The following is a 57,309-nucleotide window of genomic DNA, read 5'->3' as shown; positions in this document are numbered from 1 at the left end:
TTTGTCTGAAATGGCCTGGGGTCTTCTGCCTGAGCAGGGGGCTGGACTAGAAGACCTCCGAGGTCCCTTCCAGCTCTGTTGTTAGCTATCATAATAATAATAGTAATAGTAATAATAGTAATAATAATAAAGTTGGAAGGGACCTCAGAGGTCATCTAGTCCAACCCCCTGCTCAGGCAGGAAACCCTACACCATTACGGACAAATGGCTGTCCAGTCTCATCATCATCATCATCATCATCATCATAAAGTTGGAAGGGACCTTAGAGGTCATCTAGTCCAACCCCCTGCTCAGGCGGAAGACCCCAGGCCATTTTAGACAGTCTGGTCTCGAACTGCTTCCATCCTGCGACGATATCTGTAATACCATCAAACATCCACATCTGCCTATCCCAGGTCCTGGGTAAGGACTCAATAGGTAGACAAAATGCCAAATCCAGTCTGAACATCTGGCTGACTGTGCGATGATCCATAACAACAACAACAACAACAACAACAACAACAACAACAATAATAATAATAATAATAATAATAATAATAATAATAATAATAATAATAATAATAATTGAAGAAAGAGACCGAGGGACTAATTCTGGCTGCACAAGACCAAGCCTTAAGGACAAATGCATAAGACAGCAACGGACAGTAAGTGCCGCCTATGCAAAGAAGCTGAAGAAACATTGGACCACCTGGTAAGCTGTTGCAAGAAGATTGCACAGACTGACTACAAGCAGCGGCATGACAAAGTAGAAACAATGGTGCATTGGAAGATCTGCAAAAAATATCATTTGCCTGTAAGCAAAAACTGGTGGGATCATAAAATAGAGAAAGTCATAGAAAATTATAAAATTAAAGTGCTCTGGGACTTCAGAATTCAAACAGACAAGCACTTGCAACATAACACCCCAGACTTAACAATTGTTGATAAGAAAGATAAAAAAGTCTGGATAGTGGACGTGGTAGTGCCTGGAGATAGCAGAATAGAAGAGAAAGAACTGGAGAAGATAACAAAATACAAAGACCTAGAAATAGAAATAGAAAGACTGTGGCAAAAGCAAGCAAGGGTGGTACCAATAGTCATAGGCTCCTTGGGTGCGATCCCAAAACAACTGGAGCACCACTTGAACACCATTGGCATTGACAAATTCGCTATTAGTCAATTGCAAAAGGCGGCCTTACTAGGAACTGCTTCCATCCTGCGACAATATCTGTAATACCATCAAACATCCACATCTGCCTATCCCAGGTCCTGGGTAAGGACTCGAAAGGTAGACAAAATGCCAAATCCAGTCTCAACATCTGGCTGACTGTGCGATGATTAATAATAATAATAATAATTAAAAAAAAATTGGAAGGGACCTTGGAGGTCATCTAATCCAACCCCCTGCTCAGGCAGGAAACCCTACACCATTTCGGACAAATGGCTGTCCAGTCTCTTCTTAAAAACTTCCAGTGTTGGAGCATTCACCGTTTCTGGAGGTGGGTTGTTCCTTATCTAAGCTGCAGTGGCGGATCTGGCCAGGATCTGGCCTCAATCAAAGCAGGGCTGCGTCACAGCCGGGCAACCATCGCACAATGTAGGCGAGGGGGTGGGTGCGGGGGTGGGTGAGGAGGGGTGTCAATCAAAGCGAATGCCAACTCTCAAAGGCCAAGGATGAGCTCAAGAAATTGATCCAGCTGAGCAGCCCTGCCAGCCGACGGACGGAGAGAGTGGCATGGAGAAAGCAGCTCATCAAAAGATTAAATCCATTTCTTTGGAGGGAGGAAGCTGGGGGCAGTGGCTGGGGGGGACTCTGGGGGGGGTGTTCCTCCCCCACAACAAGGACCGGCCCTACGTGGGGTCTTTCCTTCCCCATATCTGTTGAGGTGTCGAGGCGGGGAGCCAAGCTGCGTGGGTGGTGGCTGAGATCACTCCATCCATCCATCCATCCCTCCCTCCCTCCGTCTGTCTGTCTGTCTGTCCACCCACCCATCCGCCTTGCTTGACTGAAGGATGTAGCCCCTACGGGCGGTCCTCAACCTATGACGAAATTGGGACCAGAACCTCCGTCGCTAAGCCATGTGGCTCTTAAGTGAATCGCAGGGGTCTAGCGTGGGGGAAGCAAATCTGGCCTCCTCCGTTGAATTTGCTACTCAGAAGCCCCCCAGGAACGTTGCAAATGGCGGTCACAAGACCCTGGGACTCTACCACCCTCTGTAATAATAAAGGCAGGAGACCCCCTACCACTCCAGACAAGTGGTCTCTTCGTAAAAGCCTCCAGTGATGGAGCACCCGCAACTTCTGGTGGCGAGTAGTTCCACTGGTTAATTGTCCTCACTGTCAGGAAGTTTCTCCTTAGTTCTAGGTTGCTTCTCTCCTTGATGAGTTTCCATCCGTTGCTTCTTGTCCTGCCTTCAGGAGCTTTGGAAAATGGCTTGACTCCCTCTTCTTTGGGGCAGCCCCTGAGATATTGGAACATGGCTATCATGTTCCCCCTCGTCCTTCTTTACTCTAGACTGGCCAAAGCCAAGTCCTGCAGCTGTTCTTTTAGTCTACAGGCCTTGGATCCTCTTAGTTGCTCTTCTCTGCACTCTTTCTAGAGTCTCAACATCTTTTTTTACATTGTGGCAATGTAAAACGGGTGCAGCATGATGTTCCCCCCCCCCGCACCAGGTCTCCAGCAAGGGGGGACGTGACAGCCAGTGTTACAATATCTGAGGGGCTGCCACAAAAAAGAGGGGCTCAAATTAGTTTCCAAAGCCCCTGAAGGTAGGACAAGAAGCAACGGATAGAAACTAATCAAGGAGAGAAGCAACCTGGAACTAAGGAGAAACTTCCTGACAGTGAGAACAATTAACCAGTGGAACTACCTGCCCCCCAGAAGTTGTGAGTGCTCCATCACTGGAGATTTTTAAGAAAAGACTGGACAGCTATTGGTCTGGAATGGTATAGGGTTTTCTGCCTGAGCAGGGGGGTTGGACTAGATGACCTCCAAGGTCCCTTCCAGCTCTGTTATTCTATTCTATTCTATTCTATTCTATTCTATTCTATTCTATTCTATTCTATTCTATGTTCTTTTCTATTTTCTATTCTATTCTATATTCTATTCTATATTCCATTCTATTCTATTCTGTTCTGTTCTGTTCTAATTCTATTCTATTCTATTCTATTCTCCATTCCATATTCTATTCTAATTCTATTCTATTCTATTCTTTTCTATTCTATTCCTATTCTATTCTATTCTATTCTATTCTATTCTATTCTATTCTATGTTCTTTTCTATTTTCTATTCTATTCTATATTCTATTCTATTCTATTCTCTGTTCTGTTCTATTCTAATTCTATTCTATTCTATTCTATTCTATGTTCTTTTCTATGTTCTTTTCTATTTTCTATTCTATTCTATATTCCATTCTATTTTGTTCTGTTCTGTTCTGTTCTAATTCTATTCTATTCTATCCTATCCCATTCCATTCCTTCTTCCTCGTCCTCCAAAGCTTGTCAGAATTTCATTCTTCAGTCTTTCCCACAAAGGGCTGACCGTTCATGAGGTCTGGATTGCAGCTGCTGCGGGGCAGAGGGGGATGGGAGTTGTAGTCCCATCAGGTCGGAAAAACCCTGTCTGGGGAAAGCTGAGCAATTTCTCTCTCCCCCCCCCCCTGATGTGTAGCAATCACAGGCACATTCCTCTGGGTGTGAATTCACCCTGGGCCGTGTGTGCCTTCTGACACCGCCACCCCTGTCCCGGCACACGCCGCTTCCCTGCCAGGACCCCTGGCCTTCTGCAACTCAACGCTCACCCACAAAAAAGCCACCCTCGCCGGAGAAAAGCCGCCAGGCAAAAATCAGGCACGCCCGGGCAGATAAACGGCTGGCTAGGCAGATGCACGTCTTGGGAATCCGGTACATGGATCCGTGCGAGAAGAGCAATGCGCAGGAAAGAAAAGGAATGTGCATTGGCCAAATTTTCTGCCCAGGCGACGCCGAAAGGACCAGGAAAAAGCAGAATTCAAACTTTGCACCTTGCAAAAAAGAAAAAAAACCCACTCCCCTCCAAACTCTCTCTCTCTTGCCCCTCCCCAACAGGCACTCCCCCCCCTCCAAGACTCACCTTCTTCCTTTCGGGGGGAGGGAGTGGGGGATTTGGGGGTGTCGCTGGTGGCAGCCCCTGTCAATCCCAGCTGGGCCTGGGTCCGGGTGGTGCCCCCCACCTGCCTCTCTGCCAGGGCCAGCCCTCGGCTGCCTCGGTTTCCCAGCCTCTGGAGCGTCCTGGCAGCAGCAGACACCCCCAGACGGTTCCCATGGAGACGGCATCAAGGAGGATGCCAGAAAAAAAGAGATGTCATCTCGGACAGAAGGAAAGAAGGAAGGAAAGAAAGGAAAGAAAGAAAGAAGGAGGGAAAGAAGGAAGGAAAGAAGGAAAAGGAGGGAAAAGGAAGAAAAGAAGGAAGGAAGAGAAAGAAGGAAGGAAGGAAAGAAAGGAAAGAAGGAAGGAGGGAAATAAGGAAGTAAAGAAGGAAGGAAAGAAGGAAGAAAAGAAGGAAGGAAAGAGGGAAGGAAAGACGCAAAGAAGCAAAGGAGGAAGGAAAGAAAGAAGGAAGGAAAGGAAAGAAGGAAGGAAGGAAGGAAGGAAGGAAAGAAAGGAAGGAAGGAAGGGAAAGAAGGAAGGTAGGAAAGGAAGGAAAGAAAGGAAAGAAGGAAGGAAGGAAGGAAGGAAGGAAAGAAAGGAAAGAAAGAGGGAAATAAGGAAGAAAAGAAGGAAGAAAAGAAGGAAGGAAGGAAGGAAGGCGGGAAAGAAGGAAGGAAAGAGGGAAGGAAAGAAGCAAAGAAGCAAAGGAGGAAGGAAAGAAAGGAAAGAAAGAAGGAAAGAAGGAAGCAAGGAAGGAAGGAAAAGGAAGGAAAGAAGGAAAAGAAAGAGAAGGAGAGAGAAAGAGACAGAAAAAGAGAGAGATGGAGGGAGGGAAAGAGGGAGAGAGAAAGAGGGAGAAAGGGAGAAAGGGGGAGGGAAGGGGAGGGGAGGGAGGGAGGGAGAAAAACAGAGAGGGAGAGAGAAAGAGACAGAAAATGAGAGAGATGAAGGGAGAGAAGGAGAGAGAAAGAGAGGGAGAAAGGAGAAAGGAGGGGGAGGGAAGGGAAGGGAAGGGAAAAATAAGGGGCAGGATTGAACCACCTGACCAAAGCAGCCGAGAGGGGTCTTCCCCAGATCCATCCCAGCACAAAGACATCTGGAGTCCTGACAAACCTGCTCAAAATCTACCTCTCCTTCTTCAACCGCCTCAAGAGAGTTGTGGGGCCCTCTTCTCATCCAGCCATGCCCCCCCCTCCTCCTCCTCCTCTTCCTCCATCACCCAACTCCATCCTCAGACCTTCCAGGTCTCTCCCCCCCCCCCAGAGACCCTCTTCTCCCCAGCCCAGATGCCAGCCAAGCCTTTTATGTGCATCCCCCCCCCCCAAAAAAACCCTCAGCACCTTAAAAATCAGAGGCCGGATGAGAGCAGCTAGAAGCTCCCAGCTGCCTTTCAAAAGGCCACTGTTTCTATTCCTCCCCCACTTGCCTCCCCCAGAAAACCAGCCCCTCACCAGAATTTTCTAGCATAAAGCCCTTTAGAGGATGAGTGAGTGGATCTGCACCCCCCCCCTTATTGATTGAAATTTGATCTGGATAAATAAATAAGTAGTTAAGTAAATAAATAAGTAAATGGTTCAATGTATTTCGAAGTCAACACATTAAATGTTATCCCTGGAGTCTTTGAAGAAGAGACGGGATAACCATTTGTTCAAAATGGCCTAGAATTTCCCGCTCAAGTAGCGGGTGGTGGGGGGAGTGGACTAGAAGACCTCCAAGGTCCCTTCCAACTCGGTTTATTCTGTGTTCTACGTTTGTGGGTTCTCCAACACTGGGGGCTTTTAAGAAGAGACTGGACAGCCCTTCGTCTGGCATGGTCTAGGGCAGGGGTAGGCAACCTTGGCTCTTTTAGGACTCGCGGACTTCAACTCCCAGAATTCCTGAGCCAGCATGGGGGAACTATGGCCCCCTCATGACTCGGGGACTTCAACTCCCAGAATTCCTGAGCCAGCATGGGGGAACTATGGCTCCCTTTATGACTCGGGGACTTCAACTCCCAGAATTCCTGAGCCAGCATGGGGGAACTATGGCTCCCTTTATGACTCGGGGACTTCAACTCCCAGAATTCCTGAGCCAGCATGGGGGAACTGTGGCCCCCTCATGACTCGGGGACTTCAACTCCCAGAATTCCTCAGCCAGCATGGGGGAACTATGGCCCCCTCATGACTCGGGGACTTCAACTCCCAGAATTCCTGAGCCAGCATGGGGGAACTATGGCCCCCTCATGACTCGTGGACTTCAACTCCCAGAATTCCTCAGCCAGCATGGGGGAACTATGGCCCCCTCATGACTCGTGCACTTCAGCTCCCAGAATTCCTCAGCCAACGTGGGGGAACTATGGCCCCCTCATGACTCTTGGACTTCAACTCCCAGACTTCCTGAGCCAGCATGGGGGAACTATGGCCCCCTCATGACTCGTGGACTTCAACTCCCAGAATTCCTCAGCCAGCATGGGGGAACTATGGCCCCCTCATGACTCAGGGATTTCAACTCCCAGAATTCCTGAGCCAGCCTGGCTCAGCTTGGAAACCTCTCCCTTTCCCCTCAGCGTGGCTGGCTCAGGAATTCTGGGAGTCGAAGTCCACGAGTCCTAAAAGAGCCAAGGCGGCCTACCCCTGTTCTAGGGGGTTGGACTAGATGACCTCCAAGGTCCCTTCCAACTCTGTCTTTCTGTGACTTGCTAATCAATGAGGGCTGGAAAATCCCATTACAATTTTTGCATTAAAATTTCTCCCACTTCTACATCTGAAATCAAACGCGGGACGAGCTTAGGCTGCTGCAATGGTTAATCTGAATAAGACACTAACTCTAGTGAGACCCCACCTGGAATACTGCAGCCAGCTTTGGTCACCATACTACAAAAAAGATGTTGAGACTTTGGAAAAAGTTCAGAGAAGAGCAACTAAGAGGATTCAAGGCCTGGAGACTAAAACCTACGAAGAACGGCTGCAGGACTTGGATTTGGCTAGTCTAGAGAAAAGAAGAAATAGGGGGGACAGGATAGCAGGATAGGATATCTGAGGGGTAGCAGGATAGCAGGACAGGATATCTGAGGGGCTGCCCCAAAGAGGAGGGGGTCACGTTATTCTCCAAAGCACCAGAGGGCAGGACAAGAAACAATAATTGGAAACTGACCAAAGAGAAAAGCAACCTGGAATTAAGGAGAAACCTCCTGACAGTGAGGACAATTAACCAGTGGAACAGCTTGCCACCAGAAGTTGTGGGTGCTCCATCACTGGAGGTTTTTAAGAAAAGACTGGACAGTCACTTGTCTGAGATGGTATAGGTTCTCCTGCTTGAGCAGGGGGCTGGACTAGAAGACCTCCAAGGTCCCTTCCAGCACTATTCTATTCTAAGACCTCAAAAAGCAGAGATATTGATAGAGATACAAAAAGCTGGCTAGTTAGAGCAATAGTTTCCCCTATAATGACATCTGGGGGTGAGTGTTGGATGCTAAGAACGGCTGATTGAAGAATTGGTGCCTCTGAATTGTGATGCCGGCCTAAATTTACTGCACCTACCACGGACAGCCAGAGCTAACAGAGAGACGTTAAATCATATAAAAGCAGACACATCTCTCGAAGCTAAAATCACAAGACTATGTCTGATCTACTTTGGCCGTGTCGTGCGTGCCAATTTATTTATTGGAGAAGTCCAACAGTCCATTTTTTTCTTCTGGGCTTAACGGAAAAAGACTTGGGGGATGGAATTTGGAACTTTGATCTTATATCTGCCGACGGCAGCAAGACATTTTTGTATGCCCCAAAATGGATGGACGCTTTGACCCCCACCATCGTCCAATGGCTGCAGAAGCCGATGGAGTTGGGCACAGGGGGCTGAATTGACCGTTTTGATGAAAGAAAACAATATAGCAATAATAATAATAATAATAATAATAATAATAATAATAATAATAACAACAACAACAACAACAACAACAACAACAATAACATAACGCCCCAGACTTAACAATTGTCGATAAGAAAGACAAAAAAGTCTTGGACGTGGCAGTGCCTGGAGACAGCAGAATAGACGAGAAAGAACTGGAGAAGATAACAAAATACAAAGACCTCCAAATAGAAATAGAAAGACTGTGGCAAAAGCAAGCAAGGGTAGTACCAATAGTCATAGGCTCCTTGGGTGCAATCCCAAAACAACTGGAGCACCACTTGAACACCATTGGCATTGACAAATTCGCTATTAGTCAATTGCAAAAGTTGGCCTTACTAGGAATTGCTTCCATCCTGCGACGATACCTGTAATACCATCAAACATCCACATCTGCCTATCCCAGGTCCTGGGTAAGGACTCGATAGGTAGACAAAATGCCAAATCCAGTCTGAACATCTGGCTGACTGTGCGATGATCCATAATAATAATAATTATTATTATTATTATCAATTAGATGATTGATAATAATAATAATAAAAAAGTTGGAATGGAGTACTCTTGTTTCTACGTGGAAACCACTTCTGGACTTTGTGCTCGAGGTGGGGAAAAAAAATATGAAACTTTGATTTTGAGTTTTACTGATTAGATTGATTTGTGGCTACGGAAATCGCTAGTTTATACTATGATGGGAAGGTAAAACGTTGAGGTTCAATGTTAACGCTTCATTTTACTGCAACAGAGCAAGTCGGAAGTCCATGCCTTTCTTTTTCCCCTTCTTCCCCTCACTTTTTTTCCCTCCCCACTGTGTCCTATTTGTTTTGTGCTTTGTATTTATCATCTAGTAAAATGTTACAAACAGGAAAGTTGGAAAAAGAGAGAGAGAGAGGGAAGGACAGAGAGAAACAGAGAGAGAGAGAAAGGGAGAGAGGGATAGAGAGAGAAAGAGAAGAAAGGAAAGAGAAAGAGAGAGAGGGAGAGAGAGGGAGAGGGATAGAGAAAGAAAGGGGGAGAGGGAGGGAAAGAGAAAGGGAGAGGGGGAGAGGGATAGAGAAAGAGAGAGAAAGAGAAAGAGAGAGAGGGAGAGAGAGAGAAAAACAGAGAGAGAGAGAAAGGGAGAGAGGGATAGAGAGAGAAAGAGGGAGGGAAAGAGAAAGGGAGAGAGGGAGAGAGAGGGAGAGAGAGGGAGAGGGATAGAGAAAGAAAGGGGGAGAGGGAGGGAAAGAGAAAGGGAAAGGGGGAGAGGGATAGAGAAAGAGAGAGTGAGGGAGGGAGAGAAACAGAAACACAGAGAGAGAAAGAGAGAGGGAGAGGGAGGGAGGGAGAGAAAATAGAGAGGGAGAGAGGGAGAGGGATAGAGAAAAAGAGAGGGAGGAAAAGAGAAAGGGACAAGGAGAGGGAGGAAGGGAGAGAAACAGAAACACAGAGAGAGAGAGGGGGGAGAGGGAGGGAAAGAGGGAGGGAGGGAGAGAAAATAGAGAGAGAGGGAGAGAGGGAGAGGGATAGAGAAAAAGAGAGGGAGGGAAAGAGAAAGGGAGAGAGGGAGAGGGAGGAAGGGAGAGAAACAGAGAGAGAGAGAGAGAGAGAGAGAGAGGGAGAGAGAGAAGTCCATGATGAAGAAGAAGAAGGGGCAAGCAAAGAACACACTGGCTTGATAATATCAAAACAGATGCAAAGCTGAACATGCAACAATTGAGAGGAGCTGTGATCAGACAGGGCAGCCGGGAGAGCAGGTGCCTATAAAATCACCAAGAGATGGACACAAATAAATGGTTAAAAATGAACAATCATGTGTATCCATTCCAACAAGCCCAAAGAAAGTCCAGAATGGTGTGGGATCTCCTACCATGTGCGGCGGGGGGGGTGGGGGGGTGGACTAGAAGACCTCCAAGGTCCCTTCCAACTCTCTTATTCTATGTTCTAAGACCATTGCATATTTCTGAGTATCCAAAAGTGGGGCAAGATTTTGATAATCCTTCCAGGAAGGAAGGAAGGAAGGAAGGAAGGAAGGAAGGAAGGAAGGAAGGAAGGAAGGAAGGAAGGAAGGAAGGAAGGAAGGAAGGAAGGGGAAGGAAGATGGGGAGGGAAGGGAGGGAAGGAGGAAGGAAGGGAAGGGAGGGGGAAGGGGAAGGGAAGGGAAGGAAGGGAAGGAAGGAAGGAAGGAAGGAAGGAAGGAAGGGGAAGGGATGGGAGGGAAGGGAAGGAAGGAAAGGAAGGAAGGGAGGGAGGGAGGGAGGGAGGGAGGGAGGAAGGGAAGGGAAGGGAAGGGAAGGAAGGGAAGGAAGGGAAGGAAGGAAAGGAAGGAAGGAAGGAAGGAAGGAAGGGAGTGCCTGAATGTAACAGAAGCCAGGTTTTCTGCCTGAGTAGGGGGTTGGACTAGAAGACCTCCAAGGTCCCTTCCAACATTACTACTACTACTATACTACTACCACTACTACTACTACTATTATTTGTTATTACAAAAGCATCTTGCTTGCTGTGGTGCAAAGGATGCACTGAATATCGCATCCAGCGTTTGCATAAGTGACACTCTGGATGCTGGGCATGGGATGCTTTGCGTCAGTTGTGTCCCCTGTGGGTGAGGCCACCTGCCAGCCTTCGGGCTAAGCCAGCTCACCAAAGAGAGGTCAGGAGGACTCTGGGAGGAATTTCAAAGCTTTTACAGACCTTGAAAACCCCTTGAAGCTGCTCTCTGCCTTGACTTATAAAACTAACAAAATCCAAGCAAGCTTGTTTTGAATATTCCAGTCTTTGAGGGGCTACCCCAAGGAGGAGGGGGTCAATTTTTAATAATAACAACAATAATAATAAAGCTGGAAGGGACCTTGGAGGTCATCTAGTCCAACCCCCTGGTCAGGCAGGAAACTCTACACCATTTTGGACAAATCTCGGAGTCTTAGAGCAGTGGTTCTCAACCTTTTTAATGCCGCGACCCCCAACCGGTCGTAAGTCGAGGACTACTCAACCGGTCATAAGTCGAGGACTACTCAACTGGTGCAGCCCCGTTTGCAGAAGGGGACTTTTGGCGGGCTCAGCAGGGCAGAGACAGCCTGGACCATTCCTATTGGCTTTGGAAAGCCAATAGAATTAGACTCTATTCAAGAGAGTCTCTTCTATTGGCTTTCAAAAGCCAATAGAATAAATGGGAGTAGCACAGCCAAGGAAAAGGGGGGGGAAGAATGGCGGACTGCGTTGTTTGGTAACCCCCGTGAAATGGTCGTTCGACCCCAAATGGGGTCCCGACCCACAGGTGGAGAACCGCTGTCTTAGAGGGACCTCGGAGTCCTAGTAGACAATCACCTAAATAGGAGCCAGCCGTGTGCTGCAGCTGCCAAAAAGGCCAACTCAGTGCTAGGCTGCATTAACAGAGGGATAGAATCAGGATCACGTGAAGTATTAATACCACTTTACAAGGCCTTGGTAAGGCCACACTTGGAATCCTGCATCCAGTTTTGGCCACCACGATGTAAAAAAGATGTTGAGATTCCAGAAAGAGTACAGAGAAGAGCAACAAAGATGATTAAGGGACTGGAGGCTAAAACATATAAGGAACGGTTGCTGGAATTGGGTATGTGTAGTTTAACGAAGAGAAGGACGAGGGGGGACATGATAGCAGCCTTCCAATATCTCAGGGGCTGCCCCAAAGAAGAGGGAGTCAAGCTGTTCTCCAAAGCCCCTGAAGGCAGGACAAGAAGCAACTCCAGTGCTCTTCTCTGTACTCTTTCTAGAGTCTCAACATCTTTTTTATATCATGGTGACTAAAACTGGATGCAGGATTCCAAGTGTGGCCTTACCAAGGCCTTGTAAAGTGGTATCAACACTTCACGTGATCTTGATTCTATCCCTCTGTTAATGCAGCCCAGCACTGTGTTGGCCTTATATATAAGATATAAGATAAGATGATAAGCTTTATTGTTAGAACAATTAACCAGTGGAACTCCTTGCCTCCAGAAGCGGTGAATGCTCCAACACTGGACGTTTTTAAGAAGAGACTGGACAGCCATTTGTCTGAAATGGTGTAGGGTTTCCTGCCTAAGCAGGGGGTTGGACTAGATGACCTCCAAGGTCCCTTCCAACTTTATTGTTGTTGTTGTTGTTGTTGTTGTTGTCGTCATCATTTTTTTACTGTTGGCACAACGGCACACATCAAAAATGAAATTTAGTTGCCCGCTCTCAAAGTGAAACACATACATGACACACACCTAAACATACTATGAACAACCTATGTATAGACCCACATCCCTACATATACATAGCCAATAATATTAAATACTGCCCATCTTGAATTTATAACGGAAGGAGGAAGTTGGAGAGTTCACAAGGTTCACAAGGTTATTTGCAATTTGATTGTCTGTGTTGGTGGCTTAGTAGACTGAGGTACTGCTTGGAACATAGAATAACAGAGTTGGACGGGACCTTGGAGGTCAGCTAGTCCAACCCCCTGCTCAAGCAGGCTGTCCAGTCTCTTCTTAAAAGCCTCCAGGGATGCAGCACCTACAGCTTTCTAGACTAGAGACAAGTCGTTCCACTGGTTAATTGTCCTCACTGTCAGAAAATTCCTCCTTATTTCTACGTTGAATCTCTCCTTGATCAGTTTCCATCCGTTATTCCTTGTCTGGCCTTCTGGTGCTTTTTGGAGAATAGGTTGAACCCCCCCCCCTCTCCTCTGTGCAAGCCCCTCAAATATTGGAGCGCTGCTCTCCTGTCCTCCCTGATCCTTCTCTTTACTACATACATTCCTGCCACCGCTCTTCACTCTGTTTCAGCCTCCAAGTCTCCTCGTCCTCTTTGTTGCTCTTCTCTGGGTCTTTCCAGAGTCAGAAGTGTTTAGGGCTTGATAAGTCAGACAAGCACTCAAACGGTAAACAACACCTTAATGAAAGAACTACAAAGGAGAAAACAACACTCCCATCAGTGTTGGGAGGGAAAGCCATGTGTAAATAAAGAGGGAGCAAAGCCCACCTCCTTCTAGCATTGATGGCGTTACCTAGTTGGGTCGTGAAATGTCTGCAAGAAAATCAGCAACTTCAGAGAGTAGCCCACAATTCTCCTTCTCCTTTTCTATCACCAGTCCTCCTCCTCCTCCTCCTCCTCCTCCTCCTCCTCCTCCTCCTCCTCCTCCTCCTCCTCTGCAAATCCCACTCCCTTCTAGCACTGATGACGTTCCCTAGTTGGGTCACGAAACGTCTGCAAGGAAACAAGCTCAGAGAGCACCAGGGACCCCACAGTTCTCCCCCTCCTCCTCCTCCTCCTCCTCCTCCTCCTCCTCCTCCTCCTCCTCCTCCTCCTCCTCCTCCTCCTCCTCTCACAGTTGCTACTATTGAGCAAGGAACCACCTCTACTATAGCTGTGCATGTGGTTTTTCTTGCCTAAGTGTAAAACCTTTTCTCACCACAGAATTTCATTTTACTAGCTAGGGCCCATTGTTCAAATCCTTTGGGATCCTGAGCTTGCTCAGAGAGCACCGAGGACCCCACAAACCACGTATTAACATGGCTGAGTGTGCAAAGCTCTGTGGCACACTGCCCTGGGCAGAATTTACTCCAAGAAGCAGGCTTGCACCTGCAGCCAGATTAGACACGATCCGCTGGTGCAATTAAGCATAAATTGTATAAATTGCTTTCCCCCCCAAAAAAAGCCAACAGGGCAGGGAGGGGGAGTCCCCATTCTGGATCCAGATGGGGAGGTTAAGTGGGTTTTAACGGTATTTGGATCCTGTCCCCATCCTGCGTTTGGGCAGGAAAGGTCTACGGTCCAGCAACGAAGCCTCTCTCGCTCGCTCGCTGAGGCAAAAGCCAAGTTGCTACTTTGCAGGTGAGGAGAACCTTTAAGTCCAAGATGTCCACCTGTCTTTTGACTCTGGGTTGAGGCTGCTAATTGGAAGGGCAAATGGCTCCTTCTCTATCCGAAATTGATTTGAAAGGGCTCCAAGATCACCGCAGATGGGGACTGCAGCCAAGAAATTAAAAGACGCTTGCTCCTGGGGAGGAAAGCTATGGCAAATCTAGACAGCCTACTAAAAAGCAGAGACATCACCCTGCCAACAAAAGTGCGTATAGTCCAGGCCGTGGTTTTCCCAGTTGCAATGTATGGCTGTGAAAGTTGGACCCTAAGAAAGGCTGAGCGCCAAAGAATTGAGGCCTTTGAACTCTGGTGCTGGAGAAGACTCCCGCGAGTCCCCTGGACTGCAAGGCGATCCAACCGGTCAGTCCTAGAAGAGATCAACCCCGACTGCTCTTTAGAAGGCCAGATCCTGAAGTGGAAACTCAAATACTTTGGCCACCTAACAAGAAGGAAGGACTCACTGGAGAAGAGCCTAATGCTGGGAAAGATGGAGGGCAATAGAAGAAGGGGACGACAGAGAATGAGATGGCTGGATGGAGTCCCTGAAGCAGTAGGTGTGAACTTAAATGGACTCCAGAAGATGGTAGAGGACAGGAAGACCTGGAGGAACGTTGTCCATGGGGTCACGATGGGTCGGACACGACTTCGCAATTAACAACAACAACAAAGACCAGAGACCGAGGCACGCACTTCTGTTTTTAAATCTTAGGCACAGCAGAAGGATGCTCTGGGGGGCAGTCTCGGAGCTAACCACCCCCCCCATGAAACCCGTTGCTACGCAAAATTGGATTCTGCAGCACGCTCACCTCTGCCAGTGCCCACTAGAACGGGGTGGGACCCGTCTGCAACCCCTGCTCCTTCCTTCCCGCCCACCGCGGGGGGGGGGGGCTGCTCGGAGCCCTCACCAAATGAAAACATTCACGGGTCTCCAGGGGTAAAAATCCCCCACCAGCCTCGTGCAACGCCCGTTCGGATCTGCCCAAGGTTCCCCCCCCCCAGCTACCAAGGGGAGGCGACCCAGTTCAGCCAGGCCCAGAATTGTGCGAAATCTTGAAATTCTCATTTCCCCCCCCCCCCGGCACGTTTCAGCCCCCGAGATGCAAATTTGAATTCCAAAGGGGGGATTCAGTCTTGTTGAGCTGACTCTTCTTCGCAACCTGGTGCCGAGCTGTCAAGCAGGGAAGCGAGTTCGAGAGTTGCCCCTTTAGAGGGGAAAGAGTTGGGGGGGGGAGATCCAGGCCAGGAGGGGGCGAAGTTTGGGCTGAGTTGAGGGGCTGGGGGGGTGTTGCTGGGCCCGACTTAAAGACCAATAGATAGATCAGAAGTAAAGCTCCACCATCTGCTTTGCAGAAATGCCAGCGATGCTGCCTGCCGCTGTGGCCGGTACCCACAACTGCATAGTAGAGTTGCTGTGTAAGGAACAACTTTACAGTGAACACACCCCAACCAAGGCCCGTGGTCAGGTTCCTCCCAGAGATAAACCAGCTTCGAACTGCCTTTCAGGGTTCCAACAGAGCTCAAAGGAAGCCGGGATAAAGGGAAATCAGGGCAACGGTTACCCCAAGGAGCCCCCACCCCTGACACCCGTTATTGTTTTGAAAGGCAAGTTTCTTGTCCTTATGGAAGGAGGGTGACTGGGGGGAAGTGGGCTGGGGCTGAGCGGGGGGGGGCCACTTCTAGAGAGCAGGGAGATCGGAGGAGGAGGAGGAGGAGGAAAAGGAAAAGGGGAGGAATAAGAGGAAGAGAAAGAGGAGAAGGAGGAAAAGAGGAGGAAGGAGAGGAAGAGAGGAGAAGAGGAGGAAAAGGGGAAGAAGAAGAAGAGAGGAGGAGGAAGAGGAAAAAGGGAGGAAGAAGAGGAAGAGAAAGAGAGGAGGAGGAGGAAAAGGGGAGGAAGAAGAGGAAGAGAGAGGAGGAGGAAGAGGAGGAAAAGGGGAGAAAGAGAAAGAGAAAGAGAGAAGAGGAGGAAAAGGGGAGGAAGAAGAGAAAGAGAGGAGGAGGAGGAGGAAAAGGGGAGGAAGAAGAGGAAGAGAGGAGGAGGAGGAGGAAAAAGGGAGGAAGAAGAGGAAGAGAAAGAGAGGAGGAGGAGGAAAAGGGGTGGAAGAAGAGGAAGAGAGAGGAGGAGGAAGAGGAGGAAAAGGGGAGAAAGAAGAGGAAGAGAGAGGAGGAAGAGGAAAAGGGGAGGAAGAAGAGGAAGAGAAAGAGAGAAGAGGAGGAAAAGGGGAGGAAGAAGAGAAAGAGAGGAGGAGGAGAAGGGGAGGAAGAAGAGGAAGAGAAAGAGAGGAGGAAGAGGAGGAAAAGGAGAGGAAGAAGAGAAAGAGAGGAGGAAGAGGAAGAGAGGAAGAGGAGGAAAAGGGGAGGAAGGAGAGGAAGAGAGAGGAGGAAGAAGAAGAGGAGAAGGGGAGGAAAAAGAGGAAGAGAAAAAGAGGAGGGGGAGGAAGAGGAAACACACCCCCCCCCCAGTCTGTCCTGGATCCCCTTTATTCTGGCTATCCAAGAAGCGCCTCCATTGCTCAGAAGACCCCCCAAATTCCCAGCGGCGAATTCCCCCCCCTCCCGCCCGAAGCCCGTGCCGGGCTTTGCGGTCCCAGGCTCCGCGCTGGGAAGGGACCGGCCCGGCCCCGCCACCCCCGGCCGGAGGAGCCCCGCCGCCGCCCCGTCACCTGGCAGGGCGCGGCCGGCAGCTGTTGCGCGCAGCGGGCCGGCCGGAGAGGCGAGGTGCGAGGAGGGCGCTGCAGCCGTCGCTGCCGCTGCTCCGGGCTCCGGTCGGCGCCGGCCCGGCGCGGTTCGGACTTCCAGCCGGCGCCGCCGATTGGCCGCAGCGTTGCCGGGGGGCGCGGCGGGCCGGGGAGGGGAGGAGGGAGGGAGGGGCGGGGAGGGGAGGGCCGCGCTCTGCGGCGCCCGGAGCTCCGCGCGATCCCGGCCACGCCTCGCCCCTCCCTCCCCCCTCCTTCTCTCCCCTTCCTCCTCTTCCTCTTCTTCCTCTTTCTCTTCCTCCTCCTTTTCTTCCTCCTCCTCTTCTTCTCCTCCTCCCCTCCTTTTCTTCCTCTTCCTCCTCTTCTTCTTCCTCTCCTTCTCCTCTTTCTCTTCCTCCTCCTTCCCACTCCTCTTCTCCTTTTCCACCTCCTCCTTCCTCCTCCTCCTCCCCACCCTTCTCTTCCCTCCTCCTTTTCTTCCTCTTCCTCTTTTTCTTCCTTCTCTTTCTCTTCCTCCTCTTCTCCTTCCCCTTTTCTTCCTCTTCCTCCTCTTCCTTCTTCCTCCCCTTCTCCTCTTTCTCTTCCTCCTCTTCTCCTTCCCACTCCTCTTCTCCTTTTCCACCTCCTCCTCCTCTTCCTCCTCCTCCCCTCCCTTCTCTTCCTCCTCCTCTTCCTCCTCCTTTTCTTCCTCTTCCTCTTCTTCTTCCTTCTCTTTCTCTTCCTCCTCTTCTCCTTCCCCTTTTCTTCCTCTTCCTCTTCTTCCTCCTCCTCCTCCCCTCCTCCTTTTCTTCCCCTTCCGCCTCCTCTTCTCCTCTTCTCTTCCTCTTCTTCCTCCTCTTCTTCTTTCTATTCCTCCTCTTCTCCTTCCCCCTCCCCCTTTTCTTCCTTTTCCTCTTCTTCCTCCTCCTCCCCTCCCTCTTCCTCCTCCTCTTCCTCCCCTCCACTTTCTCTTCCTCCTCCTCTTCTTCCCTCTCCCCCTCCCCCTCCCGTACCGGTTCGCTCCGCGGTCCTCCCCGGGAGAGAGGCCGGCGCTCCGAGGCGGCTCCTCCGAATGGCTCCATCCAGGCGCTCCGTCCTCGCCTCTTCTGGTCGCCGCGACGGCCGCTTCAGCCGGGAGAGCCGCGCCCCGCCTGTCTCGGGCTGTGCTAGGCGGGGGGGCTGGGGTGGCGGGAGTCCCAGGCCAGCTGCTCCGGCAGGCCTTTTGGGCGCGCGGACTCGACACGACCTCTGGCCCCTGGAGCTAAGGCAAGATTCTAGTCCTCATGACCGAGACAGCCGAAAGGCGGTCCTGGCCGAGCTTCCCCCCCCCCTCCCGCGCTCCAGGTCCTGCGGATAAGAGCCGCCGCTGTCCCGGGTGGCAGAGGGGGCGAGTGGGTGGGTGGGGGCTTATATCCCAGCCCCCTCCCCACAGCATCACTCCCACGTTCATCCACTGGGTGAAACCCCCCCCAATCCCCTCTCGGGTCTGGAGCAGCCAAAGCAGCTGCGTGGAAAGCCCTTGACTCACTGCAGGAAGGGTCACCCCCCCAAGGCCTTCTGGGACCCCCCCCCGACCCCAGCAGGGCAGGGAGGGTGACCCCATTGGGAGTAAATGGCCAGGAGGACTTTCAGGGTGACCGTGTGCACCCCAAATTTGAGGGGGAGGCCAGGCAGGCAGGCAGGCAGGCACTATCGAGATGCACCCCGCAGAAAGAGAAGCCCCTGATCCGCTGCCTTCAGAACCAGTGTAACTTCTTGATGATCTCAGGTGGGCCCCCCTTCAGTCCTCCTCCCCCCCCCCAGCTCTGCATGTCCTGTGGGGAGAGGCTGTACTACAATTCCCCTCCTTCCCAGCCAGGGTGAGCATCTGGGATTGGGACTTCCCAGATCAAGAGCTAGTGCGGTGAGAGCCATTTGGGGGGGGGGGCGCTGAGAACCTGGGGTCCACGTCAAAGGGTTGGGGGATCTCCCCTTTCTTCAGAGGCAGAAGGATCAGGGCTGCATCCCCCCCCACCCAATTTGAGAGGCCAAGCTGGACCCCCCCCCAGGTCCAGGAGTCAGCAAGAGACCCCCCCCTTTCCCACCCCCTCAGGTTAAGCGGGAGAGGGGGGGCTTTTCAAAACAGGTCAGAATGAGGCTGCCTATCTAACCCAAAGATAGCTGCATCCCACCCCCCCCCCACCCCCCCAGCATCATCCAAGGGATGGCTGCCCGGCGGTCTCCATAGCAACCGCCTCCCAGACCGGAGCTGGGGGGGGTGAGGGAGGCAGCCAATCAGGCGTGTCTGGGGACGAACTCCTGCCAGCCAGCTACTCAGGATCCAGAAGCTGCAGGAGGGAGACCCCCCCCCCTCTCCTCCCCAAAAGACACCCAGAGTCGAGGAGGGCATTTTTATGGAAAGGGGGGGGGCTCTTCTCTCTCACCAGGCTGACCGCAGAGAAGCTGCCCCCCCATCCCAAGACCTGGCAGCAACCCACCGCCCTGGCTCCGGTGGAATTCACTGCCACCAGATGCGGCCAGGCCAGTGAAGGAAGAATTGGCACTTGTGTGGAGGGAGAGGGGGGGCCTGCCAGGAGACAGTCTGCTGTGTGTGTGTGTGTGTGTGTGTGTGTGTGTGTGTGTGTGTGTGTGTGTGTGTGTAGGGTGGCGTGCCTGCCTGTTGCAGCACTGGTGGGGCCACGGAGCAGGGAGATCACGGCCAGCCATTGGCTGAGCCTCTGCCAGCAACACAATGCTGCAAAAGAGGCTGGCGCTCACACACGCACAAGGCGACGTGCAGTGGCATCCAGGGTTGTGCAAGGCTGTTGCCCAGACTTCAGGTGGTCCATGTTTGGGGAAGGTGTTTGGGGTGGGTTGGGGGGGAAGCAGCTGCTTGGGGGGGGGGATGCTGGCGTGGCCCCTGTGCTGCTAGGGGGCTGGATTCAAGACACCGAGGTTTTCTCTAAGTCGATGCCCAAGTTGGTACATTACACGAAATAAGCCAGATGTGGGCACCGCCTCAATCTTTTGGAAAAGAAGACAAAGGCGTGCATGATCAGGAAATCAAAAGATAAAATTAAATCGCCATCCTCTCTTCTCTGGACCCCCCCCCCTCTCTCTCTTCATTAGCTAGAGGACGATGGGAGTTGGCGTCACACAACACTGGAAGTTTTTAAGCAGAAACTGGACAGCCCTTTGTCCGAAATGGTCTAGGGTTTCCTGCCTGAGCAGGGGGTTGGACTAGATGACCTCCAAGGTCCCTTCCAACTTTATTACTATTACTATTTGTTAAGCGAATTTTGCCCCATCTTAACGGATTCCCTGCCCGCAGCTGTTAAGTGACTCACAGCCATGGCTAAATTAGTAACACTGTCGTTAAGCGGATCCAGCTTCCCGCATTGACTTTGCCTGCCGGAAGGTCGCAAAAAGGGATTATTATTATTATTATTACAAGTTCAGAGACACGCACAGACCAGAAGACCGGTATGAAGGCAGATGCCGAAGCTGCAACTCTCAGCCTTGGTCTTCCTGCAGCTGGGCCAGGATCCCTTAAACGGGAGCCAGCTGTGTGCGGCAGCAGCCAAAAAAGCTCACACAATCCTGGGTTGTATAAACAGAGACATAGAATCGAAATCATGCGAGGGGACCGCTTTGTAAAGCCTTAGTAAAGCCACACCTGGAATACCTGCATCCAGTTTTGGCCACTGCATTACCAAAAAGATGTTGAGACTTAATGATAATCCATAATGTTGGAAAGGGACCTTGGAGGTCATCTAGTCCAACTCCCTGCTCAGGCAGGAAACCCTAGACCATTTGGGGGGGGGGGGAAAGTGCAAAGAAGAGCAACGAAGAGGATTAAAGGCCTGGAGGCTAAAACATAAAGACGTACGAAGATCGGTTCTGGGGATTTGGGAATGGCCAGTCTAGAGAAAAAAAAAGAGGACTAGGGGGGACATGATAGAAGTATTCCAAAATTGGAGGGGCTGCCACAAAAAAGAGGAGGGGGTCAACTTATTTTCCAAAGCACCAGAAGGCAGGACAAGAAGCAGCAGGTGGGAACTAATGAAGGAGAAGCAATCTAAATTTCCTGACCGTGAGAACGATTAGCCAGTGGAACAGCTTGCCACTAGAAGTTGTGGGTGCTCCATCCCTGGAGCTTTTTAGGAAGAGACTGAACGGCCCTCTGTCTGGCATGGTCTAGGGTACGGGTAGGCAACCTTGGCTCTTTTATGACTCGTGGACTTCAGCTTCCAGAATTCCTGAGCCAGCACAGCTGGCTCAGGAATTCTGGGAGTTGAAGTCCACGAGTCATAAAAGAGCCAAGGTTGCCTACCCCTAGTATAGTCTCCTGCTTGAACCAGGGGTTGGGCTAGAAGACCTCCAAGGTCCCTTCCAGCTCTATTTTGATTCTGAAATTAAATCTCCCATCATCCCTTCTCCGGACCTTTTCTCTCTCTTTGCTTCCCGGACTGGAGGATGATGGGAGTTGGAGTCATACATGTTCGGACAATGCACAGGAGACCTGAGTGAAAGCAGTTGCTGAACCAGCCAGCCTGTTCCCAGCTCCGGTCTTTCTGCAGCCGGGGCTGGATCCGGCCCCTCTACCTACCAGCCCTGGCCTTCCCTTGCCAGGTGCCCTCCCCCCCACTGTGGCTGCATGCCCATCATCCATTCCCCGTCTGGACCTGGGACCGGACAATGCTCAGACGAGGCATTTTGGAGGAGAAAAATGGCCTTAAAACATCTTTTTTGATTATCCTCTTGACATATTCTCATTGTGTTCTCTTCCATTGTTTATTTTCTGGCTTTTATTACAGGCAACCGCCGACTTACAGCGGTTCATTTAGTGACCGTTCCAAGTTACAACCGCGCTGGAAAAAGGACCGTTTGTCGTGCATCCGTTGCTGCATTTCCCCCCCCCCCAGGGTCGCGTGATTTGCATTCCGATGCTTGACCACACCGGCTCACGTTTATGATGGTCGCTGCCTCCTGGAGGGGTGGTGTCACATGATCTCTTTTTGCGACCTTCCGGCAGGCAAAGTCAATGGGGGAAAGCTGGATCCGCTTAACAACGGTGTTACTAATTTAGCCACGGCTGTGAGTCGCTTAACAGCTGCGGGCAGGGAATCCGTTAAGATGGGGCAAAATTCGCTTAACAAATAGTAATAGTAATAAAGTTGGAAGGGACCTTGGAGGTCATCTAGTCCAACCCCTTGCTCAGGCAGGAAACCCTACACCATTTCGGACAAGTGGCTGTCCAGTCTCTTCTTAAAAACTTCCAGTGTTGGAGCATTTACCGCTTCTGGAGGCAGGTTGTTCCACTGGTTAATTGTTCTCACTGTCAGCAAGTTTCTCCTTAGTTCTAGGTTGCTTCTCTCCTTGATTAGCTTCCATCTGTTGCTTCTTGTCCTGCCTTCAGGTGCTTTGGAAAATAGCTTGACTCCCTCTTCTTTATGGCAGCCCCTGAGATATTGGAATACTGCTATCATGTCTCGCTTAACAACAGAAACGGGGGATTGTGGTCATAAGTCGATTGTGGTTGTAAGTCAAGGACTGCCTGTATTTTACTTCTGTTTTCCTTATTGTAAGCTGCCTCGAGTAACCCCACAGAGAGCAAAGGGGCAAATAAAATTTAACTAATGAGTAAACAAACGCAACGTGAAGGTTTTTGGGGTTGTTTTTTTTTTTTTTAGCCAATGCCATGGAAGAAGTTGGCTGCTTGTTCCCTTCTTCCAAATGTTTTTTTTTTTTATCATTTCTGTCGGACTGCAAGACTTGGATTTCTTTGCGGTCTCCCATCCAAGCAGAACTGGGATCCTTGGCTGCCTCGCCCAGCTCAATTCAGCCAGATGCCGCCTCTGAAGTCCTGCTCCAAAGGAGACCTTAATGCCCCAACTAAGACCTCAAGTTTCTTGAACTTGGTCCCTTTAAGAGTGGACTTCAACTCCCAGAATTCCCCAGCTTTAATGCCTTTCTTCCTTCACACTGGGCAAATCGTCAGCTCCACCACTGCCTGCGCCCGTGTCTGAAAACTGAACAACTCAGGAGCCAAAGTTTAACGGCAGAGAGATCTGGGTTTAGATTTAGACTTAAGATTTTGATGGACGGGGAGGGAGAAACAGATATGGAGATGCAGGGATGGATGGATGGATGGATGGATGGAGAGAGATAATAGATATATAGATCCAGAGACGATTGATTGATAGACAGACAGACATAGATATATAGACGGGGAAGAAATGGAGGTAGTGACAGATTTTATCCTCCTGGACTCCAAAATCACCGCAGATAATAATAATGATAATAATAAAGTTGGAAGGGACCTCAGAGGTCATCAAGTCCAACCCCCTGCTCAGGCAGGTAACCCTATACCATGTCGGTTGGGGACTGCAGCCAAGAAATTAAAAGACGCTTGCTCCTGGGGAGGAAAGCTATGGCAAATCTAGACAGCATACTAAAAAACAGAGACATCACCCTGCCAACAAAAGTGCGTATAGTCCAGGCCATGGTTTCCCAGTTGCAATGTGTGGCTGTGAAAGCTGGACCATAAGAAAGGCTGAGCACCAAAGAATGGAGGCCTTTGAACTCTGGTGCTGGAGAAGACTCCTGCGAGTCCCCCAGACTGCAAGGCGATCCAACTGGTCAGTCCTGGAGATCAACCCCAACTGCTCTTTAGAAGGCCAGATCCTGAAGTTGAAACTCAAATACTTTGGCCACCTAATGAGAAGGAAGGACTCACTGCAGAAGGGCCTAATGCTGGGAAAGATGGAGGGCAAGAGAAGAAGGGGACGACAGAGAATGAGATGGCTGGATGGAGTCCCTGAAGCAGGAGGCGTGAACTTCAATGGACTCCAGAAGATGGTAGAGGACAGGAAGACCTGGAGGAACGTTGTCCATGGGGTCACGATGGGTCGGACACGACTTCGCAACTAAGAACAAGATGATAGATAGGTATAGGAGGCAGACAGATCTAAGTAGACCAGGGGTTCTCAACCTTGGCAACTTGAAGACTTGTGGACTTCAACTCCCAGAATTCCTCAGCCAGCAAAGCTGGGAGTTGAAGTCCACAAGTCTTCAAGTTGCCAAGGTTGAGAACCCCTGAAGTAGACAGATAAGTGGATAGACAAATGGGTGAGGGGTGGGGAACTACGGCCCCTTTATGACTTGTGGACTTCAAATCCCAGAATTCCCCAGCCACCATGGCTGCTTTGCTGCCTTTCTTCTTTGCTGCATCCCCCTGGTCACATTGATTCACATTCGGATTCTTGACAAGCAACTCACACTTATGACGGTCGCAGTGTCGTGTGTGCGCGCACGTGCGTGTGTGTCCTGTGATCACCTTTGGCAGCCTTCTGATGAATGAAGTCCACGGGGGGGGGGGCAGATTAACTGAAGAGCCGTGTGACTAATTTATCAGCGGCCGTCATTCACTCAACCAACGTGGCATGGAAAGGTGTAAAAACGGGGCAGTTAACAACCTTCTCACTTAGCGACGTACATTTTGGGCTCCGTTGTGGGTCTTTTAAGTCGAGGACTTAGCTGTGTTTTGCTGCGGACTCGGTCTTGGGAGTCCAAAGTTGGCAGCTGGCCTGGCTATGTCGAACTTGGACAGACAACGTGCACACGGGGGGTGGTGGGTGGGCTGCATTTTTGTTCTCTTTAATTTACAGAGGGGGGGGGGGTAGAAGACCCTTGTGGACACGAGGAGGCCCCCCCCGCCGCCTCCCCAGAGCGCTAAGTCAATTCCAAGGCTGGCCAGGGCTGCGGAAAGAGGGAAGGGGGTACCAAAGACCCCCAATTTCTCGCCCCCCAAACTTGTGAGAAAAAGCGCTTCTGGAAGGAAGAGCACAGACCCTCTCACTTCTCCCCCCCATTTGGCTCTCCTGCATGTGTGGGACCCCGATCCCTGGGCTTGGGCAGACAACGCCCCCCCCCTCCCCGCCCCGGGGTCCGGCTCAGCCTCTCGACTCAGCTGCAAGGAAAGGACCGTTCTGGAAGTTTCCGCGAGTTTCCGAGCCGGCCCCGCTTTGGCACAAAAACGCAGGCCGGAGTAAAGCTGGCAAAGCGTGACCCAGAAGTTAAGTCCTGGGGGGCAGAGGGCTCCCCCGTGCTCGGACGCCAGCAGACTTCCAAATCTGAAGACCAGATTACAAAAAAAAAAAAAAAGGGGGGGGGGGTCCAGCAGGAAGGTCTCCCAGCCTCTGATTCTGAGCCAGCACCCCGGGCCAGCCCCGCTGCAACCAAAGGGGTGGGGATGTCCATCGTGCTGGACTGTGCGCAGAACGGGGGGGGGGGCGCTCTGCGGGACCGCTGCCGACTCCCTCTTGCCCCCCCCCGGTCCTTCCTCCCCCCCTCCTGGGGGGTGGGGAGCTCATAGGATCTGCTCGGTGCTTGAGGCAGAGATGTCCAGCAACCGCCAGGCAGCGAAGGGGTTCAGCTCTTCGGGGTCCCTGCAGAGGGCCCAGACGTACAGCATGCGCAGGACCTTCTCCTGTGTGGGGGGGGAAGAGGAAGGAAGGGTTGGGGGGGGTGAAGGTTGGCACGGTTCAGGCAGCAGAAGACAACCCTGGTTGGAAAAGACACGCCCCCCCCACAGCCCCCTGCGTTTTCCCCAAGCCAACAGCTGGTTAAAGGGCGCTCCTGACTGGCAGCCTTCTTGGAGGGTCTGCATCAGGGGGTCTATAAACTTGGCCCTTTTATAACTTGTGGACTTCAACTCCCAGAATTCCTCAGCCAGCCGGGGGGGGGGGGGAAGGATGGGTGGAGATAGATAGATAGATAGATAGATAGATAGATAGATAGATAGATAGATAGATAGAAAAAGAAAGAAAGAAAGAAAGAAAGAAAGAAAGAAAGAAAGAAAGAAAGAAAGAAAGAAATTGGATAGATGGATAGATAGATATTGGATGGATGGATAGATAGAAAGAAATTGGATGGATGGACAGATAGAAATTGGATGGATGGATGGATGGATGGATGGATGGATAGATAAAGAAAGAAAGATATTGGATGGATGGATGGATGGATAGATAGATAGAAAGATAGAAAGAAATTGGATGGATGGATGGATAGAAATTGGATGGATGGATGGATGGATAGATAGATAGAAAAAGAAAGAAAGATATTGGATGGATGGATAGATAGAAATTGGATGGATGGATGGATGGATAGATAGAAAGAAATTGGATGGATGGATAGAAAGAAAGAAATTGGATGGATGGATGGAAAAAGAGAAAGAAAGAAAGAAAGAAAGAAAGAAAGAAAGAAAGATATTGGATGGATGGATAGAAAGAAAGAAATTGGATGGATGGATGGATGGATGGAAAAAGAGAAAGAAAGAAAGATATTGGATGGATGGATAGATAGAAAGAAAGAAATTGGATGGGTGGATGGATGGATGGATAGATAGAAAAAGAGAGAAAGAAAGATATTGGATGGATGGATAGATAGAAAGAAAGAAATTGGATGGATGGATGGATGGATGGATGGATGGATGGATGGATGGATGGATAGATAGATAGATAATAGGAAGATTGGATGGATGGAGATATAGATTAGATAGATAGACAGACAGACATTAAATCCAGCCTCCTTTGATTGATTGTGGCCTGTCTTTATCTTCCTTCTCAACCAAGGTGATTCGAATGGAGCAAGAAGCCCCCGGGGTGGGGTGGGGGGAACGGCCCCTTACCGGATCTCCTTCCACGACCTCTCCCTTTGGGTTCTTCAGCACCATCACCAGCTGAGCCTGGAAGGTGATGATCAGCACCGGCCCCTGCTCCATCATCTTCCCCATCGCCAGCTGAAAGAGGGGACCTTTCAAGGCGCTAGTCCATCAGGCGTCGGCGGGACTGGCCCGGCCCAAGCGACGAAACTTGCTAGTCCATAAGCCAGGTTGCACAGGGATGTCCAGCCTGGCTCGGGCGAATGGGACGGCCCACCCTCCCCCCCCCAGCTTCTTGCTTAGGGCTCAGAAACCGACCAAGATGGCCACGGATGTTATCGGGCATCGGGGGACGTGGGCATCCGCGGGAACCTGGAGCATTTGCTCCAAAGGGTGGGGGATCAGGCCTGGCAGGTGGGCAGAGAGGCCCCCAAGGACTGGGTGGGGGGCTGTCTACGCTACTGGGGCTCCATGGGGGGAATGGGCCGGGGTGCCGGGGGAGCAGCCGGGAGTCCGAACTAGCAGTGGGGTCCCCTAGCAGGAGCTACTCACGTCCACGTTGTCCACGTCCAGGATTTTGGAGTGGAACTGGAGCCCCATGGCCCTGGCCTGCTGGATGGGCTGGGCCAGCTGGCTGTAGGTCTGAAAGAGAGGAAGGCGCCCGGTTCAAGAGTCCGGCCTCGTTGCCCCGGACAGGCGAGCAGTTCAGGAGGGGGGGGGCGGCCGTCTCGGCTGCAGCTCTAAGGAAACCTCCGTAGGCCCAAGGATCACTTCTTTTTCCCCCCCAAGGGAAATCAAGCATCTAGTCCTCAGCACTGCATAGGCCCGTTTAGAATCAGGCACCCCAAATCTGCTAAAAAACAAAATTCATCATGGCCCTCATTGCCTTTGGCGAATTTAACCAAAGCACCAGGAATCCTGTTGTCTGTCTATCTATCTAATCTATATCTCCATCCATCCATCTATCATCCATCCAATCTTCCTATTATCTATCTATCTACCCATCTATCCATCCAATTTCTTTCTATCATCCATCCATCCAATATCTATCTATCCATCCAATTTTTCTCTTTCTTTTTCTTTCATTTTCTATCTATCTCCATCCCTCCATCCAATTATCATCTATCTATCCATCCAATTTCTATCCATCCATCCATTCTATCATCCATCCATCCATCCATCCATCCAATCTATCTATCCATCTATCTATCTATCCTATCCATCATCCATCTATCATCTATCCATCCATCCATCCATCCATCCATCCAATCTACCATCTATCCATCCATCCCTCCATCTATCCATCTGTCTATCCATCTATCTAATCTATCATCCATCCATCCATCCAATCTATCATCTATCCATCCATCTAATCTATCATCCACCCACCCATGCATCCATCTATCCATCTATCTATCCATCAAATCTATCATCCATCCATCCATCCCTCCATCTAATCTATCATCTATCCATCCCTCCATCTATCTAATCTATCATCCACCCACCCATGCATCCATCTATCTATCCATCTAATCTATCATCCATCCATCCATCCATCCCTCCATCTAATCTATCATCTATCCATCCATCCATCCCTCCATCTATCTAATCATCCACCCACCCATGCATCCATCTATCCATCTAATCTATCATCCATCCATCCATCCCTCCATCTATCTAATCTATCATCTATCCATCCATCCAATCTATCCATCTATCTAATCTATCCTATCCATCATTTATCCATCCATCCAATCTATCATCCATCCATCCATCTAATCTATCATCCATCCATCCATCCTTCCATCTATCCATCTATCCATCCATCTATCTAATCTATCATCCATCCATCCATCCATGCATCCATCTATCCATCTATCTAATCTATCATCTATCCATCCATCCATCCATCTATCTATCCATCCAATCTATCTAATCTATCCTATCCATCCATCCATCATTTATCCATCCATCCAATCTATCATCCATCCATCCATCATTCATCCATCCATCCCTCCATCTATCCATCTATCTATCCATCCATCTATCTAATCTATCATCTATCCATCCATCCATCCATCCATCCAATCTATCATCCATCCATCCCTCCATCTATCCATCAATCCAATCTATGCCTCCATATTTCCATATCTCTCCCTCCCTCCCTCCTTCTCTCGAAATCCTGTAGAAGAGGCAACTTCTTTGTACAGGCAGTCCCCAACTTACAACCGGCAATTTGCTTAATGACCACTGTGGGGGAGGGGGGGAGCAATGACCCAGCCTTACTTCGATCCCCCCCCCAACCCCACCTGGCTTTTCTCTGGCCCAGTAGGGAGAGGCTGAAAGGTTACCCCAGAGGGAATCCCCCAAAGGTCAAAGGGCCGTGGTGGAGGGGGCGTTGCTGGGTGTTTCTCCTCTGCCAGGGGGAAGCCCTTCACCAGCACCCCCCCCCGCCCTGCCCCAAATACCCTGGCTGCCCCTAGCCGAGACTCACCGCTTCGTAGCACCAGTCCTTGAGTATGTCCAGCTCTCCAGAGATCATAGCCTGGGGGGGGGGACAGGAGATGATCGTCAGGCATGGGGGGGCTGGCAGTGGATGGGGGGAGGGTGCCAGGGGCAAGAGGGGAGGACAAAGTTGACACGGGAGAGGATTCAACTAAGATGGTTAGTCGCCCTGGGATTGAACACAGTGTAAGGACCCCCCCACCCACTTTGCATCTTAAGAAGACAGAACTCTTGGAATATTTCTTCCAACAGGCATCCTTTATTAAGAGAAAATGGTTGCAGGCGTTCTAGACAGCCCTATGGTTCAAGGTTTTAAGGCACTGGTTCTCAACCTTTTTAATGCCGCGACCCCCAACCAGTCGTAAATCAAGGGCTACTCGACCGGTCGTAAGTCGAGGGCTACTCAACTGGTGCAGCACCGTTTGCAGAATGGGACTTTTGGCGGGCTCAGCAGGGCAGAGACAGCCTGGACAATCCTATTGGCTTTTGAAAGCCAATAGAATTAGACTCTATTCAAGAGAGTCTATTCTATTGGCTTTCAAAAGCCAATAGAATAAAAGGGAGTAGCACAGCTAAGGAAAAGGGGGGAAAAAATGGCGGACTGTGTTGTTTGGCGACCCCCGTGAAATGGACGTTCGACCCCAAATGGGGTCCCGACCCACAGGTTGAGAACCACTGTTTTAAGGGGTCCCCAGCAGCCCCACCCCACCCCACCATCCTTCCAGTGCCAATCCCAGGCGTTACATTTCCCCCCCCTTTTTCCTCACTGCAGGTGGGAGACTTCAGAGAGGAGTAGATGAAAGGCGATGGCCATATTGTTATGGTCAGTCCTTTTGGTGGTATCCACATTCAGTCCTTTTTGCAGTTATGAAGTGAGGGCCATAAAGCCCCTTTGTTCACCCCATTCCCTTCATTGTATGACAGAATCCAGAGAGGGCAGAAATGGGGTTTTCCATAGTCGATAACTAGAGATGAAATATAATTGGATTCTGACACACAGGCTGCTCCTGCTGCACTGAACACAGAAACTGGATGGAGACACTGCAGCGCTGGGAGACGTGAATTCTTCACACAAAGTCTTGGTCCCGCCTTATAAACCCTTAGGAAGGCCACACCTGGAATACCTGCATCCAGGCTTGGTCCCCGCATTGCAAAAAAGACGTTGAGAGTTTGGAAATAATTCAAAGAGCAACTAGGACGATTTTAAGGCCTGGAGACTAAAACATACGGAAGAACGGCTGCAGGAATTGGATTTAGCTATGTAGAGGTGGGAGCCAGGCAAAGGTTGTGTGTAGAAAACTGCCCCTCCAACGCCTGTGTGCTTCTTCTTCTCTAGATCTATCTTCCTCCTCACATCACCATGGCAATGTGAAAGTGCGCAGCTCTGTTTGACCTTGCCAGTCTGATAACAGCTAGCTCGCACCAACAAGATGTTATTGCCATTACTATTCCCTGTTTCTGGCCTCTGGCTTCTATATTCTTGAGGATTGGTTAGGAGCTTAACCAATGAAATGCTATTGTCGTGTAGAAACGTTTGCTTCTTGTAAACTGCATATAAACAATAAAAGTTGTATAGAGAGCAGCCATTTTTTGCACCCTGCAATGACTGAGCACTGATTACTACATAGCTAGTCTAGAGAAAAGAAGGACTAGGGGAGACACGATAGCAGCGTTCCAGTATTTGAGGGGCCGCCCCCGAGAAGAAGGGGGTCACGTTATTCACCAAAGCACCCGAGGGAAGGACGAGAAACAACGGATGGAAACTGACCAAAGAGAGAAGCAACCTGGAATTAAGGAGAAACTTCCTGACAGTAATCAACCAGTGGAACAGCTTGCCACCAGAAGTTGTGGGTCCTCCATCCCTGGAGGTTTTTAACAAGAGACTGGACAGCCACTGGAAATGTTATAGGGTTTCCTGCTTGAGAACAGGACTTCCCACGGGTGCTTTGGAGGATAAGTTAGTAATAGTAATAGTAGTAAAGTTGGAAGGGACCTTGGAGGTCATCTAGTCCAACCCCCTGCTCGGGCAGGAAACCCTACGCTATTTCGGACAAATGGCTGTCCAGTCTCTTCTTAAAAACTTCCAGTGTTGGAGCATTTACTGCTTCTGGAGGCAAGCTGTTCCACTGATTAATTGTTCTCACTGTCAGGAAGTTTCTCCTTAGTTCTAGGTTGCTTCTCTCCTTGATGAGTTTCCACCCGTTGCTTCTTGTCCTGCCTTCAGGTGCTTTGGAAAATAGCTTAATTCCCTCTTCTTTATGGCAGCCCCTGAGATATTGGAATACTGCTATCATGTCCCCCCTTGTCCTTCTCTTCGTTAAACTAGACATACCCAATTCTCGCAACCGTTCCTTATATGTTTTAGCCTCCAGTCCCCTAATCATCTTTGTTGCTCTTCTCTGTACTCTTTCTAGAGTCTCAACATCTTTTTTACATCGTGGTGACCAAAACTGGATGCAGTATTCCAAGTGTGGCCTTACCAAGGCATTGAAGAGTGGTATTAATACTTCACGTGATCTTGATTCTATCCCTCTGTTAATGCAGCCTAGCACTGTGTTGGCCTTTTTGGCAGCTGCAGCACACTGCTGGCTCATATTTAAGTGATTGTCTACTAGGACTCCGAGGTCCCTCTCACAGTTACTACTATTGAGCATGGTGCCACCTATGCTGTACTTGTGCATTTGGTTTTTCTTGCCTAAATGTAGAACCTTGCTTTTTTCACCATTGAATTTCATTTTGTTAGTTAGTGCCCAGTGTTCAAGTCTGTCCAGATCCTTCTGTATCTGAAGCCTGTCTTCTGGAGTGTTGGCTATTCCTGCCAGCTTGGTGTCATCTGCAAATTTGATGAGTTCCCCATCTATCCCTTCATCCAAATCGTTGATGAAGATGTTGAAGAGTACTGGGCCCAGAACAGAGCCCTGGGGCACCCCACTACACACTTCCCTCCATATAGATGCAGTTCCATTGAGGACCACTCGCTGAGTACGGCCGGTCAGCCAGCTACGGATCCATCTGGTGGTGGTTCTGTCTACCCCACATTTTGACCCTCTCCTCTTCTTTGTAGCAGCTCCTCAAATACTGGAACGCTGCTATCATGTTCTTTTCTCTAGACTGGCCAAGCCCAAGTCCTGCAGCCGTTCTTCATATGTTTTAGTCTCCAGTCTCCTTGGATCATCTTAGTTGCTCTTTTTTACAAAGTCTCGACATCTTTTTTTGTAATGTGGTGACCAAAACTGGATGCAGGTATTCCCAGTGTGGCCTTACGAAGGCCTTATAAAGCACTATAGGTAGTCGGTTTTATGACAACTGGGGCCTCTGGGGAAGACCCCCCCCATTTCCCCCCCAGAAAGGAAAGAGCCCCCAGGTGCCAACAGTGGCTTGGCTTAAACCCCCTCCCCTCATTCCATCCTACAGGAAGTCCTCGACTTTTACAGCCCCTTCGTTCAGCGATCCTTCCAAGTTACAAAAGCAGACTTGCGACCGGCTCCTCACACTTACGACCCTGGTAGTCAGAACTGCCGGAGGTCAGCGCTTTCGACAGGCGAGGCTGCAAGTGCCATGCCTGTCGGCTACGAGAATCTGCCTTCTTTGCCGCCACTTTCCAAGGCCGTCCTCGAGGTTACGGCCACAACCTTTGGCGGCAGCCGAGACATTTGTTCAGTGAGTTTGGCCTTCTTTGACGACTTTCCCTTGCCACGGTCGTTAAGTGGATCCCTGCCGCGATTAAGTTAGGAACCCCGTCATTAAGTGAATCCGGCTTCCACACACAAACACACACCGGATTTTGCTTGTCAAGAGGTCGCAAAGGGGAAATCATGGGTCACTCCACCCCACCCCGGGGGACACGTCAGCCGTCATAAATACGAACCGATTGCCGAGCGTCTGAATTTTGACCGGTAAAGTGTGAAAACTGGTCGTAAGTCACTTTTTTCAGGGCTGTTGTCATTTTGAACGGTCACCAAAGGCACCGTTGTAAAGTCGAGGAAAGGTCCAGATGTCAACACTACAAATACTGTATATTCTTGCTTTTGACAATATGCAGAACTGTCTGGTATTTTTGAAGTTAATGCAGAGCAGAAGAGGGTGGAGGGTAAAGCCCGGGAAAGAGAGAGGAAGGAAACCTTTGACCTTCACACCAATTGGATAATGTGATATATGACGGCTAATTTAGGGAGGGAACATGCTGATAATTGAACTGCTCAGAGGAAGAGAACTTGTGTGCGGACATTTTGAAGCAATAAAAGACTTTTAGGTAAATCAATGCCTGGAAGTTCTTTAAAGGGTTTCATTAGCCGAAACCATAACCCCAGGGTTCGAAAGACAGGGACCCTTGCCCGCTGTCTCCCCCCCCGGGCTTCTGATGGAGACCTTGGGAACCCAGGGCCCCCCTCCCTCTCCTGCCCCACTCAGCCCACCCTACCTCGAGAATGTTGGGGATGATGTCAGCCTGGCACTGCTTGAGGAACTGGTCCTTGTCGAAGTTGGGGTCAACCCGCAGGATCTCCGTGAGGACTTCGGACATCTCCGTCTTGGAGAAGAGACCCCCTGCCAGAGGGAGAGGGGGGGTAAGCAGGACCTCCTGACCCCTTCAGGAGGAGGAAGGGAGGGAGGGGACAACCCCCCCCCCCGGTCGATGTCGTTCCCCCAGGCGGCACTTCCTTCCCTCCCTTCGGCCCTCCCAGCCCTACAGGGAGAGCGCGGCTCAACAGAGGGGAGAAGGGGCAGGAGTCCCTCTCTTGGGGGGCAGCAGGGAGCACCAAGACCCCCAGCTCTGTCTTCACCGGGCTTTCTCAACTGTGGCCACTTTAAGACTCGTGGACTTCAATTCCCAGAATTCTGGGAGTTGAAGTCTGCAAGTCTTCCGGTCGACAAAGTCTGGTTGTGCTGGCTGGGGAATTCTGGGAGTTGAAGTCCACGAGTCATGAAGGGGCCATAGTTCCCCCATGCTGGCTCAGGAATTCTGGGAGTTGAAGTCGCGAGTCATGAGGGGGCCATAGTTCCCCCATGCTGGCTCAGGAATTCTGGGAGTTGAAGTCCACAAGTCATAAAAGGGCCATTGTTCCCCCATGCTGGCTCAGGAATTCTGGGAGTTGAAGTCGCGAGTCATGAGGGGGGCATAGTTCCCTCACGCTGGCTTAGGAATTCTGGGAGTTGAAGTCCACGAGTCATGAGGGAGGCATAGTTCCCCCATGCTGGCTCAGGAATTCTGGGAGTTGAAGTCCACAAGTCATAAAAGGGCCATTGTTCCCCCATTCTGGCTGGGGAATTCTGGGAGTTGAAGTCCACAGATCTTAAAGCGGCCACAGTTGAGAGCAAACGCTCTTCCCTCTGGGCTGAATCAGCCAATCGATCAGCCCCAATCCAGATTCTTATCTTGTAGAGCCCCCGTTGTGTGTTGTGACTCTTGTGACATTAAATGCCCCTCGCCAAACTGTTGGGACGAGTGCAGCTTTGATAGTCAGAAGGTCGCAAAAGGAGACCGCTTGACCCTGGGACACGGTGACCGTCAGGAGTACAAGCCCCTTGCCCAGTGTCCGAATTTCGATCACGTGACCGCAGGGACGCTGCCACGGTCGTTCAGCGCAAAAAACGGACACGCCAACTCTCCCGGTGCTGCCGTAACAGCAACAGCGCTTGGGTTGTCCTCGACCTACGACCGCAGTGGAAGCCCAAAATTTATGTTGCTAAGCAAGAAATTTGTTAAGTGAATTTTGCCTCCCGTCACAACTTTCCTTTGCCTCGTTTGTTAAGCGAACCCCTGCAATGGTTCAATTAGTAACCCGGTTCTTTAAGTTACGTCCCCCTTGACTCTGCTTGTCAGAAAGAAGCAAAAAAAAAGGGGGGGGGGGAAATCACGTGACCCCCCCCGAGGACGCTGCCACCGTCATAAATGTGAGTCAGCTGTCAAGCGTCCGAATGTAAATCACGTGACCACGGGCAATGCTGCAACCGCCGAAAGTGTGAAAAATGACCGTTAAGTCACTTTTTTTTCCCCGTGGCGTTGTAACTTCGGTGACTAAGTGAACGGTTGTAAGTCGAGGACTACCTGCATAGCGACCGCTTTATAGTGGCTTTTACATCCCAGTCAGAAACGCCCCTTGCTAAGCAGAGGGGGGGGGAAAGGAAGACAGACCTATGAAGTCGGTCACTTTGTCCGTCATGACGCGCGAGGCACGGATGAGGGCGTTGTCACTCTCGTCGTACTTCATCTTCATTTCGAAGAAACCTGCCCAAATGAAAGGGGGGGCTCTGGGAAGGAGGAATAGGGATACCCAGTCCTGGGAAACCAGGAGAGGACGGCGTTGAAAACAGGACACTTGTTTTCCAGAGTCTTTAAAACTGGGTTGCGGTATCTGAGGAGGGGGTCACATTATTCACCAAAGCACCCGAGGGCAGGACGAGAAACGATGGTTGGGAACTGACCAAAGAGAGAAGCAGGAGAAACTTCCTGACAGTGAGGAGGACCATCAAGCAGTGGAACAGCCTGCCACCAGAAGTTGTAGGCTGAACAACCACTTGTCTGAAATGGTAGACAGTCTCCTGCTTGAGCGGGGACTGGACTAGAAGACCTCCAAGGTCCCTTCCAGTTCTATTCTGTTCTTTCCTATTCTGTACTGTTCTATTCTCTTTCCTATTCCATCCCATCCCATCCCATCCCATCCCATCGTATTCTATTCTATTCTATTCTATTCTATTCCTATCCTATTCTCTAATATATATTCTATTATTGTTCTATTTTTCTATTCTATTTTCTATTCTGTTCTATTTTCTATTCTGTTCTATTTTCTATTCTGTTCTATATTCTATTCTATTCCATATTCTATTCTATTCTATTCTATTCTATTCTATTCTATTCTATTCTATTCTATTCTATTTTATTCTATTCTAATCCTATCCTATTCTCTAATATATATTCTATTATTATTCTATTTTTCTATTCTATTTTCTATTCTGTTCTATTCTATTCTAATCCTATCCTATCCTATTCTCTAATATATATTCTATTATTATTCTATTTTTCTATTCTATTTTCTATTCTGTTCTATTTTCTATTGTTTTCTATTGTTTTCTATTCTATTCTCTATTCTATTCTCTATTCTATTCTATTCTATTCTATTTTATATTCTATTCCTATTCTATTCTATTCTGTTCTGTTCTGTTCTATTCTATTCCTATCCTATCCTATCCTCTAATATATATTCTATTATTATTCTATTTTATTATTCTATTTTCTATTCTTTTCTATTCTATTCTAATCCTATCCTATTCTCTAATATATATTCTATTAGTATTCTATTTTTCTATTGTATTTTCTATTCTGTTCTATTTTCTATACTTTTCTATTCTTTATTCTATTCTATTCTAATCCTATCCTATTCTCTAATATATATTCTATTATTATTCTATTTTTCTGTTCTATTTTCTATTCTGTTCTATATTCTATTCTATTCTATTCTCTTTCCTTGTATTCTATTCTATTCTATTCTATTCTATTCTATTCTATTCTATTCTATTCTATTCTATTCTATTCTAATCCTATCCTATCCTATCCTATCCTATTCTCTAATATATATTCTATTATTATTCTATTTTTCTATTCTATTTTCTATTCTGTTGTATATTCTATTCTATTCTATTCTATTCTATTCTATTCTATTCTATTCTATTCTATTCTATTCTCTTTCCTTCTATTTGTATTCTAATCCTATCCTATTCTCTAAAACAGACATGTCAAACACAAGGCCCAGGGGGCTGCATGCAGCCTGCAAAGTGGTTTCCTGTGGCCCGCGAAGCCATCCTGGAAACAGGGAGGGAACAGCCCCCGTTGCCTTGGCCCTGGCCCAGGCCAGCCGGGAGTCAATGTACAATTTTGTGGTGGCCATCTTTGCTGAAACGCATTCCGTCTTAGCTCCACAAGGCCGTCTGGAAACAGCGAGGAAGCAGCCCCTGGGTGCATGTCGCCTCCACCCCCCGGGTGCATGCTGGGGAGGGGTCACCCTTTGCGGGGAATGAAGAAATGCACCATCACCTGGAAATGGCCAGCAAATGGCCCTCACCTACTACACGTATCCGGCTTGATGGGCTTTGGGGAAGGGTTTTCGGCAGGCAGCGGTGCGCTCTCCTCACAACGCCAAGAGGCTGAGCCGTGTGTGTGTGTGTGTGTGTGTGTGTGCGAAGCTTGCCAGCTTTGCACTTTGCTGCCTGGTGAAACCGGGCAGGCTGGGGGGCATTGCGCAGGTAACGTTGACTCTCACGCTGCTCATGGCATCCCCTCCCCCAGAACCCACCAAGCCAGATCTGTGAAGGAGGTGAGGGCCATGTGCTGGCGATGGTGCATTTCTTCCTTCCTCACGAAGGGTGACCCCTCCCCAGCTGCGTTTCTTGCCTGTTTTCCTCCCTCCCTCATCTCAAATATTTTCCCACCACTCTGTACTAAGGAAGGAAGGAAGGAAGGAAGGAAGGAAGGAAGGAAGGAAGGAAGGAAGGAAGGAAAGAAAGAAAGAAAGAAAGAAAGAAAGAAAGAAAGAAAGAAAGAAAGAAAGAAAGAAAGAAAGAAAGAAAGAAAGAAAAGGGAGGGAGGGAGGGAGGGTCTGAGGAAAGTCCTGCCTTAGTCCTGCCCTGCTGCCCTTTCACCACCCCCTTGCCCCCTCCTCCTGGCCTATCCTGGGGGGTCTCCCATCCTATTGCAAAGGAAGCTTTGGATACAAAGCCGGGTCTCCTCCCATGGCGAGGGAATGGGCCTCCCTCTGACTCTGCCCTCACACCCATCATGAGCAACCTGGCTAAGGAGAGCAAGCACAGCAGCAGCAGCCTTGAGGGGGAGGTAAGTGCAGCTGGGCACCCCCTTGGGCAAGTGGGGCTGGGCTTGGAGCCGCAGGTCAGACTGGGCATTTGACTTTTGCTGCCCAGGGCTCCAGGCAGCCCACACTACCACCCAGCCACCCCCCCCCCCACATGGCCTAAAAGGAACAGTGAGGCTCCTCCAGTGGACCATGCCTTGGCACTTGCCCCAGTCCCCCCCCCTTCTGCCAGAGACCCCCAGATCTGTCCCACTCCTGCCCAGGCCCCCACAGGCACCCTTGACGGGAACGAGGTAGAGCTGGTCACGCCCACCCAGTAGGCCATTCCCACTCCAGCCACACCCACCCAGTAGGCCGCACCCACCCGGGCCACACCCACCTGCCCCCCCCCCAAGGGCAACTGCCATGCTGATGCAGCCCTCAATGAAATTGAGTTTGACACCCCTGCTCTAATCTATATTCTATTATTCTTCTTCTATTCTTCTCTATTTTCTATTGTATTCTCTATATTCTATTCTATTCTATTCTATTCTATTCCATATTTTCTATTCTATTCTATTCCATTCCATTCCATATTTTCTATTATATTCTATTCTATTCCATTCCATATTTTCTATTCTATTCTATTCTATTCTATTCTATTCTATTCTATTCTATTCCATATTTTCTATTCCATTCCATATTTTCTATTCTATTCTATTCCATTCCATATTTTCTATTCCATTCCATATTTTCTATTCTATTCTATTCTATTCTACTCTATTCCATTCCATTCCATTCCATATATTCTATTCTATTCTATTCTATTCTATTCTATTCTATTCTATTCTATTCCATTCCATTCCATTCCATTCCATTCCATTCTATTCTATTCTATTCTTTATTTGCCGCCTCTCTTGTTTCCAAGAGACTCTGGGGGATGGAGATGGAGGAACCTACAGTACTTACTGTACTCGTCTTCCGTGTCGGAGGCACCGTAGGGCTTCCATTGCGAAAGGAGTAGCCGGTGACATCCCCATTGCCCAGGGGATGCCCAGTTGAGGGCTCCTTTCAGGTCCTTGTCAAGCTGCCCAGCGAAGTGGTACCCATTGATCTACTCGCAGAGCTGACTGGAGCTGGAGCGAGGGATGGGAGCTCACCCCACCGTCCCACGGCAGCAACCGGCTCTTGAACCTACCAATGGCTAGCCCGGTATCCAAACCACATGACCCACCCCAGTCCCCGAGTACGTACGGTTGAAGACCACGTTCTTGTCCTTGAACTCCTTCCACTGCTGGTACCACTTGGAGTCTTTGTGCAGGACCATGCCCATCGCTTGCCTGGAGGGGGGGGAGAGGCGCCGTTAGGGAAGGGGGGCCCTAAAGTCCCCCCTACCTGTCCCCATTGCTGATTCTCCAGACAGCATGGAGGGGAGTTCTTTTTGGGTCCAATGGGAGAAGCCCTCACGGTGACTGGGGGTGGGGGTTAGATTAGATGATCTCCAAGATTCCTTCCAACTCTTGTCTATTCTATTCTATTCTACTCTATTCATTCAATTCAATTCTATTCTTTTATTCCTTATTCTGTTTATTCTACTCTATTCCTTATTCTATTCTATTCATTCTATTCTATTCCTTATTTTATTCCTTATTCTATTCTATTCTTTTATTCCTTATTCTATTGTCTATTCTATTCTATTCCTTATTCTATTCTATTCATTCTATTCTATTCTATTCCTTATTTTATTCCTTATTCTATTCCTTATTCTAATCCCTATTCTATTCTATTCTATTATTCTCTTTCTCTATTCTACTGTATTCTATTCTATTCTCTTAATTCTATTCTACTCTATTCCTTATTCTATTCTATTCTATTATTTTATCCTTATTCTATTCTGTCTATTCTATTCATTCTATTCTATTCCTTATTTTATTCCTTATTCTATTCTATTCTATTCCTTATTCTAATCCCTATTCTATTCTATTCTATTCTATTCTATTCTGTTCTATTCCTTATTCTATCCCTTATTCTATTCTATTCCATTCCATTCTATTCATTCTATTCCATTCCATTCCACTCCACTCTTCTTCTGAACCATCCGCACAGCCTCAGGGACAGCAAGGCAGGTGTGTCAGGGCTCTCCCACCCCCATTTGGAGATGCCCGGGGACTAAACCTGGGGGGGGGGCTTCCAAGAGTGAACAAGCCCTCTGCCCTTCTATGAGTCATTTTAAGATTGTCTCTCCCAACTGCAGGCCAGACAGTCTACGTCTCCTGTTGCTTCAACTGCAGCCCTGGGTAAAACAGGTGTCTCCTGGCCAAGGTTTCTTCCCTACCCATCAACCCCACAGCCAGCTGCCCACTCCCGCAGCCTCTGGCAAGGCCGGCCCCAGTTCGGACACCCACTCATTGGCTTCGAATATCCGCTCGTCCTTCATCCTGTCGTCGGCAGATTCTGTCCTTTTCCGGAGTCTCTCTGGACGCCTGTAAGGCCCCGTCTGGCCCAGCACGCTGTCGTCAATCTCCTTCCGGACGGTCTCCATGCCCTGGGAAGGGAAGCGCCGTTACACACGTACCAGGCGCAAGCAAGCGGAGGCGCTCGTGAACAGGCCGAGCCAATGCAACTGTATTGCCTTCTGCCTCTTGCGGCTGCGTAAGGACTCAAGGCTAGTTCCCTTCTTGACCCCCCCTCCCTTCCCGGCTGCCAGATTCCCAACATTCCAGAACGAAGGAAAGGGGGAGAGGAAGTCCCGGGATCGATTCAGGGGAAGACAAAAGATCGTCACTCACAGCTGAGAACAAAAGAATTTTTTTTCAAAAAAAAAAAAAAGAGCATAAAGTTCTATACCAGTGGTGGCGAACCTATGGCACGTGTGCCAGAGGCGCCACTCGGAGACCTCTCTGTGGGCACGCGCAGCATTGCTCCAGCCCTGCCTCCCCCTAGGGCCCCCTGGGCGCGGCCAATGCAGCGCAGCACAGCCAAGGACATGTCATCCAGATAGCAGGGACAAGACTCCACCCTTGCGCCCCGTCGCACGCAGATGCTGCTGCAGGGCGCGGGTGTGGCTGCCCTGGTGCCTTCTGCTGCGACGGGCCCTGGAGATGGTAGATGGTCCTGCGGGCAGGCGGGGAGGGGATGGGTAGGGCGGTTTTTGGGCAGTCGGTGTCTAAAAGGTTTGCCATCACTGTACTATACAGAAAATGACCGGCAACCTGAATTGTACCCGGAAGTTGACTGGCAATGAATGCCATTCATGTAGCAGTCATGATATGTGCTGTCAAGGTATTGATTTAATAGCTCATTAATGTAAGATGTAATGATGGGAATGACTCAGCAGGCTCTGTGTCTCTTTAAGAGCCTCTGTATAAAAAGAAGGCTCCACTGATGTGTTGTCTCTCTCTCTTCCGTTTCCTACTGTAACTGTGGTGTGTTGGATCCTGCTGTAATAGAACGTGTATGTACATTGTTCCTGGTGTAGGATATTGTAGATAGTGTAAGATAAACCACCATTTACTATAGACCAGTGATGGCAAACCTTTTAGAGACCGAGTGCCCAAATTGCAACCCCAAACCCACTTATGTATCGCCAGGTGTTGGGTGGGTGTGGCCCACTCGGCGGGTGCAGCTACAGTGGGCTTGGCAGACTGGGTGGGCGTGGCTGCAATAGTCATGGCAGACTGGGTGGGCATTAGACTCTATTCAAGAGAGTCTCTTCTATTGGCTTTCAAAAGCCAATAGAATAAAAGGGAGTAGCACAGCTAAGGAAAAGGGGGGGAAAATGGCGGACTGCGTTGTTTGGTGACCCCCGTGAAATGGTCATTCGACCCCAAATGGGGTCCCAACCCACAGGTGGAGAACCGCTGGCTCAGAGGTTTGTCTCTGTCCTCAGCGTCACTTGACTGGTGCAAATGGGTGTGGAGCCTTCTGGGAACTACTGAGGACAATTATTTCCAGTCCACAAAATGGTCCTTTCAGCAGTTCCAAGAAGACTCCACGCTCCTTTGCAGCATCCAGATGACCCTGAGGACACAGACAAACCTCCGAGTGGCCTCAACGACTCTCTAGAAGGCAAACGACCAGCTTTCTGCAAGGAGTATAAATCTTTCCCTTCCCCACCATCCGGACAGAGCGGAAGAAGCTTCTGGGACGAGAAGAGAAACGTCTTCAAAGAAAAACAAGGAAGTCCAGTTGCCTCCTTAAAAAAAAGAGCACCTTTGGGACGGCCAAAAACAAAAAAGACTTTCGCGCGTGTTTGGGGAGGAGCTGAGAAGCTCCAGGCCAACCCTCAGTCTGATCTCTTCAGACAGCTCAGGGGAGACCCACGGTCGGTCCCTGGAGAGCCGCCGCGACCCAAGAAAAGCAAAATCACTCAAAAATTCCGAGAAGGAGGATGGACCTCAGCCTCAGGCAACTCTCCTGCCCTCCACAGAGGAGCTGGGCCTGTCCCGGCCGGGGTGGACCCAGAACGAAGACGACTTGCCTGAGAAATGGCCTTGAACGCTGCCGTCCGGCCTAGCTTTTCTCCTCCCTTGGAGACTGTTTCTGCAGAATGCTTTGCTGTTTTGGCCGCTTCCTCCATGCCTTCCTTGATCTTCCGGCCAATCTCGCTCTTGCTGACTTCATCTATGCTCTGTGACCAGAGAAACAAAAGGAAGAATAACAGAATAACAGGGACCTTGGGGGGTCTTCTAATCCAACCCCCTGCTCCAGCAGGAAACCCGACGCCATTTGAGACAAATGCCTGCCCAGTCTCATCTTGAAAGCCTACAGGCATGGAGCACCCCCACCACTTCTGGAGGCAGGCTGTTCCGCTGTTTAGTTGTCCTCATTGTTAGGAAGTTTCTCCTTAGTTCCAGGTTGCTTCTCTCTTTGATGAGTTTCCATCCGTTGCTTCTCGTCCTGCCTTCAGGGGCTTTGGAGAATAATTTGACCCCCTCCTCTTTATGGCAGCCCCTCAAATATTGGAAGACAGACAGATAGACAGACAGACAGGGATGGATGGATAGATATGGATGGATGGATGGATATATAGATACATAAGAGATGGATGGATGGATGGATAGATATGGATGGATGGATGGATGGATGGATACATAGATACATAAGAGATGGATGGATAGATATGATTGGATGGATGGATGGATGGATGGATACATAAGAGATGGATGGATGGATAGATGGATGGATGGATATGGCTAGATAGATATGGATGGATAGATAAATATGGATGGATACATAGATACATAAGAGCTGGCTGTCTGGCTGGCTGGCTAGTTGGATGGATGGATGGATAGGGATGGATAGATGGATGGATGGATGGATGGAGTAGAATAGATGGATGGATGGATGGATGGATGGATGGATAGATAGTGATGGATGGATGGATAGATAGACTAGATATAGATGGATGGATGGATAGATGGATAGATATGGATGGATGGATGGATGGATGGATGGATAGATACATAAGAGATAGATGGATGGATGGATGGATGGATGGATAGATAGATATGGCTGAATGGATACATAGATACATAAGAGATGGATGGATGGATGGATAGCTAGATAGGGATGGAGAGATGGATGGATGGATAGGGATGGATGGACAGATGGATGGATGGATAGACTAGATATAGATGGATGGATGGATGGATAGATATGGATGGATGGATACATAGATACATAAGAGACAGATGGATGGATGGATGGATGGATAGACAGATAGGGATGGATGGATGGATAGGTAGAGTAGATATAGATGGATGGATGGATAGGGATGGATGGATAGATGGATGGATGGATAGGGATGGATGGATGGATGGACAGACTAGGTATAGATGGATGGATGGATGGATAGATATGGATGGATGGATACAGATACATAAGAGATGGAGGGATGGATGGATGGATGGATAGATAGATAGATAGGTAGATAGGGATGGATGGATGGATGGATAGGTAGATATAGATGGATGGATGGATGAATAGATAGACTAGATATAGATGGATGGATGGATGGATGGATAGATAGAAGTGGGCACATTGGCACAGATTAAAAATGAAATTTTGTTGCTGCTATCATGTCTTCTAACAAAAAAAGTAGAAATAGTTCAATCGATTGCTTTATTCCAAGAAGAAAAAAAACCATCTCTAACCTTGCTTCCCTTTGGAAATTGCTTCTGGATTTTGTCCTTGTGGTGAAAAAAAAATATGAAACTTTGATTTTGGTTTTGCGGATCCAACAGATTTGTTGTTACGGAAACGGCCACTACCTATTATTGTGTAAAAGTAAAAAGTTGAGGCTGAAATGTTATTAACTTCTACGGTGCAAAAGTCGGAAGGCAGTGCTTTTTTTTTTCTTTTTCTTCTTCCCTTTCCCTTCCCTTCGTTTCCCGTTGTTTTCATTTTCTTTTAGATTCTGATAAACGAATAAAAAAAAAGGTGAACCACAAAAGGGACGAGGTTGACCCTCGGAGGAATCAGGCTGGATTCTCTTCACTCTCGGCCTCCAGAGAGCGGCTGGCCAGGTGGGGGCTCCGAACAGCATTCCTGGCCACTGGAGAAAGACGTCTCCCTGGTTCTCACCTCTTTAACGGTGCCACCGATTTCTCCCAGTTTCTTTTTCAGCACTTCCGAGGTCCTGATGGTTTCAGACTCGATGGTTTTCTGCAAGAAGGAAGTAGAAGTTGGCATCCCATGTGGAGAAGTTCATGATAATAGTAATAGTAATAATAATAGTAATAATAATAATAATACTGGCTGACTGTGCGATGGTCCATAATAATAATAATAATAATGATAACAATAATAATAAGCAAGCAAGGGTAGTACCAATAGTCATAGGCTCCTTAGGTGCAATCTCAAAACAACTGGAGCACCACTTGAACACCATCAATAGGTAGACAAAATGCCAAATCCAGTCTGAACATCTGGCTGACTGTGCGATGATAGAAATAGAAATAGAAAGACTGTGGCAAAAGCAAGCAAGGGTAGTACCAATAGTCATAGGCTCCTTGGGCGCAATCCCAAAACAACTGGAGCACCACTTGAACACCATTGGCATTGACAAATTCGCTATTAGTCAATTGCAAAAGGCGGCCTTGCTAGGAACTGCTTCCATCCTGCGACGATATCTGTAATACCATCAAACATCCACATCTGCCTATCCCAGGTCCTGGGTAAGGACTCGATAGGTAGACAAAATGCCAAATCCAGTCTGAACATCTGGCTGACTGTGCGATGATGATGATATGATCGATAATAATAATAATAATAATAATAATAATAATAATAATAATAATAGTAGTTGGAAGGGACCTTGGAGGTCATCTAGTCCAACCCCCTGCTCAGGCAAGAAACCTATACTATTTCGGACAAATGGCTGTCCAGTCTCTTCTTAAAAACTTCCAGTGTTGGAGCATTCACCGCTTCTGGAGGCAGGTGTTCCACTGGTTAATTGTTCTCACTGTCAGGAAGTTTCTCCTTAGTTCTAGGTTGCTTCTCTCCTTGATTAGTTTCCATCCGTTGCTTCTTGTCCTGCCTTCAGGTGCTTTGGAGAATAGCTTGACTCCCTCTTCTTTGGGGCAGCCCCTGAGATATTGGAATACTGCTATCATGTCCCCCTAGTCCTTCTCTTTGTTAAACTAGACAGTGGTTCTCAACCTGTGGGTCGGGACCCCATTTGGGGTCGAACGACCATTTCACGGGGGTCGCCAAACAACGCAGTCCGCCATTTTTTCCCCCCTTTTCCTTAGCTGTGCTACTCCCTTTTATTCTATTGGCTTTTGAAAGCCAATAGAATAGACTCTCTTGAATAGAGTCTAATTCTAACGGCTTTCCAAAGCCAATAGGAATTGTCCAGGCTGTCTCTGCCCTGCTGAGCCTGCCAAAAGTCCCAGTCTGCAAACGGTGCTGCACCAGCTGAGTAGTCCTCGACTTACGACCGGTTGAGTAGTCCTCGACGTACGACCGGTTGGGTGTCGCGGCATTAAAAAGGTTGAGAACCACTGAACTAGACATACCCAATTCCAGCAACCGTTCCTTATGCTTTAGCCTCCAGTCCCCTGATCATCTTTGTTGCTCTTCTCTGTACTCTTTCTAGAGTCTCAATATCTTTTTTTACATCGTGGTGACCAAAACTGTTGTTATTGTGATTGTTGTTATCTAAAAGACCACACATATTAATTTAGTTTACCACTCAGGGCAGGCCTGCATCCTCAAACATGCGTAACATATTTACACGTCTGCTGCCTTCGCCCTTCCCTTCAGAATGCAGGGGGGGTCCTCAACCTACGAGCCCAACCTTTCTGTTGCTAAGCGGGATGGGTTTTGCCCCATTTTACGACTTTTCTGGCCGCGGTTGTCAAGTGAATCACTGTAGTTGTTAAGTTAGTCACACGGTCGTTAAGCGAAACCAGCTTCCTTCCCCATCCCCCCCATTGACTTGGCTTGGTCGCAACAGGGGATCGCGTGCCCCCCCCGGGACGCTGCGACCGTCATAAATATGAGCCAGTTTGCCAAAGCCATCTGAATTTGGATCACACGACTGCAACGGACGTAAGTGTGAAAAAGGGTCCTAAAGGGACGTTTTTTCCAGTGCTGCTGTAACTCTGAACACTAAGGGAACTCTTGTAAGTCAAGGAACACCCCCACATCGTAGCCCTCATTTGAAATGGCAACCCCCCCAAAAAAGCCAAGTTGCAGCCGGTCCTCACGCTTACGACCGTCGCAGGCGTCCGCACGGCCACGTGATCAAAATTCAGGCCTTCTGGCATGCACTTACGACGGTTTGCCGTCAGCTGGGGTCGTACGAGCGCCGTTTGCCTCCTTCCCAGCCAGCTGCCCAACTGGCAAAGCCAACATCTGCTTAATGACTGTGTGGATTCGCTTAACGACGGTGGGAAGAAAGGTGGTGAAACCAGGGCTGACTCATTTAGCAACCTCTCTGCTTAGCAATGGAAATTCTGGCCCCGTCTGTGATCCTTAAACTGAGGACAGCCTGTATTGTCGGTTCTTCTGGCAGCCAAAAGCAGACATGGGGTCCTCGACCGTGGCCACTTTAAGACTGGTGGACTTCAACTCCCAGAATTCCTCAGCCAGCACAGCTGGCTGAGGAATTCTGGGAGTTGAAGTCCACCAGTCTTAAAGTGGCCACGGTCGAGGACCCCGGTTCCAACGTACGTATTTCCGCCTCGCTTCCTGAAGGGCCTCCGATTCTTCCAACTTCTTCGCTTCGTCTCGGAATTTCTTGATGCTCTCCTTCATCTCCTTGTTCTTGGCCAGCTCCTGCTTGATGTTCTCCACGAAGCCCGATATGAAACCTTTCCGATGGCCGGAGGAAGAACATCTAGACTGAAGAGAAGGTTGCGGTTACAGCTCACGGTACAAAACCCGGTCCGGCCTCCTGCGCTTGGTTGCGCCCACTGCGGGGACGGCCGAGCGGGGAAGACGGGTTATTATTTCCCCGTGGAGGGAAATCTCAGCTCCAAACCCACCTCGCTCTCTCTCGCTCTCTCTCTCTCCCAGCTACGTCATTACTAAGTAGCTTTGATCCGTCTTAGACAGACAGATGTCCCTACTTCAATTTTAAGTTTAATCTATGAGAGCTGCATCGATGGATGGATGGGTGGATGATAGAAGATTGATTGGATGGATGGATGGATGGATGGATGATAGAAGATTGACTGGATGGATGATAGAAGATTGACTGGATGAATGGATGATAGAAGACTGACTGGATGGATGGATGGATGATAGAAGATTGACTGGATGGATGGATGGATGGATGGATGGATGGATGGATGGATAGATGGATGGATGGATGATAGAAGATTGACTGGATGAATGGATGATAGAAGACTGACTGGATGGATGGATGGATGATAGAAGATTGACTGGATGGATGATAGAAGATTGATGGGTGGATGGATGATAGAAGATTGACTGGATGGATGATAGAAGATTGATGGGTGGATGGATGATAGAAGATTGACTGGATGGATGGATGGATGGATGGATGGATGGATAGATGGATGGATGGATGATAGAAGATTGACTGGATGAATGGATGATAGAAGACTGACTGGATGGATGGATGGATGATAGAAGATTGACTGGATGGATGGATGGATGGATGGATAGAAGATTGACTGGATGGATGATAGAAGATTGATGGGTGGATGGATGATAGAAGGTTGACTGGATGGATGGATGGATGGATGGATGGATGGATAGATGGATGGATGGATGATAGAAGATTGACTGGATGAATGGATGATAGAAGACTGACTGGATGGATGGATGGATGATAGAAGATTGACTGGATGGATGATAGAAGATTGATGGGTGGATGGATGATAGAAGATTGACTGGATGGATGATAGAAGATTGATGGGTGGATGGATGATAGAAGATTGACTGGATGGATGGATGGATGGATGGATGGATGGATAGATGGATGGATGGATGATAGAAGATTGACTGGATGAATGGATGATAGAAGACTGACTGGATGGATGGATGGATGATAGAAGATTGACTGGATGGATGGATGGATGGATGGATAGAAGATTGACTGGATGGATGATAGAAGATTGATGGGTGGATGGATGATAGAAGGTTGACTGGATGGATGAATAGATTGATAAGATGGATGGATGGATGGATGGATGGATGGATGGATGGATGGAGGAGATATTGATAGATGGGTGAGATAGAGGAGATAGGAAGATGATGGATGGATGGATGGATGGATGGATGGATGGATAGACAGATAGATAGATGGATGGATGGATGGATGGATGGATGGATAGATTGACACGATGGATGATAGAAGATTGACAGGATGGATGGGTGGATGGATGATAGAAGGTTGACTGGATGGATGAATGGATTGATAAGATGGATGGATGGATGGATGGATGGATGGATGGATGGATGGAGGAGATATAGATAGATGGGTGAGATAGAGGAGATAGGAAGATGATGGATGGATGGATGGATGGATGGGTAGATGGACGGATAGACAGATAGACAGATAAACGGATGGATGGATGGGGTCATGTTATTCACCAAAGCACCAGAGGGAAGGACGAAAAACATGGTTGGAAACTGACCAAAGAGAGAAGCAATCTGGAATTATGGAGAAACGTCCTGACAGTGAGGGCAATTAACCAGTGGAACAGCTTGCCACCAGAAATCGTGGGCGTTCCATCACTGAAGGTTTTTAAAAAAAAGACTGGACATTCAGCTGTGAGACGGTATAGGTTCTCCTGCTTGAGCAGGGGGCTGGACTAGAGGACCTCTGAGGTCCCTTCCAGCTCTATTCTATTCTATTCTATTCTATTCTATTCTATTCTATTCTATTCTATTCTTATTTTCATATGATAGATAGATAGATAATAGATAGATGGATGGATGGATGGATGGATGGATGAGATAGATGAGCTTTTACAGGACAAATTAGCTGCAATGTTTATTTTTAAACACAAGCAGCGTCTGGACTCAAGTTGTTCATACCCTGTCTTTCTTGCTAAGGGAATATTCACCCAAATCCTTCCTTTTGTTTCCAAGAACCGGTGACCTCAATTTACAAAGATACCCAGGAAACGTCCCATCCTGACAAATCTTAGGAAGAAAAACACATTAACTAAATCTCTTGACTCCATCTTATCCGCCCCAGACACCCTCCTCAGAAAGTCATCTAAGGAGTTTTTTTCATACCAAGGAACAAATCAACAGAGAAGCAAGTCCTTCTTTCATTGACAAACCACCCGATGGCCTCTATGCACCGGCCCAAAATTAGAAGATTAAAAAGTGTCCCCCTCCTCAGAGGTTTTAGGTGGAATCAGGCAAGCAGAGAGAGTCAAATTTCTCCTATACAGTTGCAAGAAAAAGTATGTGAACCCCCTGGGATAATGCGGAGATTTGCATGAATTGGTCATAAAATGTGCTCTGAACGTCATCTAAGTCAGTGGTTCTTCACCTTTTTGAACGAAACCCCCCCCCCTTGAGCCAATGAGGAAGTTGTCATCGCCCCCCTCCCCCAACATAACCTCTCAATCACAACATAGGAAATAATTCTTCAATTTATGCAAACACTTTTTTTTGTTTTCTTTAAAATTGTCATCAGGACATATTGATGCAAATAATTTATTTCCGGTCTTTTCCCCCTATCTCCCATATTCTGGCCAATGGCGTGCCACTGTATGGGTAGAGGCTGCTGCGCAACGCGCATGAAGATAAGCGATGCGTCTTCACATATGTACGGCGTTCTGTACTGAAGCTAGCTGGAGGAACATTTGAAAACACAATTCGATCCACTAATAGCGAGCGATCTGATGTTTTTGTACGACAGATATACAGCGATTCACTGCACGAAAGAGTCTCAAAAGTGTCCCCAAAACTTCTCGCTCCATCGCCCCCATATTTCCCCCTTTGCGTTCCTTCGCCCCCGCATCGCCCCTTTTCATTCCATCGCCCCCCTGAAAAATGAAATCGCCCCCCGGGGGGGGGGCAATATCGCCCAGGTTAAGAACCACTGATCTAAGTCACAACAATAGAAAAACACAGTCTGCTGAAAATAATAATACACAAACATTACATGTTGCCATGGTTTAATTCAGCAGACTGTGTTTTTCTATTGTGGTGACTTAGATGACGTTCAGAGCACATTTTATGACCAATTCATGCAAATCTCCGCGTTATCCCAAGGGGTTCACATACCTTTTCTTGCAACTGTAGCTAACGAATAGGATAAGATCACCTTTATTGTCATTTTTTTTTTCTTACTGTGAGCATACTGGTCCACGTGAAAAATGAAATTGTGTTGCCTGCTCTCAAAAGAAGGTATATATCTAGCCAGTGAGTTGTCCAAACTTGCTGGGCTTCATTTTATCTGCTAAAAGGAAAACCCCCGGGAGGCCATGCCTGGAAAACTGCGGCCATTTTGGCCACCATATCACAAAAAAAAAAAAAAAAAAAAGAGGTTGAGAGTTTGGAAAAAATTCAGAGAAGAGCAAGTAAGATGATCAAAGGCCTGGAGACTAAAACGTACGAAGAACGGCTGTGGGATTTGGATTTGGCCAGTCTAAAGGAAAGAAGAAATAGGGGAGACATGATAGCGGTGTTCCAGAATATGAGGGGCTGCCACAAAGAAGGGGAGGGTCAAGCTATTCTCCAAAGCACCAGAAGTCAGGACAAGAAACAATGGATGGAAACTGACCAAAGACAGACGCAACCTGGAATTAAGGAGAAAGTTCCTAACAGTGAGAACAATTAACTAGTGGAACAGTTTGCCACCAGAAGTTGTGGGTGTTCCATCCCTGGAGGTTTTTAAGAAGAGGCTGGACAGTCCCTTCTTGAGCCAGACATGCTGGCTCAAGAATTCTGGGAGTTGAAGTCCATGAGTCATAAAAGAGCCAAGGTTGCCTACCCCTGGTATAGGTTCTCCTGCTTGAGCAGGGGGCTGGACTAGAAGACCTCCAAGGTCCCTTCCAGCTCTATTCTATATGTCAATATACCCATACATCACACACATATCCCCACGCTATATACACGTACATATACCCATACCCACACATATAAATATTAATCACTGTCCATTTTGAACATGGAGCGGAAAGAGGAAGGTTGAGAGTTCACAAGGTTAATGGGACAAAACTGTGGCTGAATCTCGGTGGTCTGCTTCGGATACCACGAAGCCCCCCTCCTCCCCAGAAGGTAACCAGGAAAAGAGGTCGTAGAGAGGATGTGCAGCATCCTAGACCAGGGGTCCCCAACCATTGGGGCACCAGGGACCGGTTCTGGGAAGAAAGGACCGAGAGTGTGTGGTTTTGCGTGCTGCCTGCATCCCGCGGATGGGGCTTTGCTTGTTTCTGCGGACCGATTTCTGGCGTGCCATGGCCTGGTGCCTGTCCACCAACCAGGATTTGGGGACCCCTGGCCTAGATCTCCAATCTTTCTCGGTTGGCGGACCGGAGGGAAAGGGAGGAAGCATTTTATGTGCATGTGCTAGTGGCGCCTTGTTTTTGCTGCGTGGCGCCGTTTGTGTAGCGGCGGCGCAAGCACGAGTGGGGGTGAGTGCCCGCACTGGCCAGCCTGTTCTGCGGCCCAGTGGCCAGTAGGCTATGGCCTGGTAATGAGCCTTGGCCCACAGGTTGGGGACCCCTGTCCTAGACCAGGGGTAGGCCACCTTGGCTCTTTTATGACTCGTGGACTTCAACTCCCAGAATTCCTGTGCCAGCATGGGGGAACTATGGCCCCTTCATAACTCGTGGACTTCAACTCCCAGAATTCCTGTGCCAGCATGAGGGAAACTATGGCCCCTTCATAACTCGTGGACTTCAACTCCCAGAATTCCTGAGCCAACATGGCTCAGCTTGAAAACCTCTCCCTTTCCCCTCAGCATGGCTGGCTCAGGAATTCTGGGAGTTGAAGTCCACGAGTCATAAAAGAGCCAAGGTTTATTTATTATATATTTATTAATAAAATTTACATGCCGCCCAATCCCTAGGGACTCAGGGCGGCGTACAAAATTAAAACAATAAATATAACAATAAAAATAAGTGCATTCATACAACATGTCCCAATCGTGTCCCCCCCCCCCCCGGGACATCAACCCCAGGCCTGCCGGAACAGGAAAGTTTTAATGGCTTTCTGGAAGGCCGGCAAGGTGGGAGTAGTTCGAATCTCGGGGGGAAGTTGATTCCACCACGTCGGAGCCACCACAGAAAAGGCCCTTCCCCGATGGCCCGCCAGCTGACATTGTCTGGCCGACGGGACCTGAAGGAGGCCCAATCTGTGGGACCTCACCGGTCTCTGGGAACTATGCGGCAGTATGCGGTCCTGTAACCTGGTCCTAAGCCATGAAGGGCTTTAAAGTGATAACCAACACCTTGAATTGCGTGCGGAGACCCACAGGAAGCCAGTGCAGCTCGCGGAGGATAGGTGACACGTGGGCGTACCTTGGTGCACCCACAATCGCTCTCGCGGCTACATTCTGAACCAACTGCAGCCTCCGAATGCTCTTCAAGGGTAGCCCTTAATAAGGTTGCCTACCCCCGTCCTAGACAATAGACAAGTCATTCAAAAAGTACAATATTAATTCTCAATTAAAATCATGCTGGCCTCTTCTCCTCAGCGGATGACCAGAGCCTCCCCCCAGCTCTGCACCCCAGAGTAACTTTCTATTCCTACCTTAATTTCCTATCCCTGTTTGATATTTTCTACTCCGCCTTTCATTTTTGCCGTCAAAGATAGCCAACGCCACCTGTACTTTTATCATCATAATACAGGTAGTCCTTGAGTTCATTTGGTGACCATTTAAAGTTACAACGGCACTAAAAGGACTTATGACCATTTGTAACACTCATGACCGTTGCAGCGCTCCCCATGTGATCAAAAAATCAGACGCTTGGCAAGTGGTCCGTATTTATGACGGTTGCAATGTCCCTGGGGTGTCACGTGATCCTCTTTTGCGACCTTTTGACAAGCCAAGTCAAATGGGGGAAGCCAGATTCACTTAACAGCTTTACAACTGCAGTGATTCACTTAACAAGTGTGGCAAGAAACGGCGTAAAATAAGGCAAAGCTCCCTTAATCATTGTCTTGCTTAACCTCAGTTGCCGTTGTAAGCCAAGGACTAGCTGTAAAGCTTTATTGACTAGAAACGCACCTGATAAAATTCTAGTGCCAATCTGCTCGTTCGGCACACGCAGGAGGGGTGCTGCACCAGGCCGGCGGACTGTCTGGATACGAGCCACGCATTTAAGAGGTATTTCTAGGATGAGAAAGAGAAAAGCACGGCATTAGCATTTCTTCCTGGCGACAGCTTTGCTGGGAACGGCCAAGGAAAGAGAGCAGTCGGTAACACAAGATAAGGAGTTGCAGAAAGCAGGTTCACACCACACACTAGGAGAGGCTGACCCAGGACCGGACATCTTGTGTAGTTCAGAGTGGGTGGGAGTGCAGAGAGTATCTGAAGATGCGGGGGCAACGTCGTCCGTTGTGTTTAATGTTGTCAGCCGCCCAGAGTCGCCTTGGGAGACGGGCAGCAAATGGAACAAATAAACGAATGAAAGAATGAAAGCCATCCCGCGATGGGTTTTGAGCCCATCATAGAAGCAAATCCAGGAACTGCGGTTTGGTGGATCCAGGTTTGAGATTTGCCAGAGGCTGAATTCCCAGCAGGAAATTCTGACCTGTAAAGCAGCGGTTCCCCAAACTTGGCCTCTTGGAAGACTTTGATGGCCGGGGAATTCTGGGAGTGGAAGTCCACAAGTCTTCCGGTTGCCAAGTCTGGACATGCCGGCTGGGGAATTATGGGAGTTGAAATCTGCAAGTCTTCCAGTTGACAAGTCTGGATGTGCTGGCTGGGGAATTCTGGGAGTTGAAGTCCACAAGACTTCCAGTGGCCAAGTCTGGATGTGCTGGCTGGGGAATTCTGGGAGTTGAAGTCCACAAGATTTCCAGTGGCCAAGTCTAGATGTGCCACCTGGGGAATTCTGGGAGTTGAAGTCCACCAGTCTTCCGGTTGACAAGTCTGGATGTGCCGGCCGAGGAATTCTGGGAGTTGAAGTCCACAAGTCTCCCAGTCGCCAATCTGGACCTGCTGGCTGGGGAATTCTGGGAGTTGAAGTCCACAAGATTTCCAGTTGACATGTCTGGACCTGCTGGCTGGGGAATTCTGGGAGTTGAAGTCCACAAGCCTTCCGGGTGGCCAAGTCTGGAGACGCCTGCTCCAGAGCAGCTTCCATCTGGTGTGGGGCTCTGGCTTCTGCAAGTTCCCAACCGAGAGAAGGGGGGGCTGGGGCGGCGTGTGGCAAAGCCTCTCGGGAGCGTCTTCTGCATGGGAGGCCAGGAGGGCTCCGCAGGCCCAGCCCTGTCAAAGGACGCGTGTCCGGACCTGATAAGCCGGGTTGCATGCGGGGTTTTTCGGGGTTCAACCGCTTCAGGCTACTCAGCCCCTCCCCCCTTCCCCCCTCGCCTGCTGCCCTCCCCCATTTTAGGGTTCCCGTCCTGCAGCCCCTTCCCCGGGCTTCTCCCCGGCACGTGTTGCGTTCACACGTGACGGGGCCGGGACCGGCTGGCTTCAGGCGGGGCTCTCCGCCCGCGCTCCAGGGAAAGAGGGGCGGCCGGCAGGGACGGGCCCCGCCCCGCCCCGGGGAACCCCCTTCTTCCCGCGGGACCCTCCGCCCGGAGGCTTACCCGGCAGCCCCAGGACGCGACCGCCGCCATCTTGGCCGAGGGAGCCTGGGCCGGGAGCCCGGCGGCGCCCGAAGATGACGTTGCAGCGCCACCGGCAGGCGTCGGGTTGCGTCATGCGGCCGCGCAGACGCAGAAAGGAACGTGGAGGCAGCCACCTGACTTTCCGCCTGCCCGGACCCTTCGCTGGACTGGGATAGGCCGGGGGAGCATCGGCCCCGCCCTCTTTGCTGGCTTGGCCCCCCTCCCCTCTGCGGGCTTCGGCCCCGTTCGCCCTCCCCCCGAGGGAGGGAGGGAGGGAGATGAGAGTGAGAAGGAAGGAAAGAAGGAAGGTGGAAATGGGAAAGAAGGAAGGAAGGAAGACGGGAATAAGGTGATGGGAATGAGGAAAGAAGGTGGAAATGGGAAGGAAGGAAGGAAGGAAGGAAGGAAGACGGGAATAAGGTGATGGGAATGAGAGGGAAGGAAAGAAGGAAGGTGGAAATGGGAAGGAAGGAAGGAAGGAAGGAAGGAAGGAAGGAAGGAAGGAAGGAAGGAAGGAAGGAAGGAAGGAAGGAAGACGGGAATAAGGTGATGGGAATGAGAAGGAAGGAAAGAAGGAAGGTGGAAATTGGAAGGAAGGAAGGAAGGAAGGAAGGAAGGAAGACGGGAATAAGGTGATGGGAATGAGGAAAGAAGGTGGAAATGGGAAGGAAGGAAGGAAGGAAGGAAGGAAGACGGGAATAAGGTGATGGGAATGAGAGGGAAGGAAAGAAGGAAGGTGGAAATGGGAAGGAAGGAAGGAAGGAAGGAAGGAAGGAAGGAAGGAAGGAAGGAAGGAAGGAAGACGGGAATAAGGTGATGGGAATGAGAAGGAAGGAAAGAAGGAAGGTGGAAATGGGAAGGAAGGAAGGAAGGAAGGAAGGAAGGAAGGAAGGAAGGAAGACGGGAATAAGGTGATGGGAATGAGGAAAGAAGGTGGAAATGGGAAGGAAGGAAGGAAGACGGGAATAAGGTGATGGGAATGAGAAGGAAGGAAAGAAGGAAGGTGGAAATGGGAAGGAAGGAAGGAAGGAAGACGGGAATAAGGTGATGGGAATGAGAAGGAAGGAAAGTGGAAATGGAAAGGAAGGAAGAAAGGAAGGAAGACGGGAATAAGGTGATGGGAAAGAGAAGGAAGATGGAAATGAGAAGGGAGGGAGGGAGGAAGATGGGAATAAGGAATGAGAAGTTAGATGGAAATGGAAATAAGGAAGGAAGGAAGGAAGGAAGATGGAAATAGGAAGATGGGAATGTGATGGGAATGAGAAGATGGAAATGGGAAGGGAAGAGGAAGATGGGAATAAGGAATAAGAAAAAAAGGAAGATGGAAATAGGAAGGAAGGAAGGAATGAGAAGGGAGATGGAAATAGGAAGGGAGGAAGACGGGAATAAGGTGATGGGAATGAGAAGGAAGATGGAAATGGGAAGGGAGGGAGGGAGGAAGATGGGAATAAGGAATGAGAAGGAAAGAAGATGGAAATAAGGAAGGAAGGAAGGAGAAGGAAGATGGAAATAGGAAGATGGGAATAAGGTGATGGGAATGAGAAGGGAGGGAGGAAGATGGGAATAAGGAGATGGGAATGAGAAGGGAGGGAGGAAGATGGGAATAAGGAGATGAAATGAGAAGAAGGAAGATGGAAATAGGAAGGAAGGAAGATGGGAATAAGGTGATGGGAATGAGAAGGAAGATGGGGAGGGAGGAAGATCGGAATGAGAAGGAAAGGAAGATGGAAATGGGAAGGAAGGAAGGAAGGGAGGGAGGAAGATGGGAATAAGGAGATGGAATGAGAAGAAGGAAGATGGAAATAGGAAGGAAGATGGAAATAGGAAGGAAGATGGGAATGTGATGGGAATGAGAAGATGGAAATGGGAAGGGAGGGAGGAAGATGGGAATAAAGAGATGGAATGAGAAGAAGGAAGATGGAAATAGGAAGGAAGGAAGATGGGAATAAGGTGATGGGAATGAGAAGGAAATGAGAAAAGGGAAGAAGGAAGAAGATGGGAATGAGGAAGAAAGGAAGGCGATGGGAATGAGGAGGATGGACATGGGAATGAAAAGGAAGCTGGGAATGAGGAAGGGGAAGAAGATAGGAGTGAGAAGGAGGGCAGGCAGGCATGAAGGAGAATGGAGGGAGGGAGGAAGATAGGCAGAGGAAAGAAGGAAGGAAGGAGATGGCAATGGGAGGGAAGGGAAGGAGGAAGCAGTGGGGCTCCTGGGCTTCCGAATTCTCAGCCTTTCTGGGAACGGAGTCACAGCTGCCCACACAGAACAGACGGGTCGGTTTCTGGTTCTGTGTCCAGGCGGGGAAAAAACCCCAAATCCAGACAGTCCTCGTCTTACAACGGGGTTCCTTGAGCGACTGTTCAAAGGTACTAAAGAAGTCACATTTTTCAACGCAGAAAAAAGGGGACTAATTGCAGCTTTTCACTTATGCTCCTTGCAGGATCCCGGGGTGTGTGTGTGTGTGTGTGTGTGTCACCTGATTCAAATTCAGACAGCTGCAGTCACGTGATCCACTTTTGCGATCTTCTGACAAGCAAAGGGAAGCTGGATTCCCTTTTAACAACCCTGTTGCTCACTTAACGATTGCAGCGATTCGTTTAACAGCGGTGGCCAAGGAAGCTTGTAAGACGGGGGCAAAACTCAAG

The 57,309-nt window shown here is 49.2% G+C and overlaps 1 protein-coding gene across 1 annotated transcript; it reads right to left on the bottom strand.

Moving 5' to 3' along the window:
* Positions 1-24,119: 24,119 nt before the first annotated feature.
* Positions 24,120-54,782, bottom strand: TIMM44 (translocase of inner mitochondrial membrane 44). Its single transcript, XM_039324561.1, has 13 exons — positions 54,643-54,782; positions 53,111-53,215; positions 46,618-46,788; positions 44,023-44,103; positions 41,918-42,067; positions 39,843-39,982; positions 38,692-38,777; positions 34,791-34,883; positions 33,078-33,202; positions 28,647-28,697; positions 26,705-26,794; positions 26,180-26,290; positions 24,120-24,979 (listed from the first exon to the last, which is right to left on the bottom strand). Exons 1-13 carry the CDS (start codon positions 54,670-54,672, stop codon positions 24,860-24,862), a joined length of 1,353 nt encoding a protein of 450 aa, XP_039180495.1. The 5' UTR covers positions 54,673-54,782; the 3' UTR covers positions 24,120-24,859.
* Between the last annotated feature and the right edge of the window lie 2,527 nt (positions 54,783-57,309).

This window comes from Crotalus tigris, unplaced genomic scaffold, assembly GCF_016545835.1.
Source record: "Crotalus tigris isolate CLP2741 ecotype Arizona unplaced genomic scaffold, ASM1654583v1 scf7180000024302.2721777, whole genome shotgun sequence".
NCBI lineage: Eukaryota > Metazoa > Chordata > Lepidosauria > Squamata > Viperidae > Crotalus > Crotalus tigris.
This window is presented reverse-complemented; position numbering and strand designations above follow the sequence as displayed.

Coding starts and splice junctions, on each gene's coding strand:
- TIMM44 (XM_039324561.1), bottom strand. CDS start 54,672: ATGGCGGCGGTCGCGTCCTGGGGCTGCCGG. Junction 39,983..41,917: donor CGTTCAAGGCCATTTCTCAG/GCAAGTCGTCTT, acceptor TTCCCTTCCCAG/GGCATGGAGACCGTCCGGAA. Junction 26,795..28,646: donor AGGACTGGTGCTACGAAGCG/GTGAGTCTCGGC, acceptor CCTCTCTTTCAG/ACCTACAGCCAGCTGGCCCA.